The 70,275-nt window shown below is 34.9% G+C and overlaps 8 protein-coding genes, 1 non-coding gene and 1 pseudogene across 14 annotated transcripts; 4 read left to right on the top strand and 6 right to left on the bottom strand.

Annotated features, from left to right (window-relative positions):
* Positions 1 to 4,275: 4,275 nt before the first annotated feature.
* On the top strand, positions 4,276 to 7,968 carry LOC121258561 (probable leucine-rich repeat receptor-like protein kinase At1g35710). Its single transcript, XM_041160096.1, has 11 exons — positions 4,276 to 4,588; positions 4,686 to 4,833; positions 4,930 to 5,001; positions 5,496 to 5,567; positions 5,993 to 6,064; positions 6,168 to 6,311; positions 6,404 to 6,484; positions 6,586 to 6,657; positions 6,806 to 6,877; positions 7,556 to 7,627; positions 7,728 to 7,968. The coding sequence occupies exons 1-11, from the start codon at positions 4,498 to 4,500 to the stop codon at positions 7,816 to 7,818; spliced, it is 987 nt and encodes a 328-aa protein (XP_041016030.1). The 5' UTR covers positions 4,276 to 4,497; the 3' UTR covers positions 7,819 to 7,968.
* A 3,388-nt stretch (positions 7,969 to 11,356) lies between these two features.
* On the top strand, positions 11,357 to 11,430 carry TRNAT-AGU. The gene has a single exon. It is a non-coding gene; the product is annotated as a tRNA-Thr (tRNA).
* Positions 11,431 to 12,246: 816 nt separating this feature from the next.
* LOC121257960 (remorin 1.4-like) lies at positions 12,247 to 14,658 on the top strand. Of its 2 annotated transcripts, XM_041159256.1 has the most exons (6): positions 12,247 to 12,641; positions 13,056 to 13,150; positions 13,216 to 13,479; positions 13,570 to 13,927; positions 14,146 to 14,227; positions 14,303 to 14,658. In XM_041159256.1, the coding sequence occupies exons 2-6, from the start codon at positions 13,108 to 13,110 to the stop codon at positions 14,492 to 14,494; spliced, it is 939 nt and encodes a 312-aa protein (XP_041015190.1). In that variant the 5' UTR covers positions 12,247 to 12,641; positions 13,056 to 13,107; the 3' UTR covers positions 14,495 to 14,658. The 2 variants fall into 2 exon arrangements, with proteins under 2 accessions (XP_041015190.1, XP_041015189.1); XM_041159255.1 differs by having other exon boundaries at positions 12,247 to 13,150.
* On the bottom strand, positions 13,499 to 24,367 carry LOC121257959 (protein GDAP2 homolog). Of its 4 annotated transcripts, none has more exons than XM_041159252.1 (16): positions 24,184 to 24,367; positions 23,287 to 23,703; positions 22,423 to 22,500; positions 21,941 to 21,996; positions 20,740 to 20,859; positions 20,554 to 20,624; positions 19,790 to 19,883; positions 19,403 to 19,606; positions 18,301 to 18,552; positions 17,678 to 17,786; positions 17,406 to 17,473; positions 15,953 to 16,022; positions 15,793 to 15,867; positions 15,598 to 15,689; positions 15,079 to 15,203; positions 13,499 to 13,758 (listed from the first exon to the last, which is right to left on the bottom strand). In XM_041159252.1, the coding sequence occupies exons 2-15, from the start codon at positions 23,599 to 23,601 to the stop codon at positions 15,125 to 15,127; spliced, it is 1,683 nt and encodes a 560-aa protein (XP_041015186.1). In that variant the 5' UTR covers positions 23,602 to 23,703; positions 24,184 to 24,367; the 3' UTR covers positions 13,499 to 13,758; positions 15,079 to 15,124. The 4 variants fall into 4 exon arrangements, with proteins under 4 accessions (XP_041015186.1, XP_041015188.1, XP_041015185.1 ...); XM_041159254.1 differs by having other exon boundaries at positions 15,079 to 15,200; positions 24,184 to 24,366; XM_041159251.1 differs by lacking the exon at positions 13,499 to 13,758 and having other exon boundaries at positions 14,886 to 15,203.
* Positions 24,368 to 27,770: 3,403 nt separating this feature from the next.
* LOC121257750 lies at positions 27,771 to 31,842 on the bottom strand. 2 transcript variants are annotated; one of them, XM_041158947.1, is made up of 4 exons: positions 29,516 to 31,842; positions 28,884 to 28,973; positions 28,699 to 28,795; positions 27,771 to 28,260 (listed from the first exon to the last, which is right to left on the bottom strand). In XM_041158947.1, exons 1-4 carry the CDS (start codon positions 29,895 to 29,897, stop codon positions 28,122 to 28,124), a joined length of 708 nt encoding a protein of 235 aa, XP_041014881.1. In that variant the 5' UTR covers positions 29,898 to 31,842; the 3' UTR covers positions 27,771 to 28,121. The 2 variants fall into 2 exon arrangements, with proteins under 2 accessions (XP_041014881.1, XP_041014882.1); XM_041158948.1 differs by lacking the exon at positions 28,884 to 28,973.
* Positions 30,156 to 31,838, bottom strand: LOC121257749 (UDP-glycosyltransferase 708G1-like). The gene is given in 2 exon segments (XM_041158946.1): positions 30,156 to 31,382; positions 31,384 to 31,838. Coding segments are annotated over 2 exon segments (1,416 nt in total). The 3' UTR covers positions 30,156 to 30,421.
* A 2,430-nt stretch (positions 31,843 to 34,272) lies between the features above and the next one.
* On the bottom strand, positions 34,273 to 35,703 carry LOC121258764 (annotated as a pseudogene).
* A 1,313-nt stretch (positions 35,704 to 37,016) lies between these two features.
* LOC121258552 (26S proteasome non-ATPase regulatory subunit 10) lies at positions 37,017 to 42,789 on the bottom strand. The gene is made up of 6 exons (XM_041160088.1): positions 42,481 to 42,789; positions 41,637 to 41,769; positions 41,148 to 41,272; positions 40,875 to 41,021; positions 37,330 to 37,489; positions 37,017 to 37,298 (listed from the first exon to the last, which is right to left on the bottom strand). Exons 1-5 carry the CDS (start codon positions 42,670 to 42,672, stop codon positions 37,355 to 37,357), a joined length of 732 nt encoding a protein of 243 aa, XP_041016022.1. The 5' UTR covers positions 42,673 to 42,789; the 3' UTR covers positions 37,017 to 37,298; positions 37,330 to 37,354.
* Positions 42,790 to 52,251: 9,462 nt separating this feature from the next.
* On the top strand, positions 52,252 to 55,094 carry LOC121257054 (putative pentatricopeptide repeat-containing protein At1g69350, mitochondrial). Its single transcript, XM_041157924.1, has one exon. The coding sequence runs from the start codon at positions 52,437 to 52,439 to the stop codon at positions 54,831 to 54,833; it is 2,397 nt and encodes a 798-aa protein (XP_041013858.1). The 5' UTR covers positions 52,252 to 52,436; the 3' UTR covers positions 54,834 to 55,094.
* A 2,651-nt stretch (positions 55,095 to 57,745) lies between these two features.
* Positions 57,746 to 63,935, bottom strand: LOC121257556. Its single transcript, XM_041158599.1, has 4 exons — positions 63,508 to 63,935; positions 61,375 to 61,610; positions 60,353 to 61,172; positions 57,746 to 60,196 (listed from the first exon to the last, which is right to left on the bottom strand). The coding sequence occupies exons 2-4, from the start codon at positions 61,606 to 61,608 to the stop codon at positions 58,023 to 58,025; spliced, it is 3,228 nt and encodes a 1,075-aa protein (XP_041014533.1). The 5' UTR covers positions 61,609 to 61,610; positions 63,508 to 63,935; the 3' UTR covers positions 57,746 to 58,022.
* Between the last annotated feature and the right edge of the window lie 6,340 nt (positions 63,936 to 70,275).

Below are 70,275 nucleotides of genomic sequence, written 5' to 3'. Positions count from 1 at the left end.
GAATATCTTCCCATTTCGTTGCATCTGATCTTTGTTATCTTTCATGATGTCTTCACCTTAAATATTTTCATCTTTTTCCTGAGCACAAGTGATGAAAGAAGGTACGTACTTGAATATGGCTGCCATTATTACTGCTGCGGATCAAGTCGTGGGTAGAAATGAGTACTCATTGTATACCCCAAGAACTAAATATATCTTGGTTTCGCTTCTTTTTGTTTTTTTCTGTTTTTTCCTACAAGAAATTCCCTGTTCGATCTAGCACAGGCGACCGACCGATGTTGCTATTTCCATGGCTGTTTTTGGATAACTACTCTTGATCGAGGTGGGAAAAATTAAGAGGCAAAAACAAGCATGGAAATGGTCTACATGACTACAAACTTCTTTTGTTGTGAATTTAATTTTAGGCTGCAGCTGGGGGGGATCAGCGGTTGAATTTCAAGAGAAACCCATGAGGTTCATTAAATTGGAGCTATATATATATATATATATATATAGCTGTCAAGGAGATGGCCTGGCCGAATTCAACGGGTTTCACGTTCACCCCTTTCCTCTGAGGGGCAAAATGGACTTCTGGAAGTACGATACCTGTCCCCAATAATTATAATTATAAATATAAATATATATATATATATATATATATATTGTTGTACCATGCAGTATAACATGTTGACTCTATGAATTGTTTCACGTGTGATTTGGAGGCATTTTCCTGATCATGTATGTGTATGTATGTATATATAATGTGTTGTTGATGGATTGGTAATTGAATATATAAAATACTCGGTGTGGAGCTTTCAGGCACGGCTCAAATACGTAGATCGGTATCACTGCATCTTTTAAACTTATGTTCGGCCAAATAAGAAGGGTAATCAAAATTTAGATAATCTGTGCCAAATAAACTCAACATTAGATTGGGTATATCTAAAATAATTTAGATTTGAGCTACGGTGCTTGGTCAAAGATAGAAGATTACTGTTGGTTCATTAAAAATTAAAATACTAGTTTCTCACTCTAAGCAAAAATATTATTTAGTTTGTAATTAAGAAATTTAGATAAAATTTTACATGAATTTAATCAAATATTTTTTATTATTAGCATTAAATGATTTTTGAAAATATGATTTTTTAATATTAATTTAATTAGAATATAATTATTATTAACATTTAATTGGAACTACAAAATGTGATAAAAATAAATTTTAAAAAATTATTAAATTAATAATATTTTTTTATTATATAGAAAGTGAATAGATAATCCAATGTGAGGATTGAATTTAAATGGAATAGATATATGTAAAAAAGTGTGATATTGGTTAAATTTTAAAAGTGAATTTGGTTCACTACAAGAAAACTATTTATTTGTGGCTAGTTAATTCTAGCGAAATGACTATTTACAATCAAAATGAGTCTGTTTTGGTCATAAATGATCTTTTCACCGCAATTAAATGACAACAAAAATTTATTTTTCTTGTAGTGGTTAAACCAACGAGGATGCTTTAAAACCAATAAGTTTTGGCCTCGAGAAACCTATGTACGTAATAATGTCTTCTCTGAAATGTAGTGACGCGCGCCCCACACACACATATAATTAAGTTTATGAAGGCTAGTTTCCACCAGCACATTTATTTCTTGGGGATGTTAATTATTAGGCAATTCTTGTCACCAATCGATCGATCTTCTTCTTCATGACTTGGTTTAATTAGGCTCAATCTTTAGCCTCAGTTAAAATGAAGACACGGCCGGGATGGAGATTCCCGCCACTACTTTTCTATAACGTTCTTTCAAAGAAAAAGAGAATAAAAAATAGATGAAATAAAAATAAAATAAAAAGATAAATATTATTAACACAATGGGGGTGGATCGCCGACCAACTCTGCGGAGGATAAGGTGGCCACCAACTATAAGGTGGTTTTGCCCACCCCCACACGAGCGAGGTGGCTATAGACAACACCAGGGGCTTTTCAAGCAACCACGTTAAAGGCAGTTCTCTACCCTTTAAACAAAAAAAAAAAAAACAACCACGTTAACCATTCTTATGGGCGCTGCCATTTTGCCCTCCACTTTGCTCATGGTAAGTAGGTTGCAGCAAAAATTCAAAAATCCGTTTCTAACTCTATTATGATAAAATGAAATTGGAGTTGAATTTTTTCTTTTTTAATTTTTTAGTCAGAGTCGGATTTGTCGTTGGATCGGCTCCGACTTCATGATCCTTATATATGTTCCAACTCCAATATTATACATATATTATAAAAATATATATTTATCTATATATTCATCATATATATTAGTATAGTTATATTGTTATATAACTATAACTTATATAGTTAAATTTAATAATATACTAGTATAAGCTAATTATTAAAAAATAATATACTTATACTATAATATAAATCGACTAATGATAATTTAGTATATGTAAACATCATAATATTACTACCATACATAATCAAGTATAGAAATAAGCTAGATAATAGTATTTAAAGAAGTTTAGTATAATAAGTTAATAACACATATATTAATTTACTAAATTATAATAATATGTAATTAGACACTAGAAAGTCTAGTATATAATTAAGTTAGAAATAAGTTAGACATTAGTATAATAACATGTAATACTAATGTATAATAACATGTAAATAGAAACTAAAAATAATATATAAAATTATAGTATGATAACATGTAATTAAACATTATACTATAAGTCTAGTATAAAAATAAGAAATAAATTAGCAGTGAATGATTTCATTTTAGTTTTTAATTTCTTGGAAAAATTGAAATTGGAAAACCCACAAAAAAATCTTTTTAAAATGAACTAAATATGAAGCTAAAAATGGTCCAAAATCGAAAGTCCAAATTCAACTCCGATTAAGTGGCATTTAGGAAAAGAGCGATGCTACTCTGCCGTCGAGAGTAGCCCGCTCAGAGTGACCGCTAGGCCAAAATATCTTTTTCATTTTTTTATTCATATATTTTTATCATTTTAAAATATTTTTAAAAAATATAAAAAAATATCAATATATTAATAGCCACTTCATTAATTATTAAGTAAAAAAAAATAAAATACATTAGGTGTCAAAATGAGAGGATAAGTTGAGTGGATAAAGTAGTATTTTTCTTAAAAAAATCCGACTCCGATTAAGTTAGTGCTCATCCCTAACTCATAGTGTAAAAGTGTGTATTTTTTAAAAATATTAAAGGAAAAACACACATTTAGTGGGAAAAACATACATTTTCCTTGAGTATTTAAACCTAGAAACATGCTAGAACGCACGACCATTTTAAAACACGAAATGGCACACCTTATCAAATGTCCAATTTACCACACCTTATGAAATGTCAAATTTACGCTCCTTTAAGACACAATCTCATGTATTTTCAGACAATCTTGGGTGTTTTTTCAGACCATCCTCACCAAGAGCATTAGTCGCATTTCTCACCCACGAGTATCAGACTCTTCTAGGCAATGGCTGTTGCACCCACATTTGTTCTGTTTTTGCATCCACAAAAACACTGTAAATTTTGGCCATGACTGCTACTTTGCATTTCTTTTCAGATTTTTTAAGCTACAGAATGCCTAAAGTATATACATACAAATGAAGATAAAATGTATAATAAGATGAGATGAAATAAAATGGTTTTAAATGAAAATTTAAAATTGAATAAAATATTGTTAGAATAATATTTTTTAATATTATTATTATTTTGAGATTTGAAAAAATTAAATTATTTATTATATTTTGTATGAAAATTTAAGAGAATTATAATAATGAGATAAAATAAGATAAAATATTTTTATTATTCACCTTACACACCTTAGTAAAGGAGAAGTTTTTATTTTTATTTGTTTTTGTAACCTGGACGGAGGATTAAAGAACTGTACAGGAAAGGGAGAAATGCCAGCAATTGTAAAGAACTTCCATTTTACTTTTTCTTGTTTTATTTTACTTTTTATTTTGTTTTTTCTTTATTTATCGGTCTCGGCACTATTCGTGCGATTCGTGCAGTGGACTGCAGCAGCACACTTACAACACGCTCGTTTGTTTTTTGGATGAAATGCGGTGAGATTAAAATTAAAAAATTAAATAAAATATTATTAAAATATATTTTTTAATATTATTTTTATTTTAAAATTTAAAAAAATTAAATTATTTATTTTATTTTATATTAAAAATTAAAAAATTATAATAATTAAATAAAATGAGATATTTTATGAAAACGAACGATGGCTCGAAGAAAAGAAAATATTCGAAAAACTATTTTCCGTTATTTCGTTCGATTTCTAGGTAACCAAACATGTCGGAAGAGGCTCTCTTCGATGCCGAGTTGGAAAGGTGGGAGTAAATTAATTAGCTGGTATATGATGGTGGTCACTCTCAACTCGCGAGTAATCAAGTAACGAAAACAGAGAGATCTCTTAGATTAATGTTCAGACCTGTAATGCTCACAACCTCGGTCCTCATTTTTTGAGAGAGAGGTAGAATTCTCGGCGTCCCTTTTAATGGCGCGTTTACCTTTGCTTGCACTCCCTACGATTCTCATTTCCGCTTCGCTACTGAACCTCGCTCTCTCCAAAACCCTCAAACGGGATGGTAACTCTCTGATTCCTCTTTATCTTGTTTCTTTTTTTTTCTTTCCTTCTTTTTTGGTTGTCGATCTTACCGAACCGAGTTTCACAATTGGGTTCAGTGAAAGCACTGAATGAAATCAAGGCGTCTCTGGGGTGGAGGGTGGTGTACGCGTGGGTGGGAGACGATCCTTGTGGAGACTGCGATCTGCCGCCCTGGTCTGGGGTCACCTGCTCCACTCAAGGCGATTACAGAGTGGTCACTGAATTGTATGCTTCTCCTTTCTCGTTCTCATTGGATCGGGATTCAACGAATTTAGGAAAATGAGGTTTATATCAGAGTACTGCTTGGTTTATATTTTGCAGGGAGGTTTACGCGGTGTCGATTGTGGGGCCTTTTCCTACTGCTGTGACCAATCTGTTGGATCTCACTAGGCTGTAAGCTTCTTCTATGACTAATCTTATTGGAAATATATAAAATGTCATTTCGATAACTTGGCTCCTTCAATTCAAAAGGGATTTATGTCCATTCCTTCATTCTATTTTGATTTATTTGGCTGTCAATCATACGTTCATGGATGGAATCCTCATGATTTTTTCCTTCTCAAATCTTCTTATGTTCGTGGGCAGTTTGATGCTAAACCTCTAGGATGGAAATCAATATGCTTGTAGTGGGAATATCAATTTGGCATAAATAATGTTATCGGACATGAACTTCTCCGAAGTCATTGTTTCTAACATACACAACTGCGAGTAGTAACTGGAAGTTATTATTCAGTATAGTCTACAGTCGTCTTCCTTTTATTAAAAATTTAAAGATGAGTTCATAACTTGTTTGTTTCTTCAAAGGTTTTTTTTTTTTTTTTTTTTTTTCTTTATATATATATATTTCTTCAAAGGTTTATGATAACATGATTGTATCCACATGACAGGGATCTCCACAATAACAAGTTGACTGGACCAATTCCTCCTCAGATCGGACGGTTGAAGCGGCTTAAAATACTGTACCATCCTTTGCTATTACTTCGATCGTAATTAGTATGTTTAATAATGTTATTGATATTTTTAACTTATGCATATATTATTTGGATCTTTGTATTCCCTCTTTAATTTCATAGTTAGACTTGCAATTTTATTCAATGTTCCTTGGGAGCTTGATAGAGTGGCCATCTATCACTAAAGACATACAAATTCATTCTAAGCAAGTTAAAGTTGTTAGTTTGTGCCTTTGTGAAGAACATGCCCCCCACACCACCCCCCCCCCCCCCCCCCCCCCCCCCCCCCCCCCCCCCCCCCCCCCCCCCCCCCCGCGCCCCGGCCCCTTTTTCCCTGCTCGATTATAAGCTTTAGCATATGTAGTTCGAATGTTGAAAGCTTTACTTCATTGTTTTGATCTTTTAGTTCTAATTTGAATTTTTATTTTTCTTAGTAATCTGAGGTGGAATAAACTACAAGATGCCATACCTCCTGAAATTGGTGAATTGAGGAGTCTAACTCATCTGTGAGTAACTTTAACTTCTGTGACCATAAAATTATGTTTGTGGATACTGTTCATATTATTCATACTATTTAGAATTAAGTGTCGTTTCTTGAAATTCATGCAGATATTTAAGCTTCAATAACTTCAAAGGTGAAATTCCTAGGGAGCTTGCAAACCTTCCAGAGCTTCGCTATCTCTATCTGCAGGAAAATCGTTTGATTGGGCGAATTCCTCCAGAATTGGGAACTCTACAAAATCTTCGGCACCTGTAACAATCTATATTCTCTTCTGCATCTTGATGTAGGGCATGCATTTCCATCACACTTCTAACATGGTCATTGTGATTTTACATGTTCTTAGGGATGTTGGCAACAATCATCTGGTGGGTACTATAAGGGAACTCATACGCGTTGAGGGGTGCTTTCCAGCCCTTCGCAACCTGTAAGCTTGGAGAATTTACAGTCATTTTATTGATATTTTGAGACTGTGGACTGCAGCGTAGTGATAAGTTTCTGTATTCTTTATGTAAATCTGATATGCAGATATCTAAATAATAACTATTTAACGGGAGGAATACCTGCACAGCTTGCAAACTTGTCGAACTTGGAAATCTTGTAAGTATTACTTCTCTGTCTTCTTTCTTTTCTTGCTCCTCTCTTTATCTCTCTGCAATTGTTGACATGAAAATGGCTTATTCTTGTAAACTCTATTATCTTAAGATATCTTTCTGGTCCCTACTGTTGACTGAATTACCATTCACAGGTACCTCTCCTACAATAAAATGTCTGGAGTAATACCATCTGGACTCGCTCATATTACTAAACTGACTTACTTGTGAGTTCTCTTTCAGATTGTTTGTTGCTAATCCCAGTTGCGTTTGACTAGCTAATGTAAACTTTCATAGAGATGGGTGTGAAGGATCTGCTGCCTTTTTTCATTGGAAAAAACACATTAAAAGATAATATGATTAGTAAGTACTTGTAGTCTCTAAATTTGCATTTTTATTTTGCTGATGATGAATCATTTTATCATTCTAGCAAAATTCCCTTATACATAACATCCCTATACTTAGATAAATGCTCTTTAAGTTCTGTAATATTTTGTTGCTTATTATTTTCAGCCGCTTGCTAATGGCACCCCCAAGGCTGTGGTGTTTTTTAGACAAATGAATGGTAATAATTCAATGTAATGGAAATGTCTGCCACAAGTTATGGGCTGTCCATAATTACACAGCCTGCTTATCTTCCTAACTTGGTGTCTGAGTTGCTGCTTTTTATTAGAATAAAAAACCTTCAATATCGTGACATGCATTACATGGCTTGTCTTAGCTACACAACAAACTTGCATCTCTGCGCAGGCATTCCTCTTTTAGTTGAAATCTCATGAAATGCATTCTCTTTTTTCTGTTTTCTAAAGTTGGTGGATATATGCATCATTGCACTATATTGTCATTGTTTGTGGAGGAAATTGTCGTGGTATAGTCTGTGAAAGATTCCTTCTACTCAATTTCAGGTACTTGGATCACAACCAGTTTACAGGGAGAATTCCTGATGCTTTCTATAAACACCCATTCTTGAAAGAAATGTGAGTTTTTTTTTTTTGAATGCTCAAATCTTTGAAAGCCACCAATCCTGAGTTCAAGCTTGGAATCAAGTAAGTTAATGTTAATTTAATGTTTTTATAGGTACATTGAAGGAAATGCATTCCGCCCAGGCGTAAACCCAATAGGTTTTCACAAAGTCCTTGAGGTTTCTGACATTGAGTTCATCGTTTAGTCAAGGCAACAACTTATTCTTTACTAGATTAGATACCATATATGTATTGCCCGAATGAAAGGTTCATTTAATTCTCTGATTGAAATGGGAAATTTAATTTTTGTTCATCCATGATTGTGCTATTAATGAATTTTGGCTAGAAGTTTAGTATTTGATGGGTATTGTGTTTTGACACTGTAAATAGTTCCACACCTTCAACAATTAGGGCCTGTTTGGATACTTAGAATATCTCAGTATATCTGTGAATAGTAGTGAAATGGTTTAAGTTAAGATGTTTTATTGCCTATTAGGTTTTGAGAAATGAAAAAGAAAAAGTTGAATAAAAATATTATAAAGTTAAAATTAGGAATATATGCCCATTTTCAAATTGTTCCACGAGGATATGTAGTTATTTACTTGTCAAAAGGGATATACTTTATGTAGAGAGTGAGTGAAAAATGTTTCATCAGTGTTGGTTATAGCTGTGATATTTAAAATTCCACTGCCGTGGTGCATATGCCTGAAAAGGTTTCGATGCAATGATAAGGCTCTAGTCTTGGGGAACCCAACAAAAGGCGAAAAACCCCAAGAAAAACATTTGACATGGGCACCCTCTTTTGTTTTGTTTTGTTCTGTTCTGACTAAACCGAATTGCTGGCTAAATTTTATTTTAGGAATAAAATATACTCTTCCCGCCTGCTATGCATCCCACGCAAAAAGAAAAACACGAAGAAAAGCTTGAACTCCTTCATTTCGGCCAATCCAGCAGCTGTAGCGACTCCTAGTAAGCCATGTCTTCTACTGTTGCCGCTGAACGCCTCCTAGTAACCCACCCAGTCGTCGCCTTTTTTTTTTTGTTTCTTCACTTTCTCAGTTTTTTTTTTTTCCAGAAAATTGATTTCACATTTGTCTGATTTGGAGTTTATATATATATATATATATATATATTTGATTTGTTCATTCCATTTGATTGCCGTAAATCAATGAAAGATTTGTAATGAGCCCCTTTTCTTGAGTATGAATTACCAAGACCTAGAGAGAGAAGATCCAAGAAGTAGAGAGAGAGAGAGAGAATTACAGGCGAGAATGCAAGGGAAATTCTTCTGAAAACAATTCATCCCCTTTATTTCATTGCTTCTGTTTTTATAGTTGACAATTAATAGAACGGTACCGTATTGTACTTTCTTAACAGGTTACGTTTAACATAACGACATCGTTCAATTACACTTCATTAAGCTAAAATGAAAACTAATCTCACCACGACTTGTCGTATTGCCAACTTCTTAACTAACAAAACTAACTTCCCATTCTTATTTCTGCTGCTGCATGTGATTCTTCCCACGAGCCTTCAACAACTCTAGCTGCTGCTGCGCACAATCTCCTCAACAATGCTCAACCTCTGGACCCTTACGAGATTTAGGAGATTTTTCTGTTTTGGGTGTTTCTCTGTGATTGCCGTAAATCCCGTAGGTGGGTGTTTCTCTATTTTAGGATCCATGGGGAAGGTTTGCCATGGTCGAAGGTGACCCATGGTTTGATATCGGTCTGCGTGGGTCACAGAGAAATCGAGGTAGTGTTGGGTCTCAGTTGGCCAAAGGTGTGTATACGTCTAGTGTTGGGTCTCAGTTGGCCGAAGGTGACCCAAAAACAGGTACTGTGATTAGCAATCGAGGTTTTGGTTCAGTAGAGTGATTACATACTCATACCTATGTTTTTTGGTTTATGGCTTCTGATTCTTTACCTTGGTGATTGGTGATGTTTATCCTTAGTGCATTAGAGGTATGGCTCTGAGGTTCAGTAGAGTTTATGGTCAAAAAGTTTATTTATTACATACTCGTACCTGTAGATGATGGCCCGGGAGAATTCGATTTATTTATTACATACCATACCTGTAGAGTTTAATGCGTTTGAAATCCCTTCAGAAATTGATGAAATCCCTCGCGATCTAAATGTTGAAATGCGTCGATTGTTTTCTCGGCAGTATCATATTTTTAATTAGCTTTCTTGTAAATATCTTCCACCTTCAGAGTTCAAACCGTTCATTTCCTCACATGTCTTGTTAGGAATGCATCCATACACTCACCACGATGCCTACTTCACAAGTCTTCTAAATAACAATAACTTTTTGATAGATGCCACAAATGAGATTAATGAACAACTCTTTCCACCTCGAGTTGAGGTTATTGAGGTTGAACCAAGTGGATGAAAACACAGAGGTAATAATTTTAGTAACGATGAAGATTTGAGGCTTGTGGAGGGATGACTTGAAGTTTCCTTAGATGTGATACAAGGAAAAGATAAAAAATACATGATGTTATGAAAAAGAATATAAATATTTTGAGGAAAATAAGAAATTTGATTCTACACGTAACTACACATCTCTAATTTGGATTTTCATGCAGCATCTTCGAATCTGGATCTACCAATGGGCCATAAAGCAGAAAAAGAGAAACAAAAGAAAAAAAATAACGGACTCGGATTCTCTCATGGTACTAAATAATATGAAGGAAGATAGAAAGAGTAAACCCATACTTATGCAAGAAGCACGTAATCATGATGATAAGATATCGTGTCTTAGGCAAGAGAAAGTGAGTCTTAGGCAAGAGGAAGTGCATATTCAAAAAGAAAAGATGGAACTTGAGTAGGAAAAAGTACAGATTGAAAAAAAAAAAAAAAAAAAAAAAAAAGAGGAAAGAATTATGACAATAAATACAAGTATTATACCTCCAATGCTACAACAATACTATCTTCAACGACAAATGGAAACACTTGCAAGTTGTGCTAAGAAAAACTAGCTATCATATTTTTTATGGAGTAATATTTTATTTGTGGTTTGCTTGCTTTTTTATAATTATGGAGTAACGTTTATTTGATGTTTTGAATCTTGGATTGTATTTGACATTTTAGTTTTAAATCTCGGATTGTATTTAACATTTTAGGAGTCTTTAACTCCAATGACGTTTATGTTTTATGGAGTAACATTTATTTGATCTTTTGAATCTCGGATTGTATTTAACATTTTAGGAGTCTTTAACTCCAACAACGTTTATGTTTTATGGAGTAATATTTATCTGATGCAACTTTAATACAACCATAAACTTTAATAATTTTTACTACGACCATAAACTTTACTACAAGAAATAATATATCAGTTCAAAAAATATAACCGTTGTAAAAAAAAAAAAAAAAAAAAAAAAAAAAAAAAAAAAATCGTTTGAAAATTTTATCTGTTGTAGTTTTTTAATAACAAATAAATATTCAAATTAGAACTAGAATTAAAATAAATAAAAAGTTCAAAATCAATATTTTATTAGAATAGTGATAGATTTGTTAAGTCTGTTATTAGATATTTTTGAAAAGTAGCTAACTAAATTTGTAAGAGTAAATTTTCTAGTCAAATTTTGGCCAAAGCTTGTTGAGCTCATTACTAGTACTCTAAGGCCTTTACACCATACTATTGACGTGCATAATTTGAGTTGTATTCTGCATCATTGTAAAATAGTGCATGTTGTAATTATCTAAAGCTAAGATGTTTTTTAAATGCCCTCATCCCCAAGCAGCTTTCGTAGCTCAGTTGGTTAGAGCACCCGTTTAGTAAGCGGGAGGTCTTGAGTTCGACTCTCAACGAAAGCAAATGACCTCAGATGTGTATATACACATATTTTTTGAAGTAAAGTCCTGTAGTCAAAACTCAAAAGGCATGAACTTTATCCCGAATTAGAAGAGAGCTAAGACTACTTTTGGCCGGTTCATTGCATTCGTCAGGGATTGGCATGCCCAATCTTTTAATGTTCTGTTTTTATGTTGAGGGTTCTTTCAACCATATTTCTATAATTAATTAGGTGTGGATTTTGAATGCCATCTTTAGTGGTTCAAGTGTCTGGCTAGATAATTGAAATTTGGAACCACGAAATGCATATGAATACTTCACTACCTAAACGCAACCTAAAATTATTTTAAAAAGATACGAGATCGACTCATATGAAGCTGGTAAATAAAGATTTTATGTTATCAAACCAAGGGTTTGATCAATATATTTGAGAGTTCGGTCTGCATAATTTCATCCAACTTTAAATATTATTCATGCGGGTCTTAACAATCGCATAATGTCCTTAAATGGAATGAATCAAACATCCAAGAATGCATATTGGATGTGCAGAATCTTATATAGTATTTGGCTTAAGAGGAGATGAAGTTTTGTAAACATCGTTTGTGCACAATAATATATTATGGAAAATGCTACTTGAACCGATAAAAGTTACCGATAAAAGTTGCCGATTGAATTTTTTTTATTTTTTTATTTACAGATTAAGAAAGTGACTATTAGTAAATTGATTTTTTTTTATTTTTTAAAAATGTTTAAAGATATAAAAAAAAATGATTGAAATAAAAGGGGAAAAAAGTGCATTTACACTTGTTAGTCAAATTTCATCGGTTCATCATCGGTCTCAGTAGCATTACCCATATATTATTTGGCATCTGATGCAAGTTCCTTTGTACCACTCTTTTCTTTTGAAGAGTGATAGATGGTTTCCAGTATATTGAAAGAAAACAAAAAGGCTAAGCATCCAGGGAAATCAAGAATACTTTTCTTCTCTCCAAAGTTCAGTAAGATTCAAAACCAGGCCGACGATGCAAAGCATACCTAGGCTGGCTTGCTTGCTCGCTCCCCCATCTCTAATCACAGCCTTGGAGCAAACTTTTATGTCCATTTGTTTCCTCTAATGCTTTCTCCTTCAAATAAACATCAGACCATGAATAGCAGATCATTGCTGAAGCAGAACTTTCGGAACAGGCTTCGTCTCAACGACTCAAACTATCGACGCTTTGATCAAGGAAACAGGGTAATCCGCTTCTTAACCATGAAAATGCTTGCAGTTATATAAATTTCCAGGAAGGTTGTTGTGGGTGCATGTCTTTATCCATACATCAGCACACAAATTCCAGATAATTATCCTTATGCGTTTTAGCACCATTGATAATTATGATGATTTGGGATATGTTGAGCTGCCACTAGAAATTTTACAAACTAAATTCCAGAAATTAATGTGTTAGCTACCGATAGAATTTATAATCTTAAGTAAACTAGTTTCTATCCCAAGTGGCTGCAACTGGGTTATAGACGAATATCACAAATTATGGTAGTTAAGTCAATTGAATGGTCATCAAAGACAATGGTTGCAACTTGCATGCATGAGAGATGAAAGCTACAGAATTATATGCATCATTAGCTGCATTTGTGACTTTACTTCTGCTAGGTTGAGATATTCTAGTGTTAAAAAGGGAGAGACTGAAGAGGCTGGCAGCATCATGGATCAAGGAGCACCACCTCGGAAAACTCGAAGTTTCAAAGGTAAGCTAGTTGTATGGATGGAGCAGCAATCAATCACAAACCCTAGTTAATGTTTTGTCTTACAGAGGAAACGAAATCTCAGAAGCGGTTCCAAAGACAGTTCTCTAGGCAAATGAGTCAGGATTATCATCCAAGCAATATAATAGAGCGTACAGCTGCAGTGGCAGCGGTTGCATTGGCCATCAAAAGACTTGAAGAAAGAGGCATCCCAGATCAGAAAGAGGTGAGGGAACACCCTGAAACCTTTTCGATCACAATCGAAAGCAAAGAGGAGGAGGATAAACCAAGCTTGGCCCCTGAATTTGGTAGGGTATCCAAGCGATTCTCAGGTAAAAGACACGGTGCATGAGTACTGAAAGTTATATGAATTCCTGATTATAATTATTTTCAACAAAAGTTCTTGAGATGATCTGTATTAGGTGAAACTTCAATCAAAGAACCAGAAGGCCAAGATAGCGAGATTCAAATAACTGCTGCAACGACTGAAAAGATTCCCAAAAAGCACATTCGGCCTGTCCCTTCAATTAAAAAGACTCCAACTCTTGCCGAGCACTTGAACAGCACTGTCATCATACAACCTGAAACTGCAGTACCAGAACCTGAACTGCCTGCCACCATTAAACCAGGAATGCCACCAAATGAAATCCAAAGAAAAAGTTCAACAATACCTGTAATCCCACCAACTGACCCCCAAGAACAGAGTACAACGGGATCTTTAATGGACGAAACAAAAGCAGACGATTGGGAGAAAGCTGAGTTTGATAAGATAAAAAACTGGTATGTGTTGATTTCGAGAGTGGTCTCTTGAACTAGGAAAAATTAAACTGGACGGAATACTAAACTAGTCATCCTGAGTTTTCAAGGTTTCAAATGATAGACATTAAAATTCAAGCCAGAAAACAAGTATAAAACACGAGCTAACATTTTCAAGTCACTGCCCAAATTTCAAGCAGCTAAAAATATGAGCTCTTAATCACTAACAGAGAGATTTTCAGGTATGAGAAGCTAGAATCCATAATAGCTTCCTGGGAGGAAAAGAGGAAGGCAAAAGCCAAAAGACGGCTAGAAAGGACAGAGGTTTTGCTTCTTTCTCTTTTCCAAAGCTAATTCAGAATAATGAAATAGGGACTGATAATCTCTTTTTGGATGCAGAGTGAAGTGGCAAGAAGAAGGGAAAGAACTGTAAAAGAATACAGAAACAACATCAAATACATTGATCAGTCTGCAGAAGCAGCAAAAGTGAAGGCAGAGGAAAGACGAAGGAATGAGGAGTTAAGAGCAATAGAGAAGGCAAACAGAATTAGAACTACTGGGAAAGATCCTAATACTGGTGTATGCTGCTGAAAATATAGAACCCCAATTCATCTGTTTTTTACAGAAAAAAAGAAATCTTAAAAGTTCTGCAAGCTGTAAACATTCTCTTAGGCCAATGGAAACTTCTTTATATGATGTGCCGTTCAATAACAAAGAGAATTTGCTATAAGAGTTAAAAGTAAGAGATTCAATAATTACATTGATTTGAATTGATTTATCTATTGTTTGTGGACAACATCACATCATTCATGAATGTTGAGGGCATATTTGGTCTATGTTTTTAATTAAAAATAAAAAAACTAGACCAAAATATATGTGAAGTTTGAACAGTGTGTGTATGATCTGCCTTGATAATTATACAAGGTATGTAAATGCAAGAAAACAAAACTTCATTACCGTCCATCAAAGCCCATAGCCCAGATTTAAACAGACGCAAATAAGCCTTTATTTTATTATATTGAAAACTCACCAAGATAATACAAAAAGAAAGAACGTTATTTCCATCTTCAGGAACAACCAGATCATTGCACCAGAAATAAAATCGAAACGATCAGGTATACATCTATATTTCTTGCACATCTAAAATAGAGAAAAACAAATGAAAAAATCACAACCTGTGGACCTGCTTTTAATCGCTTGATGGAACTGCATTCAGGATTTCTATGGTCGTTGATGTACATATTTTGTTCTCGGGTCCACAATGAGACCCTTCCCTCCATTCACTTCTAAATCATGCCTGCTAAATGTAATTAAAACATCCAAATCAAATTTTGAAGTTGTTGGAGTTGCATATTGCTATTATCAATTAGACCAGAAATAGCATGCAAGTTGCATCAAAGTGGTACAGGAAATGACTCAGTCCAGCAATTTATATTTAGCCACTCGGTTGGAGTTGGACACCCTAATAAATAAATGCGCAGGCTATCCCTTTTTGATAATCATATACATACATATATACGTACACATACATATGTATATATATCATAACTGGTGTATCCTATATATCATAAGAGGTGTGTGTGTCTGCCAAGAGCCAAATTGTCATGCAGCGCTCATTATAAAAAATTGCAATACTTAACCTGACTAATAAAAAACAACTAAAAATTGGGGAAAAATGAAAAGCAACACTCAACTGAAACACAAAGTCGGGGATGGTCAACTGCTCTCGAGGAACGTATCTGAACAGCTGCAAAAGTCGATCAACATATACCACTTTCTTCCACACCTAAAAATTGGTTCATACAAAAAAACACATTAATGTATTGAAGGAAGAAAAAATAAAAGCAAAAGAAACATAGGTCTAAACTGGAAATAAGTTTCAGACATACCAAATTGTCTACAAGCAATTGCAGGGCAAATATTGAAGCTTTAAGCCCAAATGTCGGGTGAAGAACATATATTGCCTACGTATGGCAGATAAGAGATCAGAACCACCAATATTGAAAATATATTGTTCTTAGTTAGACCCAAAAACTCAGCTGTGCATACTTGCAGATTGCGCTGGTGTTTCTGACCAAGTATCTGTTGTAATCTTCTCATCCATCCCAAGTCCGGTTGCCTGCCTATTGAAAGGAAGATTAAGCCATAACTGGATTACTTTTAGAAGGAACTTCACATATAAAGCATAAAAGCTACCCAGATACCCTCCTCCAGTTCCATTAAAAATGAGAGCCATATGGAAGAGCTCAGCCAAACACCCGTTTCCATTAAAATTACTAGCCTAGAGTGTTGGGGTGTATGCAGAGACTGGTTTTGGAGCAGAAAAATGTGTTTGCTGAAAATTGGCTCGACAATGTGCTCAAACGAAGTTCGCTCGACATGTGCTCGACACTAGGCTCGAGCGAAGCTCAAGTCTGAGAGTTCGCTCGAGTCCCGCTCGACAATGAGCTTGAGCGAGACACAAACCCTAGTGTTTGCTCAACACCTGCTCGAGCCAATGTTGATTTGGCCGTTCACTCGACACGCCGCTCGAGCGAAGTACGCAGATTTTTCCAGATAGGAATTCCAACGCCGTTTGCCATAAATATATCATATTAGACTTTTTTGTATGGCCTTAAGCATATTTTGAGAGAGAACAATTGTCTAGTGAGTGCAAATTGTGTGAAAGAGCAAAAAGCCCTAGAGAGTGTGAGTTGAGATTGAGTGATTGTAATCTCCTCTGATTAATAAGACTTATGCAGCTCTATGGACGTAGGCAATTTGCCGAACCACATATATTGTGCGTCGTGTGCTTGATTGTGATTGCTTTTACTTTATTTGCCATCGTTGGTGTGTGTGTTTTGCACAACATTTCACAACATAGAGCTCTCAAGAGATGTTTTGGTATGCTCATTTGAGCTTCCAAAAGAGAAGTTACTTTTTGTCAATATTTTTTAAATCTGAGTGATTCTAATGTCCAATTGTTCCTCCATGAACAGAAAAGGATATTATCAATAGGTCTCAGCAAATATCTACCATCTTAGATAACAAGCAAGCAATGGAAGATGGGTTATATGCCAAACACTCCACTGAATGTACAAGCTGCTGACAATTGACCAAGCTCATGCTAGCATTTAGATGTTCCAAGTAATCATATAAATGCCCAAAACCATGGGTATCCCTCTTCTTCCCCTATATGTACAATTAATAAATATCCAAAGCAAGTGATTCTCCCACAACTTATACTACCTCATGAGGCATAAACCACATAAGACAGGGCAGTTTACAGATCAACAATTTCAATAGTATAAAGGTCACCCTTGAAATGCACAAAATCCATTGGATGTAAACATCAGTGATTGCAGGCAAGACAGTGGGAAGCTACAAAGTGCCAGATAATAAAGTTGGTCTAGTTTCTTAGGATTATACAAGAGACAGAGACCAAATCCCACCTTCACTGGTAGCCACCAATGGAATTCAGACAACAACAATATAATTTATGCCTTTTTCATCTAATACTTACGGCTGTAAAGATGCAGCAGAGTGGAAGTATACAATAGTATAAGGCTTCTGAATCAAGGGCTCGAACTCCTGACATTTAATAATAAAGATGATGATCTTAGTCACAACAGCCAAGATGCATAAAGACAAAAAAACAAGAAATTTAACATGGCTCGTGCATTTTACAACATCAAGGAGCAAAATATCCATAACTGATGAATCTGAAAACCAACTACAATCGAGCATTTCGGCAGACACTAATTCATGTCAAAGTAACAGCAGTAACCTAATTACCTTTACTACATAGAGCACAAATCGCTCCAAATCAAGACATCGCGGCAGAAAATGTGCCCCCACAACAACCATTACAGGATGACCCTCCCTGTCTACCCCACCACGGTAACTGAAATAGAAATAAAGATCTGGTGTTAAATGTAAACCAAGAAAAAAGAAACCCTTAGCAGAAAGTCGTTGCATTAGAAATGAAAAACTTTATCATTTATACATCTCACAGTTGGGCTAATTACACAAGTAGAGAAGGGTTTCCCAAAAGGCTTAAAAGATAATAACTAAAATGGCAAAGATAAAATAGGCAAGGGAAAATCTACGCACAAGGGGTACACTATATTTACAGCTGTCACAATGGCTAAGAATTCACTGATCATTGAGAAAAGAAAACATAAAACAGGCAGGAGAGAATCTAGACCCAAAGAGTTCACCAAATTTGGCAGTTGTCAAGGTGATGAGGATTGCCATCAATTATATCAATATAGTCATATTATTTATATAGATAATTTCATATGATGGGAAAAAATGTAATTCAGAACAACAAACAAGGCACTTTATCGATTAATTTGTAAAAACACAAATCTGTGCAGTACATGTAAAACAGAAAAATGACAAGTATGGATGTTTACACAATTTTCATCTCTGCTATTTCGGAAAGACTAAGAGAATTTGCTTTTGCAAGGTATCTAGAATGAAGTGAGTATTCCTCCGCGGCAGATAATGGAGGTCCACCAAGGTCACCAAATCCAAGCATTTTAGCACAATTCCAACCCTTCTGTGTTTGAGCGGCTTTTCCCCATTCTTCCTTGCGTCTCTGATCTGGATCTTTTATTAAAGACATGAACGCAGGATCCAGAAATGAATCCAAGTATGATGAATTCCTAAAAAAATAACAATTACCCAATAAAAAGAGAGGAAATGTATGCATCAATAGCTGTGAACATTGGCATAAACGAGAGGGAACACAGTTACATATGAAGAACCAATTTATAAGAAGGTGTTCAGATAACATCCTTGTATGCTATGCTTTCTCTAAATTAATTTGATTTATGCTTTAATATGTAAAGCATTTCTCATATTTGACAATAGTGGCAATAGAAGTAAAATCACCCAGGAAAATGGAAAAAAAAAAAAAAAGAGCAGTAAGCTTGTCAAAGTAGGTCTGTATATAACCACCCACTGAAGCTGGAGGCCGGAACAATCTTATCTCACATTCCTGATATATACTAACATCCATGATGAAAGAAGCATATAATAATGCCAACAACCTGGCATGAGTGGCATCAAATAAGGATTGCATGATATTTAGTGATAACAGACAACCTTGACAAAGTTCCCTTTACAAATTTAAGGTGACCCAACTGTGGTGTGTAACTCAACGAAAGGGGAAAAACACACATTGCAATCTGCACAACCAAGGACATAAATTTACGCATAATACCATAATGAATTAATTTTTTAAGGATCTTAACCTCTAGCTACTAGATAACTATTTTGTATAACTCCTTTGAAGGATATTTCTCCAAGATTTAATTATAAATCAAAAAATTAGTTTAGCAGACTAGAAAGAGAGATGCAACAGTAACAGATGCACAAAATCCTCAGATTGATTGTACTCATTCAGAAACACTTACATATAATTCCCACAAATCAAACAAGCCATCAGTTAAAAGATGAATACACCATTAACAATGGTGATTGATTTTCTGAGATGTATTAAAGTTTACTGACCTTCTTACCAAGCCAGCGTCACTAACAGGAAGATCAATTGGAGCCTGGGGAGGCTTGGGAGTTGTCTTCTTGGGCAAAGGCTTTATTCTAATTTTACGTTCATCTATAATAGTCCCACCATTCTCATCCCCAACATCTGCAGGAAGCTTTGAGATGGCCACCTCCTCCTCATGTTTATCTCTCGGAAAGTAGAGTGGCAGCAACCTGCATCGAAAAAAATGTAAAAAGGGATAATACCAAAAGCCAACAGAGTTCCAAAAACAAGTTTTCAAAACAGAAATAATAGAAAATAGCATAAAATAACTGAGAAGTCATCATTTGATTTAACAAAGCAACAAACTTTGCATCTACAAAAGGTAACATGTATATTTGGCAGCATAGATATACCTCTTATATATTTCAGTATCAGTTGATGTGATAGTACAAAAAAGAATAGCTGTTATTTTATCTTTCTGCTTCTCAAGAAACCGCCGCACAGTTCCTGGAAGGTAAACCAAAGGTGAGTTAGACATGAAGGAACAAACTAGAAACATTCAACCTTCCAAAAACAATCATTGACACAATAATTCACATTCACAAAACGTTAAGATGTATCTACATGAAAAATTATTCGGTTTCGTACCCATACAAATAAAAGAGTTAAATGTATTCATGATGGCACTCACATCAGATGCATGCATTTTGACAATTATACTCTTTGTCATTCTACATATTATTAAATCATTTAAAGCTACCAATCCATTGGGTTAAGTGGGGCCAATACTTATCAAAAAGAAGAACGAAAATAGATAGACTGGGTTCAAGTTACAAAACTGGAGCAATCACAACCGAAAAAAGGGATTAATTTGAGGACTTCACAAGTTAGTACACACCACAGATTTGCCTATTTCCTTCCCCCACCCCCCACCCCTTCCTGGCAAGAACAGCACTGTAGGTATTCCATTGTTTGCATTGATGGATGTCATTTTTTATGTACTGGCGACATTTATGATGGTTAATTTATACATAAACCCAATATATGATTCTTGGATAACAATATGGGCTAGTTCAATATACATGTGTTACCTGGATATAGACTAAGTACTTTGGTGATCAGTGGAAAACATCATAATAATCAATTTCAAAACTATAACAAGAGGAAAATATCTCACTTATAGCCACATGAGCAGCTGGCTCGCGAGGATAGTTTTTAGCCTCTGTATATATACAGCCCATAGCAACACTGCATGTATATATTTCAAGCAAAGTAAGTTCCCCTGTGTATGAAACTAAAGGAAAGGTATACGAGATGAGAAAATTATAAGAAAGAAATGGCACAAAATTTGCTACCAAACAACCTTTTAAGCCCATTCTCAATGAGAAGTTCAAGGCAAGAACGATAGCAATGACTAAGAGCATTCTCTGCAGCAGTATGGTATTTCACAGCATACTTGGGACCAACAGTATGGACAATTCTCCTGACAAGATACACAAAGAAATATTCATTTGTTTTTCTACATTTGAGAATGCAGTTTGGCTTTGGATGTGTGACTAAAAGTGATGCGCGTAATACTGGCAAAATAAACTTATATTACAATTAAATAACAATGAGTTGTGGATATTGAGCAAAATAAGCAAAATAAACATTATATGGTAAATTACCAAAACATATGATAGCCACCTCATGAAGCCTGAACACAAAATTGACTGATGTAATATCCAAATCTAAGAAATCCTCATAAGAATATATCTCTACTTAGGAAGAAATAGATTTAACCAAAGATAGCTTATATAATCATTGAATAAGTTTGGTAAATGATAAGAAATCACAAGTGATATCAACAGAATCTCATGCTTCAGCCACTACTAACTAAAAATCACAGTAAAGTTGATCTAAAAAAAAAAAACAAAAAATGGGGGGATTTGTGATACCCCATTCTAATAAGTGATAAGGGTAAGTGGTATATAAGATCTCACATTGCTGAGAAAGGAGAAGTTCTTGCTCCTTATAATGTTCCAATGGGGCTCCAATTGTATCATTAATTAATCCTTTTAGAGTATAGGTCATGTTGTTTGGGCCTTCTATTGGAGCGTTACAAATGGTATCAAAGTCTATCCCAACAAAAAATGTGGGACTTGAGCCATTCCACTTGCGACCGACTAGCCCGACAAGCACATCTAAAATATAATGGGGGGAGATTTTGATACCTCATTCTGATAAGTGATAAGAGTATGTGGTGTATGAGATCTCACATTGCTTGGGAATAATAAGTTTTTGCTCTCTACAATGTTCCAATGGGGCTCTAATTGTATCATTAACTAGTTCTTTTGGAGTATAGGCCATGTGGCTTGGGTCTTCTAATGGGGCGTTACAGGATTGCTGTAAATATTAAACTTCAGGTTAGAAATCACAAGCTATCATATGTATATGATCTCCAAGGAAGTAGGCACATAGTTGAAGAGAAAAGTGGTACAAAATGGGCTTCCAATATTGTATATATTCTGCTTTCTTTATTTCCAAATAAAATATAGACATAAGAAATGCACCAATCTCCCCACCTAGCAGGAAGGTCATACGCGTTTGTAACTTTTGCCATCCCTGTCCGGCATCCACCCTGTTAAGAGTCAAAGATATATCAGTTCAGTCCAAGTGAGATCCAATGCAGATCCAGCTTCCTATTTCCTCGTGGGGTCATTGTGACATCTCTTTGCTTTCAGACAACCCCACCCACCCAAACTCTGCACCCTAACAGGTATTAACTAATACCTTGGGCTTTTCTTATCTCCAGCAAAGGGCCTTACCAATCAGAAAACTTTATTTAGAAAGAAATAACTAGCTCCAAACCAAGTTATGCATGGCAATCTACATTCTCGACAATGATATGGTGTATCCAGACTATTTATTTTTTAACCTTACATTGTAAACAAACTATGGAGGATCAGGCAAAGAATGCCTCAAGACCGCATCTGATTGACATTTAATATATACCAATGAAATATTTTTAGAGAAAATAAAGGGCTAAACAAAACAATTTTCTTACCAGTGTAGCGCATTCTTCTGCAAGACCAGGTCCAGCCGCAGCATGCAGACCAGGGCTGCTGTGTGCTTCATCCAAGTTCTGTTAACCATCCAATTTTGAAATATATCAGCTATTATTACATTGTCTGAGTGTTAAATCTTATTGGCTATCCAATGCATGCATGCTTAATGTTGCAGTTCAACTGAGAATAATCAACAGCCCCAGCTGCACTGAGATGAAAACTCAAAACAACTTTCACAAAATTTGGGAAGAATATACTGAGGAACCCATGCTGCCTTGGGGGAGCTTCTCATGTATCTATTAGCACTCCTTGTGGCACGTGGAGGGACTTAAGCAAATTTCCTGTTTTCCTTTTCTTTTTCTTTTTTTTTTGATAAGTAGAAAATTTCTTAATTGCTCATTATTTAAGGAATTTTTAACAGAATGTTAGTAGCTCTAGAACATCATTAGGCATCAAAGTTCATCATTCATTCAGAATTCATATAATTTTTACCAGCATTTCTGGTACGTCCATGCATTAATTAAACAGAAAAAGAAAAGAAGAAATTTTTTCCAGACCTCGAACATCTTTGCCTCAAATGTAATAGCAACAGAAACAAACTACACTTTCCAACCGGAAGTAATTTAAAAGAAGAAAGTTGACAATTCAGAGTGAATGTAAAAGATCCCAAAAGTTTTGAAGGTATTATGTATCATTCCAACAAAATTTTTGTTGGACTCGTGGTTTTATCTGATGATCATATGTCATATTTGGTGTGAAACTGAACTTCAAGATTTTCCCATTGCAAAATCTATATCATTCTTTTGAAATTCTCGCTGTAATTATTTTACGCAAGATCAGAAGATAAAGTATCAAAGGCTCACCTCATTTGTTGAGTTTACAACAGCATCTACCTCAAGATTCCATGGGTTCCCCCTCCAAAGATATATCTTTGAGTTAATCTCGTGATCAACCAGAAATCTCGATATTATTCCATTGCTACCACTCTCCGCCCCAGAAGCAGTCAAAGGATGAGGAATGTGCGAATTAGAAAATGAAGGACCTCCATTCTCAAACTCCAAAAAAGACCTATGCTCCGCATCACTCCAACGTGGAACTTGATCCAATCTAACAACAGAGTCCCCTCTATCTGTTGCCACTCCACCCCAGGCTGTGGCCGTAGTCACAGAACGGTTCATTTTTACAACTCCCAATCACAGCCACCTCTGTTATTGTCGTACTTCTCAAACCCAGAGTCACAAACACACCATACGCCAGTCCCTTCAAACTCAAAACTTCAACTGCCACATGAAGGAATTCTTATATGTAAGCGCAATTGTAATCCTTCTCAATGCTCTGTGCTCATAGTATATAAAAAACAGTAAACTATAAACACAATCTTCATTGTCAAACCAATTATAATTTCAAATGATCCCTAATTAAGAAGTACTAGAAAAAAGGGCAAGCTCAAATTTTGATAAATGAAACTCGCAAAAGATGGCACAAGCAAAAGAAACAAGGATAACTCAAGTTTTGTATCAGCTCCGCTTGGAAGCTTAGAAAATAAGAAAAAAAAAAAAACGAATCTAAAACTCTCATTATAAAGTACCCAGCTTTTCATTTAAAAATAAAATTATCTTCCCAGAAAAATGAAAGCACGGTATAACGAAGTCGATTTAATTAATCAAGATTAGCTGAAATTCAAATCTCCGCTTTGTTTTGTATTTCGATGGTTTACATAGCAACCAGTCGCATATGTAAGTTGAGTTTCGAAACCTAACCTGAAATTCTCCTCAGAAATGATAAATTAAACAAAGAAAATTTTGAAGAAACCCAAGAATTCGGCTAGGGGAGAGAGAGAGAGAGAGAGAGAGAGAGAGAGAGAACCAGTGATTGTGAAAAAGTAGAACTATATTTGGTGGGTTGACGAGCGTGGAGAGGCGAAGAAGCTCATTTTGACAGGAAATTAACGGGAAAAACTAAATTACCCGTAAGAAAGACCATCCCAAACAAAATTAACATATTTTTTTGTTTATTTTTATTTTGCATAACTTTCAAATTATCGAAGTTATTATTCCAAATCCAACTATCAGTCATTTTTTAATACCATTTAAATATATTAATATTAATACTATCCATGAAATTAATAAAAATTTTATATACAGTTATTTTTATGTATTTTTTAAACACCTTACTAATATTATGACTGAGTCAATTTTTTTTATATAAAATAATTATTTTAACCAATTATATCAGTAGAGTGCTTAAAAATGACCGGATGTAACATAATTTTGAAATTAATGTCGGCACGTACTATAAAAATAATGGAAAATTTTTCTTTTAATTCATTTGTAAAAAAATATAAATATTTATTAAACATGTGACGAGCACACAAAAATATTTGAAAGAAAAGTCTTTCGAAAAACAAACGATATAATGTATATTTATTTCTCCAATTTGAGTAGAAAATTCTAAGAGAACTCAATCTATTTTCTTATTTTTCTTAATCAAATCACCTGCCTTTTCTTCAGTTTTGTGATTATTTTACTCTTTCTTAATTTTTCCACAAAAAGTTTATGTTCGATATAAATACAAATTTAAATTGAATTTATGAAATATTAGAATTTAAGTTCGCAGCTTGATTTGGATCTCCAATCTGACTAGGGAAATGATCAGTAATGCTATATACAGTCGTTGAATGTGCAAACGTCGCACAGTCGCTTTGAAAAAGAGTGGGGTCCACTGTTAAAAAATTAATTTCTTTTCATGTAGGTCTCATATTTATTTACTTTTTTCAAAGCGACTGCACGGCACTTGCACACTCACGACTGCAAGTATCATTTTTCAGAAATGATAGCCTTTTCTTGATAACCATTTGTGGAAAAATTCAAAACTAAAATCAATTATAACCGTTCACTGAATTCACATATTAGGCCTCGTTTTTTTTTTTTTATTTTTTTGAATAAACCTCTGTATTTCATTAATATGTCTAGTAAAACAATTCATCCCACAATAAATCCTGGAAAGTCCTCTAACCATACTTTCTTTCCTTCTATAAACAAAGCTTTTTTTGTTAAGGTATGAGCTACCATGTTTTTCTCTCTATGAGTAAAATGTATTGACCAGTGTGTATTGTTCTTAAAATGAAACCTAACATCATCTACTAATGACATAAGAAGTCAGCAACTATTCTTCACTAGAAACTGACAAGATGACCTCCTTTGCATCTCCTTCGAATTCTACTTTCTGAAGCTGAAGATCACTTCACAGCTCCAATATTGTCCTCAATGCTTGCCATTCTGCAATGGCTGCCCCTTCTGCGTATCCTTTTTTATCACACACAGCAGCTAAAGTCTTCTCATTCTCATCTCTAATTATAATCCCTACTCTCATTTTCTTTCATTTTTGATCCAATGAAGCATCCCAATTAATTTTGACATATCCACAATATGGTTTTTTCCAACTCAAAGTATCTGCATATCTGACCTGCTTGGTTTTTTCCAATGTATTATCCAAAGTCTGCATTGCTTGGTAGTCCTTTACAATAGTCTTAGCAAATAGCATAAGTCTATTGGGACATTCCATTTTATTTTCAAAGACCACACCATTCCTTCGAAACCAAACATTCCTAAGGGTTGCCACCATCTCCTCCAACTGGCCCTTGTTTAGAGACTTCCTGCATTTATCCCATAATAGCATAAAATCATTTTCAAATCTACCCCACTTTTAAACACAGCTTTTATCACTACCCCATATGTCATTTGTAGCATGACACTCCCATAACGCATGCATCACAGTTTCTTCTTTAGTTTCACACATAGGACATTTTTTATCCTTCACCACTCCTCTTTTAAACAAGTTTACTTTAGTAGCCAGTAAATTATTTCCTACTTTCCATAAAAACATTCTAATTACAGCAAGTACTTCTAGCTCCCACATGTTCCTCCTGCTTTCATCTTCTTTTATACCTCTTGAACACTCTCCTTTCATCCTCTCCCTTCTGTCCATAAGCAAATAGTAAGCACTTCTCACCGAGAAGGTGCCCTTTTTTGAAGGTCCCCAATACATCCTATATTTTGCTCTACCTCTTCTCAGTAGGATAGTAAGAATGTTTTCTACCTCTTCAGTATTAAAAATGGATCTAACCACTCCTTCATCACATTCACCCTTGTGTTTATCAATTAAGGCTTCTACTTTTGAGTCTTCCGGCAACACAACTACATGTGATTGAACCATGAAAGAGGAAGAAGGGCTGGGAAGCCACTTTTGTCCCCATATCTTGATGTCCCTCCCATCTCCTACCCTCCATCTGATTCCTTCTTTCAAAAGATCCCTGGTAGAGCAGGTGTTTTTCCATATTAGAGATGGTTGTGAGAACAATTTTACTTCCAAGAAGCTGGATTTTCTATATTAGGCCTCGTTTGGTTATACAGATAAGATGAGTTATTTTGAAATTTGAAAAAGTTGAATTGTTTGTTATATTTTATGTGTGAATTTGAAAAGGTTATAATGATTATATAAGATGAGAAGAGATAATCTCATCTACCAAACCAAATTAGGCATAAGAGTTTTACATTTTGCCCCTTAAATTATCAAAATTAAGGTACTGCACCCTCAAACTATCAATATCACACTATATAACTATTCTTTTTGAAGTTTTTCTTTTTAATTCCTGGACTATTCTTTTCTTTTCTTTTTCAAATCATTTATTAATAAGCTTATTAAAAAAGAAAACATTGTTAATACGCATATCTGTACTACGACCTTGTTCCATAGAGGATATAAATGGAGCCTGAAAGATCGAGAAGTAAACTTCAGACCCCTTTCAGTCTCGTTTTACATGCAGATGACAATGCTTCTCTGCAGGCACAACTTGCTTGTGCAGTTGGTCTCTTGGCACTGCGCGCGCGCAGCCACCCTTATATTTATTTTGCAGCTCCAAGTGCATGTCAACATTAAGCTATATTACTTGATGAAGTTCAAGCAGATACGATGCAAACAGTTTCCTAAGACCATAAACGGCTTCTAGTTTCACTAGTTACCAAGAAACTTGCACGTCACAAGCTGAATTTGGTATTATTTCAGAGGGAAGCACTAAAATAGTCCATGACTTGCAGCATGAACTACTTCTGATGCATACAGCATACCCCCATCCAGTATCCAACTATGTTATAAAAACTAGGCTCGCTCACTCATCTTCTGCATAACAATCAAAATAAGAACTTGTGTGATTTTTTTTATATATATAAATACCAAATATTTGTATGTCGTCACAATTACTTGTATCTTCACTTCAAGAGTCATATCTCAAACTGTTAATAGCCAATATTTCAGAATCAGCAAGTTTTTCTGCATGGAGATTCCTTGATGCTCTAATATGGTTCTACTTATTTTCTTACATTGGTAATCAGATCACCTAAACAATTACGAGCGTCGAGCTCTGTCCTCCAAAAAGAATTTAACACCCAAAGGAGGCATTGAACTGAAATTTGCCTCATTAAGAGACAATGTTCAGTCGTCGCATATGTTATTGTTTCTGTCACTCAACCAGCCTAAGAAGCAACTAAAGTATACCAACTGATTACATTCAAAACAATAATCGAAAGAAGAATGGACGCGTATTCTATCCTGTTGTAAGAAACCACCCCAAAATGTGATTTTACAAGGTAGATTTACCCATGCTGCCAGTCCAAGAAAACATTACCTACAGCTGTTTCATTCATTTCACTCCAGCCTTCTCCTTCAGTTCTGAAATGAACTTCTCTTTGTCCTCAGGAGACATCGCCTCAGCTGAACAATCTCCCACACCCCATTCTGCCCCACGTATGCAGTATTTGTCCTGGGTTTCTTTACGGTTCCTGAAAATTTCCATAATGGGATAGCATTAGAACGTCTCAAATTTAATAGACAAGGAGATTCTAACTTGTATGTGTCCATCAGTAAACCCTACTTCAGGCATATGTAATCAACAGCTTTTATGTATCAGAGAAATGCATCTATTTAGGACTTGTCAATGAGTTTAGTCATGCTTTCCCAATTTTCCTGTTTCCTTTCTGACTTTTGAACCATAGGAAGCTAGATCAAATCCAATAAAAACATAAACAACTCAGAACTGAACTTGAGCTTTGGCTCATTTCACTTGATAACTTTACCACCCGAGTGGCATCAATGCAATTCTAGAACATATTATAAGCAGCAGAACCACCGGATGCGCAAAAGTCAGTTACTAATAGTCCAATATAAGCTGTTTGACATTTGATCTATTGCAATAATTTGACGCATGACAAACAGATTACTTTTCTTTGTTTATCTTCGACCTCTCAAGGAATTCCTTGAGCAGGGGAGATGATTTGAATCTTGCATCAGCTTCCGCATATTTCTTCTGGTTTTCTTCTGTAAAAGAAGGGTGGTAAGATGCCGTTTGACACATCAAGCATGAATTGAACGTTAATAATATGAGAAACGTTTATCAATGTCAAACCATTAAAGCGGTTGAGAAAATCAATTTCAGGTAACTTCGGACCAGGAACTGATTCTATTCCAGTGGACCCGGACAGAAATCCGGCTTTAGCTGCAAAACACAAAAGAAAAAATATTCAACTCACTGTGGATTTGCATTTCTTCACTCGCATTTCGGAAAAAGTTATTCAAAATCTTTTTGATAGGTAGAAAGAAATAGTCAAAATCCTAGCACTAAGAACACAAAAAAGACGAATCAAAGATATAAAACAACATAGCATGAATAATTTTCTAATACGATATAGGACTGCCTTGAGAAGATATTCAATTTCCTAAGCCCAACTAGCAAATCACCAGTAGTACTTGACTTGCATATAGCTCAAATGGTGCATTCTGTCTGGTGATCATGCCACACCACACGAGTAGGCAAGTTTGGAGGGGTTCATGTGGAATCTTATTTATCTACTTGTTGAATAAAGGAAATAGCCGCAACTATTTTCTCGATTCATAGTAGACTAACAAATTGTTCATTGAGACATTGCTATTAATATATGCCACGAAGCTTATGTTTTTATTGCGTAATATCTAACGTTATTCTACAGAAGTATTAGAAACAGATGTGAAATAGAGCTAATTCTTAGTGATTATGATTACCTGGACTTGACCAGAGAAGAACAGCAGAAGCAGCAAGAGGAAGAGACTTTTGAAGAACTCGGCAGAAAGGTAAAGAAGAAGAGGGAGAAGAAGAAGAAGAAGAACCAGAAATTGTGGGTTTTACAGCGCACCCAATTTGGGTTTTCCTTTGACGGCAAGTGGGTGTCTCACAGATGTTGAAGTTGGTGGATGAAAATTGAGAGTGGGAGAGAGGAGACAATGAAGAGGAAACCATAGCTCTCTTCTCGCTCGCTCTCTCTCCCTCTCTCTGGCTGAGTAAATGGATAATGAGGAGGGAAAAACATACGGTGGATACCAAGCGATGAGATTCAGTAAGTATGCTCACGTGGCGTCCACTTATTGGTTGAAAATTTTTCACCATAACCTGTCGGCCTGAAGCTGCAAGACGGGGAGTTGGAAACTGGCGTATAGCATATGACCGCAGAGTGTTTTGTTTCAAAGAGAAGTAGACAAAGTGCTGCCTTCTTGAATCACTGGACCCCGAAACATTCGCAAAAACAGACCACTGCCATTCTTATTTTCAGTCACTATGGTGCAAGCTTTGGCTGGACATCATATGCTTGCCTCTATTGATGAAAGTAACGAATCTTTCTGAAGGTAGTACCATATAACAAGACTCGAAAACAATTTGAATTCGATATTCAAAAGATATAGATTAACCGGAATTATGATACCATGAGTTTAAGACACCGCATCCGTACTCAATTCAAATGGACCAACATTTCCTAGGAACAATTCTTTCTTAAAGGGGAGATAAATGCAATGACTTGAAAGCATAATCGACTGGGATTCTCTACAACTCCGAAAGGCAGATGCGGAATAATCCCAGCACTTGTTTACACTTCAACAGGTTACAATTAATCAGAAGCTCCATGGCCATGGCCCTTAAATGCTCTCATTGCTCGCCTTCCACTCTTCAATAAGTTGCTTAAATGTTATTCCAACGCTTCCACCATCTCCAAAAGCTTTCCTTGCCTCTTCTCTGATGCGCGCAGCCTGCCCTCTCAACAATTCACTCCCCATCATCTCTCTAATTCTCTCTCCAATTTCATCCCCCTTTACCACAACCTCTTCAGCCCAACCCCAACTCGTCACCCACATGCCAAGCCCACTCACCTCCACCAGCTCTGCATTAATCTTCTGATCCCCAATTTGGGGCCAGGCTAAAATTGGCACGCCATGCCAAGCAGCCTCTATCACTGAGTTCCACCCGCAATGGCTCACAAATCCTCCCACAGAACTGTGACCAAGTATTTGTGCTTGGTCCACCCATTTCTTCACCACCAATCCCTTTGCCTTCATTCTCTCCATTAGCTCCAGCCCCACGACCTCGTCCAAGCCCTCTTCTTCCTCCTTGTCAACTTTCTTGTCCTTTACCACCCACAAGAACCTACACCAACTTTTAATTAGCCCATCTCCTACCTCTCTTATTTGATCCCTGGACATTGCTGTCCGACTCCCATAGCTAACATAGACCACCGACCCTGCTGGCTGCTCATCGAGCCACTTCAACTGATCGCCACAATCTTCTCTCTCAAACTCGCACGGCGGGAAAGGTCCGACCGGAAATACAGAGGGCAAGCCCTTGAGTACTTTTCCACCATTAAGCGTCTCTAGTGACTCTGCTTCAAGTCCTTCAAAGGTATTGACCAAAAACCCATTTAATTTATTAACTTCACGACCGTCTTCCCTGAATATTTTACCAAAGAGATTGTCTGGGATAAGAAGCAAAGGAGGGAATGACGATCTTGGTATTGGCGTAAAACCTGGAATTTTAACATCACCAAACTTGGCAGGATCATCACCAGCTTTGGATGCAAAGGTTGGGAAGTATGAGAAGAAAAGCAAACATTCTGGCCGATGACGTGAAGAGGAGGTAGTTAGGGAGATGCAAGGTTTCAGCCACCGGAATGACAGAAGAAATCAAACTGACATCAGAGATGAGGGCATGGAGAGGAGGTGAAAGCGTTGCGGGGAGAGGGGAGAGAAGGTGAGCTGAACGACGTATTGTTTCAAACTGGAGATAGAAAGGGTCGGTGGAGTTGGCGGTGGAAGGATCCAAAGGGAGGAGATGGAATGGCAGCTGAGTGACTTGAGGGAAAGCAGAGAGGAATCGGGAGACATGACGAGACTCGGCAAGTGAAACGGTGGGATGCGTGGTGATGAGGGTGACACGGTAGTGTTGGCGGACGAGCAGCGTGGCGAGGCGAAGGAAGGGTGTGAGATGGCCCATTCCAGCACTGGGGAGGAGAGCTATATGAGGTTGATCAGACTGCATCGCCATGGCAACGCGAACAGTCATAGCTTGCTGAATTGCTAATACTGTAGGTAAAGAGTCGAACTTTTTCCTGTTAAGTTCGAGATTGGTGCAACATTCTTCCCAAACCTACACTCGCATGCGTTATAAAAGCCAACCCTAAACCAGTCGTTAGGCATACCTAACCTTCACATGCCTGCGCATAGCGGCTATAGCCCCCAAGAAAATGCGAGAAAAGCTCTACGTTGGAGTTTGTCAATGGTCCATGAAAGCTGTACAGTGGAATCCCACGCTTTCGAGTCTCGTTTGAATATATAAATATTTTATTTCATCTAATCCTATCATTATAATTTTTATAAATTTTTATATAAAATATAATAAATAATTTAATTTTTTTAAATTTTAAAATAATAATAATATTAAAAATAATATTTTATTCAATTCATTTCATGTCAATGTACAAACTAACCCTTAATTTTTTGTATAATTTGATGTTACAATTCCTTAAACAATGCATTTTTTTTCAGATATAGTAATAAAATAATATTAAAATAATAATAAATAGTTTGTAAATGATAATAAATTATTTATAAATATTAGTAAATATTCTAAAAATGTTGTGTTTTCAAACAGAGTCGCTCTTGCCTAAGAACCATACTTTTTTTATCAAGCATGTTATATAATTTAAAAAACTATACACAACGTATAAATCTTATGAGTTTTGTTATGTACAAGTAAGTTTACGTATTAATCTGCGTATTAATATTATTACCTTCATATTCTAAATTCAAATTAACACTATTTTCAATAAAATCTACTTTATGACTAATCATATTAAATGTGTGCACATATTAATATGCAGAATCGTATACAATTAAATTTTTTCAAATCTTACTGTGGCCTTAGCTGCAGGAACCAGTATTGGTCTAAAATCATGAGAAGCTCGACCAAGCACTATATATCCTCCCTTCCCTTACCTTACATCCACATCTGCATCTTTCATATATGCCTTATTAAAAGTGGAGCAACCTGCAAAATCAAGCATAGGTTCACAAATATATTTATTTGTACGATATCACGTGATAATCGACAATAACATCACCAGACCAACAGATTTATGCAATTGATAACTCTAAACTATTCACACGTAACGTAAAGAGAATCCAGCAAGACTTGACAACCCCATCAGAAGATTAGTTATGGGAAAACAAAGTTGCTAAAAAGAAACTGATGAAGGAAGGAGTTGGAGCTCTGGAAACTAATTTTAGAAAAAAAATGGATATTTGTAACAGATTATTTATGATAATAATAATTATTTATAATGAAAATAAATTTATTTTAACAAAAAATAATTGATTATAAATAAGCAATTTTTATGCAAGTCTTGTTAATCAACAGCGCTTCTGTTTAAGCTTAATCTTGGACAGAAAATAAAAAATAAAAAATAAAAAAAAAAAAAAAATCATCATGAATTGATGGATCTGATTCTCAGTATACCAAAAGGCAACAAGTGGAGTATAATTTTTAGGAACTCTTTGAGCATTTAAAAAAAAAATAGAATATTTGGTTAATTACTCTTTCTACTTGACTCAAGTTGAGATTTGACAGCTATGTTTTTTTATTTTTAAATAACAACTAGCTCTTGTTTATTTTTAAAAATGAGATTAGGTGAAATTTTTTGAAATATATATATATATATATGAATAGTATTAAGATATATTAAGTATAAATAAGATAAAATAAAATAAAATAAAATTGTGTTTGTTTATAAAGATAAGATGGATTAGTTTAACTTTTTTTTTTAATGTATTTATAATGGTGGGATGCATAACTAATTATATTATTTTTTATAATAAAATATTATTAAAATATTAAAAACCGTGCACGAAGCATTTTCCCTGTTTCTGTATTCTAACCGTACAAAGCAGTGAACACCAAGAGTCAGATCAGTTTTTTCTCTAACTGCACAAAACAATAACCGGTCAGACTAATTTATTATAAACAATAATAAATTAATAAGAGATGAGGTAAAATGAAATAAAAAATTAATATTTATTTTCAGAGATAGTTTTACTGTATAAAACTTAGAATAATTTAGAAAAATTTTTAGAAATTTTAGTTTCATTCCTGAAAGCAAACGAGGCCAATGCTATGATAAATTTTGAAATAATCTAATCTATTATAAATAAATGGTATGAATTTCGTGCAAAATATAGATAATTTGATTATTCTATTTATCCATCGAACACTTTTCAAAAATATATTTAAGTCTCGTTTGGATTGAAAGATAATTTGAGATGATTTGTAAATAGTAATGAGATTTGTAAGTTGAAATTTATAAATAGTAGTGAGATGCGTTGAGAACCCATCTCTCAATCCAAACTGGCTTTAATGATAAAAAAATGTAATATCTTATACACTACTAAATAAATACTATCCAATTCAAATAATTATACACAATGGAATGGTGTCTCTACAACCCCACAAAGCTCACAAGCAATCTGACTATTGAAGCTCAATAGTCGTGGCTCTCAAGTGCTCTTATTGCTCTTATTCCACTCTTTCATAAGTCGCTCAATCTGTTATCTCAATGCTTCCACCGTCTCCAAAAGCTTTCCTTGCCTCTTCTCTGATCTCTGCAACTTTTCCTCTCAACAATTCACTCCCCGTCATCTCTTTAATTCTCCCTCCAATCTCATCCCCCTTCACCACAACCTCTTCACCCTAACCCCAACTCGTCACCCACATCCCGACTCCACTCGCCTCCACCACCTCTGCATTGATCTTTTGATCCCCACCTTGGGGCCAGGCTAAAATTGGCACCCCGTACCGAGCAGCCTCTGTCACTGAATTCCACCCACAATGGCTAACAAATCCTCCCACAGAATTGTGACCAAGTATCTGTGGTTGGTCCACCCATTTCTTCACCACCAATCGCTTTGCCTCCATTCTCTCCATTAGGTCGTGCCCCATAACCTCGTCCAAGCCCTCTTCTTCCTCCTTGTCATCTTTCTTGTCCTTTATCACCCACAAGAACCTACACCCACTTTTAATTAACCCCTCACCTACCTCTCTTATTTGATCCCTAGACATGGTTGTCCGACTCCTAAAGCTAACATAAACTACCGACCTCGCTGGCTGCTCATCAAGCCACTTCAATTGATCACCACACTCTCCTCTCTCAAATTTGCATGGTGGAAAAGGTCCAACTGCAAACACAGATGGCATTCCCTCAAGTAATTTTCTGCCAGTAAGCACCTCTAGTGATTGTGCTTCGAGTCCTAAAAAGATAGTCGTAAAGTTTTGTAACTTTACGACTATCTTCCATGAAAATTTTAACAAAGAGGCCTGTCTGGGATAAACGACAAAGGAGGGACTGACGATCTGGGTATTGGCGTAAGGCCTGGAATTTCAACATCACAAAGTATAGCATGTGCGTCACCAGATTTGGATGCAAAGGTTGGGAAGTATGAATAGAAAGATAACATTCTGGTTGATGATGTGAAGAGGATGTAGTTAGGTAAATGTAAGGTTTCTATCACTTAAATGACAGAGGAAATCAAAATGACATCATAGACGAGGGTATGGAGAGGCGGTGAAAGGGTGGCAACTGGCAAGAAGAGGAGAGAGAATCTGAGTGGAGCGACGACATATTGTTTCATATATACTGGAGAAAGAAGGGGTCAGTGGAGTTGGCGGTGGAAGGATCCAAATGGAGGAGATGGAATTACAGCTGTGTGACTTGAGGGAAAGCAGAGAGGAAGCAGGAGACAAGACAAGACTCTGCAAGTGAAACGGTGGGATGTGTTATGATGAGGGTGACACGGTAGTGGTCGCAGAAGAGCAGAGAGGCGAGCTGAAGGAAAGATGTGAGATGGCCCATTCCAGCACTGGGGAGAGGAGGGCAATGTGAGGTTGATCAGGCTGCATGTGCATCGGCATGGCATCAAGAATCGGCATTTTTCCTAGTGTTGGTAAAGGTGAACCTCTCTCGCTTAGAGGATCCTTCTGAGTCCCAACTTTGTGGTGTATAGGAGCTTGGTTTACATTCAGGCAACACAGGCATGCAGGCTTCATAAAATGTCCTTGATGGGTCTGCATGCTAACCCTCACAAACCAGAGTAAGTTGCACCTACCAATTTAAATGAAAATATTGCCTCTACCATGTCTAACCATGAAACTATCCCCTACAAGAAAGTAGAGAAAATTATACCCCATTTACGGTGTAAAATATTTCCTCTTTATCCACTATAATCTCGATTTCTTAACCCCACTTTTCCGGTTTCCCCCCTCCCCTTTTCGTAGTAAAATATCTCATATCCTTCACGATCACCAGATCACCACAACTTCACCCCTTACATCATTCATATATTATTGCTCAATTTCCTATAAATGCTCTTTTCCAACAAGTTCTTCATAGCTCTTCACATAACTACACAGCTCATTTTGTGACAAGCCGTAACTATAGAATCACCATTTAACCAATAGTGATTTTCTTAGAGCATTCACAATGGCTTATGTAAAATACATTTTTTTGTAAAATATAAAGAAAGTTGATCAAAAGACTCTTCTAATGGATTTTGTATTTTGATCTTTATTTTACATTTTACTACAGTAAGCCTCTAGATGTAGAGAATACTGTTCACAACTCTAAAACATTTTTAATTATTTTCTCTCTCTTTTAGACGTTTTTTCTGCCCTACTTTTGTTTACCAGTATTTCATTTCAGCCCCTTCTCCTTATTACACATTTTCTCACCCTGGTTTCATATTGGGAATGATCCACCCTTTCATCCCTGCTCACTTATCTCTACGACATATGCTTATCAAAAATACATATATGAAATATGACATAATTATATAACATTGTATATGAATAGATATTACAGATTCATTGGTAGTTAGAAGAAATATTTAAAATGAATAAAAAAAATTAAAAAAAGAATATTTAAATGATATAGAGAAAAAAAAATAAACAGATGTATGATCTATTGTAAAAATCAATATGTAAAATAAAAAAAGTAACTTTTAGTAATGTATTTTGAATGATGAGATAAAGAAACCATTGAGAATGCTCTAAAGCAAGATTTGCTTAATTCCTTTTTTTAAGCTCCATGGCAGAAATTCCATAAGTTTGCTTAAACTCTACACCCTAACCGCGATTTGATCGTTAAATCAAGCAGCAATAAGCTCTATTATGTATAGTTAGCAGCATAGTCAATGATTCATTAATGATATTTTATAAGCAAGGTTTGCTTAAATCCGTTGTTTTAAGCTCCATGGCAGAAATCCCACAAGTTTGCTTAAATTCTACACCCTGACCTCGGTTTGATCGATGAATCAAGCAGCAGTAAGCTCTACTAAATATAGCTAACTGCATGCTCAATGATTTATGTAAGCTGTACATTGGATTCCCCACTTTTTGTTATGATTCAAGTTAAAAGTATCCGAACGGTACAATCTCTCAACTAAGCACACTTCAGCTTCTTACCTAGCAATCCCCCCCGCGACCCCCCCCCCCCCCCCCCCCCCCCCCCCCCAAACTGCAAATTACTTCAAAATTCAGCCCTCTAGCATGGCCTTGGCAGCATCGATCAGTATTGGTCTAAAATCATCTGAAGCTCGACCAAGAACAGTGTATCCTTCCTTGTCTTCGACATCTACATCTGCTCCATGCCTTATTAAAAGGAGAGCTACCTGTAAAACAAAAACGGGTAAAAAATTATTTTATGAAAAATTATTAAGTTCTGCTTTGATCTGCTAGATAAGAACCAACTTTGTATGATGAGCTATATTTTCAGTATTTCACTCTAAAGTCATCTCTAATATAGAAAAAAATTTGGAAAACAGCAAAACATTATGAAGTACTTGAAAAGGCAATCATCTAGAAAGGCTTCATTGCAAATCAACAATTTGTTACATCACTTCCAGTTTCCATCCCAAAGGAAAAGAACATAATTAGATAACTATGAATGGTTTGCCATTGTCTCCTTGAGGGTGCTGCCACCACACCATAAATCATGCTAGAATCTACTATTCATAGTAGCGGTCACCCACCTTGTTAGGAACCCAGCTAGGGAAGAGATCGTGTGAAGTAAAGTAAACTTAGCTTGAAGTGGGAACGACATCACTGGGCATTATGGAGCACTGCATTGGGAATTGACTGAAGGGAAGCTGTTGTGAAGAGCTGCAATACGCAGCGTTTTGAGTAATAAATAGAGTCTGTAGTTGGGTCTGTGTAATGCACACCGTTTTGGGATTAAAAACACCAAAACGGTGCACTTTATATTACTGTCATTTTCTATTGCCTGTGAGGTTAGTTTATCAACGTTAGAAGTTAGTTATAGTATCAGGAGAGCTTTCGTATATGAGGGAAAGAGAGCTGCAAATCTTCTTATCTTTGAAAAGCTATTGTTGAACTTTCTATTCTGGAGGTTAGGGACCCTCGAAGATCCCGTAGCTTTGTCCATTTAAGCAAGTCATATCTACTCTGATAAACTTTGTGAGGTTGTTTGTACGAGCACACGAAGAAAACTGCGTTGACTTCGTTAATGGATAATTGATGTGTTGAAGTATTACAACACCTTGTGGGCAAGGCGCTTTAAGAGGGGGGGTTTGTTAGGAACCCAGCTAGGGAAGAGATCGTGTGAAGTAAAGTAAACTTAGCTTGAAGTGGGAACGACATCACTGGGCATTATGGAGCACTGCATTGGGAATTGACTGAAGGGAAGCTGTTGTGAAGAGCTGCAATACGCAGCGTTTTGAGTAATAAATAGAGTCTGTAGTTGGGTCTGTGTAATGCACACCGTTTTTGGGATTAAAAACACCAAAACGGTGCACTTTATATTACTGTCATTTTCTATTGCCTGTGAGGTTAGTTTATCAACATTAGAAGTTAGTTATAGTATCAGGAGAGCTTTCGTATATGAGGGAAAGAGAGCTGCAAATCTTCTTATCTTTGAAAAGCTATTGTTGAACTTTCTATTCTGGAGGTTAGGGACCCTCGAAGATCCCGTAGCTTTGTCCATTTAAGCAAGTCATATCTACTCTGATAAACTTTGTGAGGTTGTTTGTACGAGCACACGAAGAAAACTGCGTTGACTTCGTTAATGGATAATTGATGTGTTGAAGTATTACAACACCTTGTGGGCAAGGCGCTTTAAGAGGGGGGGTTTGTTAGGAACCCAGCTAGGGAAGAGATCGTGTGAAGTAAAGTAAACTTAGCTTGAAGTGGGAACGACATCACTGGGCATTATGGAGCACTGCATTGGGAATTGACTGAAGGGAAGCTGTTGTGAAGAGCTGCAATACGCAGCGTTTTGAGTAATAAATAGAGTCTGTATTTGGGTCTGTGTAATGCACACCGTTTTGGGATTAAAAACACCAAAACGGTGCACTTTATATTACTGTCATTTTCTATTGCCTGTGAGGTTAGTTTATCAACATTAGAAGTTAGTTATAGTATCAGGAGAGCTTTCGTATATGAGGGAAAGAGAGCTGCAAATCTTCTTATCTTTGAAAAGCTATTGTTGAACTTTCTATTCTGGAGGTTAGGGACCCTCGAAGATCATGTAGCTTTGTCCATTTAAGCAAGTCATATCTACTCTGATAAACTTTGTGAGGTTGTTTGTATGAGCACACGAAGAAAACTGCGTTGACTTCGTTAATGGATAATTGATGTGTTGAAGTATTACAACACCTTGTGGGCAAGGCACTTTAAGAGGGGGGGTTTGTTAGGAACCCAGCTAGGGAAGAGATCGTGTGAAGTAAAGTAAACTTAGCTTGAAGTGGGAACGACATCACTGGGCATTATGGAGCACTGCATTGGGAATTGACTGAAGGGAAGCTGTTGTGAAGAGCTGCAATACGCAGCGTTTTGAGTAATAAATAGAGTCTGTAGTTGGGTCTGTGTAATGCACACCGTTTTGGGATTAAAAACACCAAAACGGTGCACTTTATATTAATGTCATTTTCTATTGCCAGTGAGGTTAGTTTATCAACGTTAGAAGTTAGTTATAGTGTCAGGAGTGCTTTCGTATATGAGGGAAAGAGAGCTGCAAATCTTCTTATCTTTGAAAAGCTATTGTTGAACTTTCTATTCTGGAGGTTAGGGACCCTCGAAGATCCCGTAGCAATACAAAGTCAGTCTATTCCATTTTCAATACTCTGTTGACATCACACAAACACCATTATAGCAATACCATTCCATTTTCATCATTTACATATATCTAGGATCATAACACACCTCAAGTCTAGTATGACTAGAAAGCCCCCCATCTTCTCCTAACATTTTTCCATACATCACCCACCCAAAGCACACCCAAATTTAGAATCCAACAGGTCTTTCCCCAATGCCTCCCTCTCATTTTGATACCGCCAAAGCCATATCCTTAGAAGGGGATGGTTGAACAAAAGCAAGTTTCAAACTCCCAAACCACCCTCCGAAACTGAAGAAAACTCCTTGGCCCAATTCACTAGGTGGAATTTGAATTCTTCATCTAACCCGCTCCATGAAAGGTCTTGCCATAGCTTCTCTATTCGATTGGCCACACTAATGAAAGGGAAAACAGAGACAGAAAGGATTCAAACCCTCACTAAACAAAAGCCTACATAGCAGTTCCAATGCTACACCTTGAACCACTTGGCTATCTTTTAGAGAGGCCTATGCCCCGTAGAAACTGTCCACCTGCAACTATCCCTTGGCTCATACATCCTGACATAAGAAAATTAGAGATAGTATTCTTGATGAAGGTGATCCCACCACCTTCGGACAAATACATCCTCTTCCAACCACCCAATCGACCCTCAATCTTCTCAATCACACCATTCCAAATAGACTTCACAACAAAAATTTAGCATTCAAACATGCCCTTACTAAAATTAGAAAAACGCTGAAGCCGTAGACACAGTGCATGACAGGTAGGCCCAATAATAATTGTCCCAACACAGAAGGTAAGGGAAGGAAGATATTGGTCTAGACGCAATAGGCATGAAATTAACAAGAAAATAAGCTTTACTGAAAACAAGAATATCCAGTGGATATAACAAAGATGTCTTATATAAAAAATTTGGCCAAGCTTACCTCTTTATAATGGCAAATAACTGCATTCATAAGAGAAGTTTGACCAGCTTTATCAACAGCATCAACCTCTGCTCCTTCCTCGATTAAAAGTTCACACAATTCTGAGTTCCCGGTGCTAGCTGCTCGATGCAATGGGGTGGCTCCAACCTGGGGGCAGTGTAAGCATCCAAAATTAATCATATCATTTGCACATAATGTGAATAACAAGATGGTAATATATTGAAAATACAGATCATTCAAATTAAGTTAATTCTCTTGAGTGAAGTTACAAGCCTTGTCCTTCAGATTAATCTTAGCCCCTTGTGAGATCAGGATTTCAGCAATCTTTAGCCATCCCTTGCTGGAAGCATAATGAAGGGCAGTGCGGCCACCACTGTTTTTCAAATTAACATCAGCTCCTGTTAAGAACAAAAATCAGATCATTTATTTTGCAACTTCTTAATGCAAACAGGAGGCTTAAAAAACAATATAAAAGACAAGGAAACAGCAAATTGAAATGATTTGAAATTGGAAAAAATTATGCACATCTCCTAGTCAATTCACATGAATCCTAATTCTAATCTAATTCATGTAGCTTACTTGGGATTCCACACATATGGATCAGGTTAAATGAACTCTATTTTGATTTATTTTAGGCAATATGTGGGTTTCCAAATGGTATCTATAAGTGACTTTCTTGGATTGTTGTAAACAAATACGTGATTCCATGTTTGACATGAGCAATGATAACAAAAAAAACTTCAAGCAGAAAATATGAAATACCTCTACTTAGTAAAATTTCCACTATTTCTGAATGCCCAATGCTAGCCGCAGAATGAAGTGGCACCCACCCTTCTTCATCTGCACTGTTTATCACACTTGCAGATTCATCAATTGACGATAGTATCTTTACCACCTGATTCCATTAAGTTACAAACCTGTTAAAATGGAAGATTCAAACAAAATCCCAAGAATAAAGCACCAGATTTAAGAGGTCTCAATATTTTCACAGAGGTTAATAAAGCTTAAAAACTCCTAACGCTTCCCGAGTCAATATGAAAATTGAAGTAGCACAACAATGTAATGCCAAGCAATAAGTATCAGAATATAGCTCCCCATTGCTGTAACAGATTCACTGGACTTCGCGCAAAGATTGAAATGCCAGTCAACTTTAATGCTCCTCATTGCTGGAAAACAAATAGATAAAGAGATCCAAACACGGAGTCCTATTTGACATTTGCTCATATTACGACTATTTAATCCGTTTGAATCAGCTCCTCCTTACATGAAAATAATGAGCAAACGAAGCACTAAAATAGACGAACTTTTCTTCTTATATTTTTCTTTCTATTTATTTTTTTCTAATCCGCCATCCTTCACAGGCAGAAGCACTTTGGAAAGGTACACCAGTTTTCCAAGCATATTCAAAATTTGGGATTCAGATTTTATATCATCCTTACTGTCTTGATAATATTATACTATAATATACGTGCCCTGACCAGTTTTTGATTATATCATACTGTAACGCCACCCACACAAACCATCCAAAAAAATATTATCTTGAGTTTTCCCACAATTCCATAGCAACCAAACAGACAAAACTCGAAAGCTTTCAGAGAAAAAAGACCTCGGCTCGAGCAGAAGAGACGGCGACGTGGATGAGGGACCGGCCGTCCTCGTTCCTCAGAGAAAGAGCTTTGGAGAGTTGTTCCCGAGAAAGAGATTCAAACGTCGAGGCGTCGCCAGATTCCGCGGCTTTGAAGAGATCATCGTCTTTGAACTGAACCTCTGGTTTCGGAGGATCGATCTCCATGTCCATGGCGCTGGATGTACGGATGGATCAGGGTTTTAGGGATCGATCTTTTCGGTGCGTCGGAAATGGGCTTTACTTCGAGATGAGCAATGATACTCTTTTTATATGTTCATTTTCTTCAAAAAAAATAAAACAAAAAAAGTCATTTTCAGATTGTTGGCAAAAAATATAAAATATAGAAAAAGAAATAATAATTGCAAAGTAATAGAAAAAGAAATCATTTCTTCTTCAAAGTAATTTTAAAAAATATAGAAATAATAATTGCAAGTTTGTGCACTCTTATTAAAAAATAAGTAAATATAATATTTATATAAAAAATAATTTTTTAATAATAAATCTCATTTTTTTTTTAAATAAATGCACGACATTTATACAATCCATAACTAGATCTTAAATTACTCTTATTTAATTCAGAATTTATTTTCAAAATTTATCTGCTAATAAATTTTGAAGATATTTTGTATGGTTTCAAGTATGAACCATGAAAATACCAATGTTTTCATCTTTCTTAGGCTTCATTTGGATCATCAGCTCATCTCAACTCATTTCAACTTATCATTACAATTTTTTTAAATTCCAACACAAAATATAATAAACAATTCAGCTTTTTCAAATCTCAAAATAATAATAATATTAAAAAATAATATTTTAACAAAATTTTATCATCTCAATTCAACTCAACTTAAATCACTTCAACATCCAAACGCAGTCTTACTCTAAATATAAAAAAAAAAATGAAAAATACTATAAAGCCTACTGTTTGACCGACTTTTTTTTTCTATATTTATATTTTTTAAAATTGCTAATTAATGAAAATATAAAAATAAATCCACCAGATGGTGAATAAATGGGAAACTACGTAACATTGTTTTCCATAGAAAATTATAGTTGATAGATAGATATCGATTGAGCCCTAGTTTAAGTAGTAAGTTATTTGATTTCACATTAAATTATTGTCAAAGTTATTTATTTATTTTCTAACGACAGTGATAAAAGATAGCAGTAAATATTATTTCTCTTTTTTAATAAAATTGCATTGAAAAATATTATAAAAATGTGTAATATTTTACTATTGCTTATGTGTCATTAGAACAGACAATTATATTCATATCTATATTGTAGGCTTCGATAACAAGCAGAGTGTTTTCATAAATAAATAGAAAAACAGGGCCAATGAAAACAAACTTTCGTTTCAAAAAAACAAAATGTAAAAACAAACTTATTCACGCAATTACTAATTAATATTAATATAACCATAAAAAATAAATTGAAATGATGAGATGTAACCGTTTATTATTTACAATTAAGATAGCACTAAAAAAAAAAGTCACAAAATCACGAAAAAATGAATTAATTTTACACTTGCATTCTTTTCAATAAATACATTAATTATTCATATTTTAATCATATTATCTCATTTGGACACACTTTCTTTACAAAGTGTCAAGCGGTGCATGCAATTATCGAATGGCAACAGAATAATAATTAACCGAATGGCAAGCGGTGCAAATGCAAAGAGGCAACTGAATAAACCGGCAATCAGTTTTCTATATTTCAAAGAGAAACCAAAGACGCGTTTTTCTTTCACTTTTTCTTTAGAAAATTGCTTTTCTTTCTTAGACTTTCTTCTTTGCTCTATCTCTCTCTCAAATAAAGTGAGGTCAGGCCACTGTAATTTCTACATTCAATTGTTTCTCAGGTGTGGAGGTGATGAAGTTCAAAGGAAAATTAAACAGGTGAGTCTAACTGCCTTTTGTGTGTTTATGATATATATAGTCTATCTATGCATTACACATATTTGTTCATAATCCTAAGAGATGAAGAAACTAATATTATAAATGAATCATAAAACTTAAAAATATAAAACATAAAGATTCATAAAACTTAAGAGTTACAATTAAAACTTAAAGTCCCAATGATTGCAGATACATAATGTGCAAACTCGAATAAATTTTTCTTTTTTAGGTTCATTTGTTCTTCCTTTAGATTGCTTTCCACACAATCACAAGTCTCACAGAAAATATATCATAAGAGTATCTACAAGAATAGATGATGTTTTAGTTGTTTGGAAATTATGGTTCAAGGAAATGTTAGTTTGGGTGAGGAAATGGTTCATTTGTATTTAAATGATGTTTGTAGAAAATTATAAATTTATGATAAATTTTAAGAATTTTCCAAAATGTTAATGTTTCCCAAACAAGATTTAAGACTTGCATGGATTTTATAACTAATTATTTGGGCTAGGTATAAGCGTACGTATGTGCGGCTATTCTTTTATGAGAAACAAGTATAGATGATGTATGGCTATTAAGAGTATCTGAGAAATTCTTTAAAAAAAAAAAAAAAACGTATCTAGGAAACAAGTATAGATAATGTTTTGGTTGTTTAAAAAAAAAGTCTTAAATGCATGACATGCCTCATTATTACCAAAAGGACCCTTTTGAGATAGTGATAATATGTTACTAATAATATTCCGAAACGGACAAAACATAACCTCTTAAGAAATAACAGAACATATTACATGCCAAGTAAGAAATTAAAATATATAAATTTCAGATGTGAGAAACAAATAGGCCTATTTCCATTATGAAGCTTCAATAACCCAAACGTACACCAAACTGAACTAAATCCAGCAACATTGAAGTCATAAGAATACCTAAAAAGATTAAAACTGATTTAGTTATCTTAAAATACTTCTCATTTGTCAAAACACTAAAACAAGCAGCTCCACCTCACTCATAAGCTCAACCAATTTCAACCTACCATGAGAAACCTTCAGACCGATTGACGTAAAATATACAATTTTAATAAGAAAAAAATAAATAAATATAACCTCAAATTCTGAAAAGGTCCCAAGTTTCAGAGAACTCATACTCGCCTTAACTAATCATTTTATATAGGCTTGCAATTACAATCAAAGAGAATTGTAAAAGAAATGTAAAAGAACAAATACCTGAAGCAGTCGCCATGGTTTGACCCTCTTAGATCCTAAACCCACGAGATCTAGGATTTCAGTATTTGGAATCGAAAATTGTTACGCGATAGGGGGTATGGCCTGAAGGGATCAGTGGCAATAAGGGGGCACGAAGGACAAGAGGTAAATGCTCGGGAAGATGATGAAGTGATTTGGAAGTTGGGGATCGAATAGAACCCTAGGCAATGAAGGTATGGGCTTAAGTGGGCCGGAAGGGAATAAAGAAGAAGTGAGCTGCTGCAAGTGGAAGAGACATGGGCTGAACGTGGGTTGAAGAGTAAATGTGATCATGGGCCACGTTTGATTAGGACGCAAGTCTTATTAATAAATAGATCTAAGTACATAGGGTTAATACATTATATACATTTTTTTATTTGATAAATAAACAATTTTATTGATCAAAGAATTTGAAGGCCAATTACAAAAACAGTCAATGCAGTAGTTGCATTTAATTAGAAAGAGCAAAAGTTTTGTACAAGTCTTGAAAGCTAAAGTTAGAAAAACATATGTAAGCTGAAAACGGTTTTTAAGGAATAGTCTCTTAAACATTATTTGATGGTTTAGAGGTATCCAAAATACTTTAGTCTTTTTGCAATCAAGAACGAATCTAGGATTCTTATATGTGGGGACCAAAACAATATATTTGGTAAACTACAAGCATAATCAACTTCAATTGGTCCTTGATATATTAATTAATAGATCTAAGTATACATGGTGTCTACATAATAATATATCATCTTAACACAAGTAGCTCTAAGTAGTCAAAAAAAAAAAAAATCCTGTAAGAAAGAAAGAATACCAAGTAATATATTAAATGATAACGAAGTAATTATACGTAATCGGCAATTTTCTTATCTGATATATATGTTAAAATGTTATTAATAATAATGGCTAATGATTTTATTTATTGTTAGGAGATGAGCTCATATTTTTATATTCAGATTATTTGTAATTTGATTAATTTGCTTATATTAAGTTAAACAAATGATCTTTATTTGATGCATTTATGTTCATTTCTAATCTTTAGTTAATTTGTTCTTTATCTCAGATCATTTGTTTCATGGTGATTGTTCTGATGCATTTATTCGTGATTTAATTAATTTGCTTATATTAAATTAAACGATTGATCTTTATCTGATGCATTAATGTTCATTTTTAATTTTATCTGATGCATTTATGTTCACTTCTGATCTTTAGTTATTTTGTTCTTTATCTCAAATCATTTGTTTCATGGTAATCATTCTCATGCATTTATTCGTGATTTAATTAATTTGCTTATGTTAAGTTAAACTATTGATCTTTATCTAATGCATTTATGTTCATTTTTTACTTTGTGACCATTTCTATTATTCAGAAAAATTAAAAATGGAAAATGCTAGACTAGCAAGTAGTAGAAGACGAACAATTATTAATGATAAAAGGAGTAGAGCAATTCCAGGAAGCCAACTATGCTACGGATTTTTTAGCAAGAGACGGAGAAATGGGGAAAAATGAAATATATGATAGTATTCAACGATTCCCCTAGTGTTTAAAAGGTATTGTCTTGATGGATTATTTGGGACTTCCTATGTTTCATTTTCAATTGGTTGTTGGTTTTGGCTGTTTTTAGATTTATTTTATAGGCCGGTTTAGTTTCCTTTGGCTTGTTCTTATAGGCTTATTTTGATTGGAGTTTTATTTGATTTTTTTGATTGGTTGATTGGTTTGTATTTAAGAGGTTTTTAGTTCTTTATTGTAAACTCTCAGATACGTTGGTTGTAGCCAAGGTATTCCTCCGCCATAAAGCGAGGATGTTTTTAATAAATTTGGGATGGAGCCACTAAATTGGGGCTATCGACTCTTCAATAAAAAAAAAAAAAGGAGTAGAGCAAGAATGTATCATGATAATGAACAAAGTAGTGACAGCATAAATGATAGCATAATTGTGCAATGTAGAAGACGAATGATAATGGATGATATAGGAAGTGGAGCAATTATGTGTGTTAATGGTGAACGAAGCAAAGATAGTACAACTACCGAACCACCAAGTAAATGACTCAATTACATAATTGATGTATCATAACACATTTTTTTATAATAAGATTAATAGTAATGATGTTTTTTGGTTTTCTTTTCTACATTCTAGGAAAATACACAGACCTTTGAAATTTTGGTCATCTATCTTATTAATGTGATTATTGTGAAGTAATATTATGGTATGAAAAGAGAACTCAAAATCAAGGATGCCCACTCAACCGAGATTTTCTATTTGTTGTATGGAGGATCAAGTTATGTTACATTTACTTCAGAAACCACATTCTCTCTTAGAAGAATTGTTAAGTCCTACGGGTAGGTAACATTGTAAAAGATTTAAGACACAAATACGAAGTTATAATGTCGTTCTTGCTATGACTTCAATAGGTGGAAACGTAGACAAGAATATCAATGATGGAGGCGGTCCATACATCTTTCGAATTAATGGTCAAAATAATCATAAAATTGGAACCCTACATCCAATAGATGGTTATAATTCTTAATTTGCACAGTTATACTTCTATGACACTGAAAATGAGGTACAAAATCAAATAAGTATACTGAATCACAACAACTCCAATAAAATTATTGAGTCATCAATTCTTACTGTATTGGTCCAGATGCTTAATGAAATGAATGAATTGATAAAAAAAATTTGTATGGTAAGAGACCGTTTCTCAAAAGATGATATTCATCAAATGAGACTACGTCTTATTAGTTCAAGAACAATAGATGGAAGAGAACATAATTTACCCAACGATTCTGAGATTGCTGCAATTATTATTGGTGATATTGGTATTGAGGATGCTCATTGGAATATTGTTGTCAAATATAAAGAATGTGGATTGAAAATGATTAATGAGTTACATCCATCATATATGGCACTACAAGAAAGTGAACGAGAAGGACACATAAAATCACTTATGATGCGGTGAAGCAGTGTATGGTTCATGGTCCATGTGGATTTATAAATCCAAAAGTAAGTTGTATGATTAATAACAAATGTAATAAAAGTTTTCCGAAGAAATTTTGTAGGGAGATGTCAATTGGTGAATATGGATTTGCAGTATATAGGAGAAAATACAATCCTGATATGTATATTAAAAAGAATGGTCTTAAGTTGGACAATAGATTTATTGTTACTTACAACGTGGACCTATTGGTGAAATATCAAGCACATATAAATATTGAATGGTGCAATCGTTCAAGATCTATAAAGTATTTGTTCAAGTACATCAATAAAGGACCTGACCGTGCGACTGTAATTCTGGAAGAAAATCTTCATATAGATGGTTCTGCAAGGTCACAACATGTTACTAATATTGATGCGATTAAATGGTATTTAAATTGCAAATATCTATCTGCAACAGAAGCATGTTGGAGAATATTTCGGTTTGATAGGCTAAGTTTCCATCTTGAAAATGAGTAGTCAATCATGTTTGAAGATTCAGATAATTTAGATAATGTACTTGATCGACCAAATATTTTACAAACAAAGTTTGCTGAATAGATAAAGGCAAATGATATGTATGAGGAAGCAAGAAATTTAACATATTCGAATTTACCATCTAAATGGATTTGGAATAATAGAGATAAAGAATGGAATTTGAGAAAGCAAGGACGATGTGTAGGATGAATATATTACTCACATCCTGGGAGTGATGAGCGATTTTATTTACGCATGCTTCTTAATATAGTCAAAGGATCTCGATCTTTTGAAGAAATAAGAACAGTAACTAACGTAATGTGCCCATCTTACAAGTCGGCAAGTTATGCCCTTGGTTTACTTGATGAATATAAAGAGTGGCATGAAGCTCTAAATCATGCTTCGCAATGAGCATCTGGGAAGCAACTACGTGAATTGTTTGTCAATCACAATATTAATTTTTTGTGAGGTTACAGATCCTTATAAATTATGGATTGTTAATTGGAAGTTGTTATCTGAAGACATTCTTACCACCAAAGAAGAATTTTTAATTGTGAAAGCTTACATCTTATTGAGATATAGAAAAAAAAAATTATGCACTTTGTGAAATTGAGCAGTTGTTGGCAAGAAGTGGAAGATCGTTAAGAGAGTTTGAAAATATGTCGTATCTAGATGTATTACTACTTGTGGAAAGCAATAACAGATTGGTACAAGAGGAGTTGGACTATAATAGTGTTGTGTTAAAGAACGAACATAATAAGTTATTTGTTAATCTTAATGTTGAACAGAAGTGAATATATGACTCTATCATTAAATCTGTGGATGGTGGAAATGGTGGTTTCTTTTTTGTATATGGACATGGTGGTACAGGAAAAACTTATTTTTGGAAAATATTGATATTTAAATTACGTTCAGAAGGGAAAATAGTACTTGCAATCGTTTCATCCTGAATTGCGACCCTATTATTGCCTAATGGTCGAACTGCTCATTTAAGATTTTATTTCAAATACCAATTAATGTGTCAAATAATTCAACTTGCTCATTTAAACAAGACTCTCAATTTGGAGAATTAATGGTAAGAACAAGTCTCATAATTTGGGATGAGGCTCCTAAAATTCACCATAATTGTTTTGAAGCTGTGGATCGTTCGTTGAGAGATATTTTACGATTTACTAATGTAAATAGTGTAGAAAAACCATTTGGGACAAGCCAGTTGTTCTCGACGGTGATTTCCGTCAAATATTACTAGTTGTATCCAAAGGTCAAAGAGAGCAAATAGTTGAGGCAACTATTAATAGATCTTCATTGTGGAGGAATTGTGTAATTTTTATAATGACTAAAAATATGAGACTCGACCATAGTATGGGAGATATTGTTACAAGAGATTTTGCAAATTGTATCTTAAGAATGGGTGACGGTGACTTGAGCTGTGTTGAAAGTGAATGAATGATTGAGATACCACTTGATTTAATTGTTCAGCCTAATAATCATCCTATTACCGATATCGTAAATGCTACCTATCCAGATTTGAGAGATAAATGTAATAATTCAATATACTTGAGAGAAATACCAATTATAACACCTACAAATGATGTTGTGTAGTATATCAATGACTACATGATAGATCAGCTCATCGATTTGGATGAACAAATATTTTTCAATGTTGACTCAATATGTAAAGCCGAAGACAGTATTACAAAACAACAAACGATGTTTCCAGTAGAATTTTTAAATTCTTTGAAATTTCTCAATATTTCAAATCATAAATTGAGATTGAAAGTAGGGGTATCAATAACGCTATTTCAGAATTTAAATCAGAGTAATAGTCTTTGCAATGGCACTCGACGTATAGTTACTCAGTTATCAAAATGGATTGTTGAGGCACAAATCATGACCGGAACGCACGTTGGAGAAAAAAGTATTTATTCCTCGCATCATTTTGCCCACTTTCGAATTTAAATTGTCTTTTATATTGAAGAGAAGACAATTTCCAATCTCTGTATGCTTTGCAATAATAATCAACAAAAGTCAAGGTCAAATATTAGAACATATCAGACTTTTTCTTGAAAAATCAGTTTTTAGTCATGGTCAACTATACGTTGTAAAAAGAAAAGAATAATTAAAAGTTCTTATCACAAAAAAAGCCTACGATGCTCGTTTATGTACAAAATATATTGTATATAATGAAATCTTCAACAATCTGCTGAAAGGTATTTAATTCTCATCTATTTTTCAGTTCTATTTGTTTCTTATGTTACTTTTATATATATGTGTGATGCAACAGATATAGAAAATCAATTACTATTAGAAGAGTAAGTACAATGTATATCTTCATTTGCACAGACACACACGTGAACATCTATATTTTAATTAAATGTGTAGTTTATTTAATAAGTGTTTCGGTATTTAGGTATCGGATAAATTGAAGCTGGTTGATGATTCAAGATCAATGTCGTCGGTGCTATTTGACAAATAGGTTGAGAAAATCTTACATAAAATTGCAAAAGAACTTATAGAAAAACAAGATCAGGAAAAAAATAGTAAATATAATATTTTTAAACTTAATATTGGTATAGAAAGTATAATAAATATATTAAATATTAGATATACCATTATTATTATATATATATATATATTTGTATTTGTGTTGGACCAGAATGATGACCATAAAATATTAATTGAACAATCGTGTCTCATATTAATTATATCTATTTTATATTTTTTTTAAATTGAACAACCATATATTTATTACATCTTTAATATTGTAAATTGACCATAAAATATTTATTGGTAAAGTGTACTCTTTTATATATGCATGCTCCATTTTATATATATTTGATATACATTTTATTAATAGTTGTGGTAGTGATTATGTATATTAATGAACTATTTAGAGTTATAAAATTCAGCATAAATAACGGTCTACGTATTGTGCTGGTTATAGGCTCGTTAATTATAATAATCAAGTTTATTAAAAATATTAGATTGTAAATGTTCTATGGTAAATTTAATATAAATTAGAATTAGTTAGAAGAGGGTCTATTTGTAAAATACAACAAATTTATGCAAATTCATATAAATAATATTAATTATATAACATATTCTAATAAATATTGTCCGTATTTTATAAATATCTGATAATATTCCCCAAATTTCAAACGAGTGAGCTTCCGCCTCAAAGGTTGTAGAAGACAGAGCACTAACACTTCATTGGAACCTCGCATTATATTGGGTTGTATTGACGTTCCATGCTCTCTTCATACTGAGTCAAAAACAGGACAGCTCTTTCTCTTGCTTAGACCATGGGTTCACCTGGACTTTAGATTTAACCTTGTAGATGTTCAAAGAACAAGAAGAATGACGCTATATATGCCTCTGTTCAGGTCCTGCACCACTTTAAGAACACTAACCCAACTCCACGCCCATCTCTTTGTCACTCGCCTCCATGAAGACCCGCTTGCTTCCACCAAACTCATTGAGTCTTATGCCCAAATGGGTTACCTCCAATCCTCTAGACTTGTCTTTGAAACCTTCCCTAACCCGGATTCGTTCATGTGGGGTGTACTAATTAAGTGTCATGTTTGGAACCATTTCTTCCAGGAATCGATTTCGCTGTATCATAAAATGCTGTACCATCAAGTCCAGGTCAATAGGTTTATTTATCCTTCCATTCTGAGAGCTTGCTCTGGTTTTGGTGACCTGGGCATTGGTGGGAAGGTCCATGGGAGGATAATTAAATTTGGGTTTGATACTGATGCTATTGCCGAAACTGCATTGCTTAGTATGTATGGCGAAATGGGCTGCTTAGATGATGCACGAAAGATATTTGATGGAATGCACATTAAAGATGTGGTTTTGTGGAGTTCAATTATATCTTGTTATGTTGAGAATGGAGAGGCAAGTGAAGGCGTGGATTTGTTCCATGGTATGGTCTCTCAAGGTGTTGAACCAGATTCAGTGACAATGCTTAGCGTAGCTGAGGCTTGTGGTGACTTGGGTCTTTTGCGACTAGCGAGGTCAGTTCATGGTCAAGTTGTGACAAGGGCAATTAGAAGCGATGGGTTTTTGGATACTTATCTGATTATAATGTATTCTAAATGTGGAGACTTGCATAGTGCAGAGATGATCTTTCAAAATGTCACTCACCGGAACACTGTTTGTTGGACTGCAATGATTACATGCTACAACCAAGTCAATTGCTTCCGAGAAGCAATGGATGTTTTTGTTGAGATGCAAGGGTTTAAAGTGGAACCCAATGCAGTGACCATTATGTGTATCATATGTTCTTGTGCCAGGTTAGGCTTGCTTAGAGAGGGGAAGTCAGTTCATTGCTTTGTAATAAAAAAAGCTTTGGCTGCGGATATTGAATTTTTAGGGCCAGCTTTAATAGAATTGTATGCTGAATGTGGAAAACTAAATTATTGCGAGGAGGTTCTTCATGCCCTTGGGCAAAAAAATATTGTATCGTGGAATATGCTCATCTCGCTTTTTGCTCATAAAGGGTTGTTGAGGAAGGCATTAGAGCTATTTGTGCAGATACAGATGCAGGGACTGATGCCAGATTCATATAGCCTGTCAAGTTCTCTTTCAGCTTGTGGAAATATGGGTTCAATACAGCTTGGATATCAGATTCATAGTCATGTTATAAAAAGAGGCATTCTGGATGAGTTTGTCCAGAATTCGCTTATTGACATGTACTGCAAATGTGGTGATGTTTGCTCCGGATATATGATATTTGAAAAGATTAAACAACTAAGTGTTGTAACTTGGAATTCTATGATTTGTGGATTTTCTCAGAATGGTAATTCAGTGGAGGCAATTCGCCTGTTTGATCAAATGTATTTAAATGGTATTGAGATGAATGAGGTGACCTTCTTAAGTGTAATTCAAGCTTGCTCCCATTTGGGTCATCTAGAAAAGGGGAAATGGGTTCACCACAAGCTCATTACCTGTGGTCTGAAGATGGATTATTATGTAGATACAGCTCTAACTGACATGTATGCCAAGTCTGGAGACCTTCAAGCAGCCCAAGGAATTTTTGATAGCATGTCAGAGCGGAGCGTGGTTTCGTGGAGTGCCATGATTGATGGTTATGGAATACATGGTCAGATTGATGCTGCCATCTCACTCTTCAATCGGATGGTAGATTCAGGAATAAAACCAAACAAAGTTACGTTCATGAACATTCTATCAGCTTGCAGTCATGTAGGCTCTGTTGAAAAGGGGAGGTTCTATTTCAGCTTGATGAGGAATTTTGGCATTGAGCCCAACACAGAACATTTTTCTGTTGTAGTCGACCTTCTGAGCCGATCTGGTGATCTAAATGAAGCCTATGAAATTATCAAATCGATGCCACTTCCTGTAGATGCTAGCATCTGGGGTGCTCTACTTAACGGGTGTCGAATCCACCAGAGGATGGACATGATCAAAAGCATCAAAAGAGACCTTAGAGATATTAGTACAGATGATACTGGATACTATACTTTATTATCAAATATATATGCAGAAGGAGGAGACTGGAATGAAGTTAGGAAGGTGAGATCAATGATGGAAGGTATAGGCCTAACCAAGGTTCCTGGATGGAGTTCAATTGAACTTGAGAAAACAATCTACAGATTTGGAGCTGGAGATTCCTCTCATTTGCAAACATATGAAATTTACAGGGTTTTGAAGAACTTCCCCACTTTGGATTCTGAACCAAGATATAATGTAGAAAATGACAGTTCAATAGCTAATTTTTCTCAAGGGAGATGATCTAATTTGGAATAATTCAATATCAGTCCAGGAACAACACTGGATTTCAAAGAAACCTCATGTTTGTAGAGAGTAATCCTCTCGTCATGATCAATTTTGTTTTTTTTTTTGTTTTTGGCTGAATCATCAAGATCATTTAAATGGTAGATAGGGATATTATATTGTGAAACTTGATTTTGGCTTCATGATGTCATGAAAGAGATCAGGGTGTTCCTTGTACAGACATTGTATTCTTTGAGTAAATAGCAATATCACAAGTGTTTTACACTTGTAGTCTTTATCGAAGATGATTTATGGGAAAATACACATGAAAGCCTACTCAAATTACGGTTCAATTTGCAAGTGTCTATCTAAACTATCAATTTTGACAATCACCTCCTCAAACTATCAAAAAAATGCAGTATCTCTAAAAGTTTTCATAAAGGATAGAATATCCATATCAATATTATGTGTTTCACCGAAAACCATTGAACATATAATATATAATATTTTATTCAATTTGTATTAACGCTGGTTTGTGACATAAAATTATGATTTAAGTTGCTATGAGTTGAAATGTATGGGTTGAAGTGAGAGTGAAGCAATGGTTAATTAAAAGAAATATAAAGTATTTAACATACTGAGAGGTGTTAGGTCTATACACAAATCTTACACAAGAAATTTAACATACTCGCGTAACTTAATATAATTCGTCACATCTACTTTATTACAAAAAGTGTTTTAAGGATATGATATATCAAATTAAATCACATCAATGTGTAGACTTTTTTTGTATATAAATCAAACATTACTTTTTACATTAAGCATATTTTCTTAGGGTATTTGTGCATAATGAAATTGAAAGAAAAATTGTAACCTCCAAGGTGTCTTTAGAGATAGGGTTTTAGGACAAGGTCAGTTTTGGTTTTTGATATTGTTATTGCCAACAATGTCAAGGAGTTTTAAGTTGTAATCATGACATTCTTTGGTCACAAGTGATGATTCATTTAATAAATTATGAGAAATGATACAAATACAAAAAGATCTTATAAAAATAAATTCTTAAGCTGATGTGACTTGATGAGGTACGTTAAATCTATTTTATTATAAAAATATTTTTATGATAAGAGTAATCTTAGATACAATCATAAATTGTATAAGCACTGCGCACTACTTTTAAAAAAAAGTGAGGTTTGCTATTAAAAAATTAATTTTTATATATAAATATCATATTTACTCTTTTTTTTAAAAAAAAAAAGTGTGCAATGCTTATATACTCTATGATTGTAAATATAATTTTTTTTTATAGTAAAATAGATATAATATATTACATTAAGATACGTTAATTTATAAATTTATTTTTATGAGATCTCTATAAAACTGTAATATTTTTCATAAATTATAGATACCATCCTTTTTCGTTAAAAAAAATGAAAAGAAAATCATAAGGTTAAAAGTGGAAATACGAGAGAGGGGGGAGGGGAGAGGAGTGGCAAAGAAGCAAAAGGCAGTGGGTGTTTGCTTTATAGCATGACGATGGAAAAAGAAAGGAAAGAAAAAGAAAGGCAGTGGGGGGGACTAATTGCGAGATGTGATTGGGTGGCGGAGTATCTGTTAAAAAGGACAACCTTTGACTAAAATACCATCAACCAAAAAAAAAAATAGTACAAAATCAACTCACACACCGACACGCCGACGCACGCATTTGTGCAGTGCGAAAGCCTCTCAGCCTACAAAACGAAAACATCTTAAATTCTAACCCTTGTCCCCCAGTGGCATGCCTTTGCCCCCACCGCCACCCTCCACGCGCCATATCCAACAAGGCGCCAGCCCTCTCCTCCATCCCTCAAATGACAGACAATTGGTTCCCTATAAAGGACAGACAATGAATTAAAAGCCGCTTTGTCACAAGAAAACACCATTCCAAACAATCCACCTTGCAAACCTACGGCTAGTGGGGGTTCCTGTATTCATTGATAGATAGATAGATAGATAGATAAAACTCCTGCAGGCAAACCAATGAAAGCAGAGACTCAGCCATCTGAAAATTTTATGCGATTTTTCTTTATTCCTTTTCAAGGGGGAGAGATGCACACGAAAGCGGTGAAGAAAATTCACTTCTGAGGGTAAAAGAGAATATAAAAAAAAAAAAAAAAAAAAAAAAGAAGGGGGCCAGCAATCTTTTCCATGTACCGCTATGCTGGCAGAAAAGAATTCTTCAATACGAAGCGAATCTATTCTTCTTCAAATAATGCCATTTTGTGACAATCTTGGGTTCCTGTAAAATACTCTTCTTCAGGGTGCAATTATTGCAAGCCTGTGAATTTGGTTGGCCATCAATTCTGGTTCTTGCATCAGGGAACCATAGTGATTTAGGCATAGTTTGAGTATTTATTTCACTATTATTTATTATTTTATTATTATTTTTTATCTATTTTTTATTACTATTTAATATTCTATCATTACTTTTTCACTAATATTTACAAAATATATGAAAATGCTTCACCATCTAAACGCAACTTTAAAAAGTCTTATTTAGAGGACACCCTCTTTCCATTAGTTGGTGAGAGAGAGATTCAAAGATCATAACTTTGATCAAAGATTTTTCCTATTTATGTGTGATTCCTTCACCCATCTCGATCGTGGTTTCTGTTAGTGTTCATTTATATGGCTAAGTATCATCGGACACTTTCCCATAATAATAACCCATATACAGAACAGAAAATATGTAAGTTCAGCAGGTCTACTGAATGATTGAGAGAGATCAGTTAAGCAAACAACTGCATATTTCATTTGCTTTAGTGTTCCCAGTAGATAGCACTTCAGCATATTTCAACCTGACGTTATTAGCCTTCATATTCATTCATTCAACCAGACGAAGCAGATGTAGGGGTACTCAATACAATGAGGAAACACCACTTGGACCCAAGTGGCTGTGAACATATGAGTGAAGGAATGCTGTTATATATGCCGGGAGAAATCATACAACATTATTTCTGATAATACAAAGTAGGTGAACATTCAAAGGTAGATAATCAAGCAAGCCCAAATTTTGGGTCAAGAAATGTACAAAGGCAGTCCCCATGGCTCAGAACCATCTTACCCACCCTCCTCCACAACACTCCCTCTCCCGGCGGGGCTGCCAAAGAAACAACTCCTTACCTCCCTCTATAAAATTCTAAATGAATAAATCGCAGCTTCTTTCCACCACTAGGTTAAAGGGATCAATGCATGATTACCTGCGGGGCATCTCTGCCGGCGGGGTCGTCTAGTCGTCTTCCCCCACCCTGCTAGGCTTCTATCCTCCAGTCCCACTTCAGTGTTATTAAGCTGTTGTATCAGTGGAGTGCAAGCTGGGCTTGTTGGCATGGTAGGCGAGGAACTCGCTGCTGACCGTCGCCTCCCCCTCCCACATCCATTCCTGGTGGAGCTCCTCCTCGTTAACCCTGAATGCCACGAATGACCTGTTGCTCTCATTAGCCCGCCAAACGTTTGAAGATCTTCTGTTACCTCATGCCTTGAAAGAGAAGCAAGGCCTGGAAGGATGTCTCTTTGGAAGTCCCTCCTCTGCCTCCCCCTCCTTGCCTGGCCCTTTCGGGGCCGATTTGGTAATACAGTAGTTCCAGTTTCCTCCAGCTTTAAGCTTTCTGGAACCAGAGGTTTAGGCATATAATCTTCTTCCTTGGTCTCCATTAGTTTTAATGTCATCAACTCAAAGTAATCACTCCCTTCTTCTTCATTGTCATCACCATCTTTGACTCTCAAAAGAGCATCAGACTTGCCCTCAATGTCTTGTCCATATGAGGAAACTATCTCCGCAAACCAATTAAGGTGGTCTGTCACAGAGGCTGCTGATGGATTGCAAGTAACATTATTAAACTGATTGAGCAAACCTGATGTTGAGATGGAAATGATTGCCTCTGCTGCTACCATCATAAGTTCATCCTGTAGGTGCTCAATATTGTGTTGTTCTAGTTGTAAAGGAGCATCATGCTGCTTTTCGGCAGCATCTCCGTGAGTGTCATCCTCCTTAGTCTCAGCAACTACAGGGGCTTCTAAATCTATCCCTGCTGTAATCTTCACGTTAGTGCTTGGAATAGAAGGTAACAAGGATGCTTCATCATCACTTATACAGGAATTCAGATCAATGTTATGTCTGAAAATAGAAACATTTGCATCTGTTTTCTTATCTTTGACAAAAACTTCTGCTGTCTGACCAAAGTCAGGAACTGCAGGTTCACAAGGCAAGTTCATATCAAGGTCTCTGTTTTTCCTGTTATTCTCCACAACTTCACCTTTTAATGGGAGAGGAAGGGACATAGAGGGGGAGGTGAAAGAACAAGACTCATTTTCAGAAATATGAGACTTCTCAAATATTGGAAACCCAAGAATTTTTCTATTAGTTGGGTAGTCATCTATTTCAATCCTCTTGATCTCAACATCATTAGAACAAGAAACCACTTTTATGTTCTTTTCCATCTCCTTTTTGTTGGACACCTGACTTGGTGAAGATTGCAGGAAACTCAGCTCCTCTGTGTTTAAAACTCTCCCGGCATTGGAGGTCTCATTCTTAGAAGAAGGCTTAGGTCTGAGCCATGGCAAGACTGAAAGATGGTCTTCATGCTTCTGTCCTCCATCTATGATCTCAAAACCTTGCCTGGGAGCTACTTTGTTGGATGAATGGTTTGGAAGAACCACATTCAAGCTCTCATCTTTCACAGATCTCATGTCCATGTAATCTGAACCCTTAGAGTACTTCACAAAACTATTATTGCTGAATTGATCTGGAGCTCTGTTATGATCATTAACACAGTTCAGATAATCATAGCTGATTGAAGGGAGGTGAACCGATAGTTCCTTGGACCCAGATGATGACCCCTGGTAAAATCCATTTATGTTAGGCGCTTCATTTCCAGAACCCGGGTTACAGCTAGAATTGCTCTTAAGATGCCATGCATCTCCAAAAAATCCATTGCTCTGCACTGATGACTGACAACTCTTACTCAATGAAGCAGCAGATGAGTTCAAACATGGTTGTTTTTTACCTGATATTGACTTCTGACTTAAGGAGCTACTTTGTTTTTCCCAAGATGAAACTGAGTGAGACCAAGACTTGGCCAAATCAGAGGAAGGAACAATAGGATATGGGCTGGGCATATGGGAAGTCACCATTGACCCCAGATGCTTATTGCTGGAGATTTCATGACTTCTATCTGGGGTTTCTGAAGCGCACACTGTTCTTTCATTCCACAATCCGATCTTGCTTTGATCAGTTAGATGGTAAGCAGAAGGTTCATGAACTTTAAGCAAAACTTGCATTGGCTGGGAAGATACCTCTGGTTGGAGAACTTGAGAACCAGATTTCAAGTCACTTTTACCGTGCCCTGCAAACAAAATGGTAGCCATATGAAAAAAAGCAATAATAACGCAAAGGAATAATCCCACCAGAGACATTCCTCAATAAAAACACATGGGAAATTTCAGAATTTAAACGGAACCAACTTAAGGATTTTTTGTGTAACTAGATGAAGAAATTATACCTGCTTCAAGCACATGGTCAAACCACCCTTTTCCATTTCCTCTGCTCTCTAAGTGCCAACTGTTTCGAGTCCCATTATCACTTCCATGGTGGGAGTTGAGTGAAATTCCCTTTGGCAAACTTTGAAACTGCAAGTTAGGTTTAGCAGACAGATCCAGGCCTCGAGTCTCATGGTAAGAGACAACCTGGCCCAGAAGATCTACATGTCCAGAAGCATTTGTTTCTTCAACCTGAATAGGCTCATTTAAGTCAGCCAAACCATTTCTGCTCTCTAAATACATATCAGGTTTCAAAGCATCTCCTTGAAAGCCACTCTTCCCACCATCGCCAAGAAACAGCTTTACGCCATTATCAGTGGCTACCATATGATTTATGTTAGAATGATAACTCGACATACCAGAAGCTTTTTCTTCACTGAACTGTTCCCCTTCTTCAGTATCAATGTATTCATCAGCTGGAAGTTGAAGATCAATCAATTTTCTCCTGACCTTCGTGGGTCTGGAGTCCAGCACCTCTAAATCCTTCGAACTACCCCCATTTTGGGATGGAAAAGGACCAACTTGTGTGCCATTTCTTTTCATAGAACTCAAAGGAGAATGAATGTCCTCAACACCTGAAACAGATGGTCTAGCAGAAACAGATTTCTCTGGAGGGAAGCTGGGGATATACCATTTCTGAGCATCTCCCGATGTAATTTGAGAAGCTAAGGGGCTCGATGAAAATAATGTCTCAACAGGCATAATGTTTTTATGTAGTTCTTTCCTCTTGAATTCATCCATCAAATCCTTCTGTATTCTGTATAGGCGGTGAAGTTCATAGACCTGGATGATGACAGAAAATTCAGAATAAATCTAATTACCTGAGTTTCTATGATTCAAATAGAGAAGATAAGTAATAAACAAGGCTCAAATTTACTATGATTGAACCATATCATATCAAGGTCCTCTCCATATAAAATCAATCTGGTAAGAACCCAATTAATGAACCCCTTGGTATTTGAACGGGCCAAGAAAATTTGAATACCTGAGTTCTGAATGTTTCCTCATGCTTGAGTATTGTCTGCTTCACTACATCCTTGTCATAACCTGGATACAGATCTGTAGCAGCCCTGGGCAGGAAAGCATTATAATACTGCCCATTTACCATGGTTTTATCACCATAATATAGGGGCCAGCTACAGCTGTTAGAATTCTCGTTAAGATCCCTCATTGGGTAAAATCCTGGCAAATAACTTTTACAATGCACTTTTGTTCCCATTCCTGAAAATCAATGAAGAAACGTTTTCAAATATAACATGCCTACCATTAACAAAAAGTAACAATAAATAGTTAGCTTCATGTAAAGATTCACAATAAGCAGAACTGCTTCTCCTAGTTTTGACAAGGATGGGATGGTCATATACATACATACTTGAGTCTTGTCCCCACCCCAATCCCCAAACAAAAATGATAATCCAAAGCATATGCCACCATGAGCACACTTCATACTTTAGAGTGATTGGTATGAGTGCTTGTGCTAGATCGCTGTTGTCACAAGAGAGCAAATACTATAAAATTTATATGGTCACAATACTCTGGAGAAAGAAATAATGGAGAAATGGTGGCGATGTCTATCAACTTAATTCTTTAGACCAGGGGCAATTCATTACCAGCAAAGCAACCCAAGATTGTTTTCTATGGGAAGGATTTAGACAAGCCATTGGAAAGGGAAGGATACACAAGTTCAAGGATGAGTTTGATTAAACACCAAGATCCCATCTTGTGTGAGGACTAACGTTGCATTTTATATGCATATATGTCACTTCACATTGTCTGCTTACATTTCCAACATCTTTTATAAGTTTTTCTCCCGTAAATGTTCTCATTTATTCTTGCTTCTTTCTTCCATTTCTATTGCTAATTTAACTTCCTAAATCTTCTTCCCCTTTCAACTGCTTAATTATGTTATTAGACCTTTTCCCCTCCATCCAGTATGTCCCATGACCTTACAGACTCCTAGGGGAAGCAGTTCACTCTATGGTATCTGAAAGCCTCTCCACTCAATAAATTCCAGAATCACTCTCCTCCTCAAACTCTTATATGACGCCTAAGGATCAACAGCCTTGTTAAGAAGCTATTCAACAAATGCTAAAGTATTTCTGGCTTAAGAGTCTCAGGTTATAAATACCCATGGAGCTAGACAGAACACTTGAATTGCTATCTCATATTTTGCTCTCAGAACAAGAAAAACATTGTCTTAAAGTAGCCTCCTCACATTCCACATTGATACTAACCATTAACAGTGATAAATTCAACATAATGCCCCTTCGTTAAGAGTAGGAATCTACATTTCTCAAGGAATAATTCCATAGTTGTCAGTAGAAGAGGGATATGCAATATTTACTTATCAAAAAAAAAAAAAAAAGCAGAGGGATATGCAATATGGTAATCCAATCACAAGTGGTTGGGTTTTCAAGGCTAGACGACCATAGCATAACTCATTAGTACACAACTCTCCTTCATTAAAACTTAATCTAGAATGAATGCAAGAATTCAGAAGTGGTACTAATGTTTCATGTTTCTGATAAAGTAGGAAAAGCACGTGCCGGGAGGGGGAGAGAGAGAGAGAGAGAGAGCACAGGCAACATAAGCGAACAGAACTGGTAATCACCTCAAGTTTCTCACATCACACAGATTCTTAACGTCGACGAAAATTTGGACAAAAACTCAGTATGCTGTGACTTTACGAAGCCTTTAAGATTAAGAAGGAAAGTTCTGAGTTTTCTCTACTTAATACTTAATATAGGGAACGCCATCAGTAATAAAGTTAATAAAACAGATCAACTACAACCAAGAATTAATATAAATAACCTAATATTAACAGCACAAATACCATCGAAATACGATAATCATCGATCAAAACCTAATACCCATTCCACTAATACAAAGGAAAACAATAAGGACTACATATCAAAAGAAAAATCAATGGAGTTTATAAGTTGCAATGGAACAACAACAACAAAAAAGTAAATAAATGCACAGCCAAGCCATAGAAAGGCCAACAAATATATATATATATATATATATATATTTAATGAAGTAAAGCCCAATTAACCCAATCATCAAGCGAAATAAGACCATAAATCAGGTTACTTCGAAAGTAAAAAATAAATCTTACCTCAGACCCACATCCTCCTATCACCTCCCTCCACAAGAATCCTGCATCAATTGATTCATTCAACGGAAACTACCCATCATGGAAAATTCGGAGTCCCGGACTCTCACCACTGATACCAAAGCAGCTAAAGAAAATAATACCAATAATTCAACAAACAACAAAGTGGGTGTTTTTGCAACACCATTGAAGGAGCTTAGATCGTGACCAGATTGAAGAAAAGGAGGAGATTTCGATCTGCTGGGCCACTCTCTTTCTCTCTCAAAGAATATTTAGAGAGAGAAAGCTTTTACTTTTATTTTTATTTTTTCTTTTAAGAGAGCGAGAAAGAGAGAGATCCCAGATAAGAAATCTTCACAAACAAACGACCTTCTTAGAACAGGGACATGAAATTTGTCAACATCCGGTCTCTTTTATTCTCTGCTTTTTCTTCATCCCCCTCTCTCTCTCTCTCTCTCTCTTTTACTTTTCCATTCGTATATAAATGTAAAAATCTATTATTTCTGGGTTTCTGAGGTAATGTAAATAAATGGGCATTTCTAGATTCTCTCCATCTTCCATGCTTTTAAGTACAGACAATTAAAAATATAATTCTATACACCATTTAACAAATAGGAATATCCAACACACACGATATCTGATACACTATAATAATGACTGTGTTTATACAGTCACGCCTGCAATACTGCAAACAGCAATCACAACAAACTCTGTAAAACACCAATCTTTCAAGCCGAATTGTTCATTTTAAATAATTATACAACAAAATTATTTAGCAGCAGTAAAATGTTATCGTTCTTTCAATACTCATTTCCATATTTAGTAGTGTTTAATCACCTAATGCAGCAGACAAATGTGGGTCCCACTCTACTACTGAGGAGAAGGATGAGGTTTCTTTGAGATTTAGGGTGGAATCAACAAATGCCCTTCTGGGTTGGAGATATTTACGGGAATGGGATCAATGATTCTTCTGTTGTTTTCATTGGCAGATACTCTGTGTTCATTCGAACCAGAGAATAAAGTCCATCTGTGCGTAAATAAAAAAACTAAATTAAAAAAACCATCCCCCACAAACTATTAGGGCCTCTAACACGTGGCCATTTTTGGCTTGACATCTTGAATCATTATCAGAAAAGATTATTTCTATTTTGATGTGAGGGTATTTATAATTATTGAATCAATTTTTTGTTAAAATATTCTAGAGATGCAATGTTGAGATTATCAAAGTATTTATGGATTTTTTTTTCAGATATTATTTCTTGTGAAAGAAGTAAAACTTGTTTGAATAAAGAAATACTCTTAACTCATTTTATCTTATTTCATCTTATCATTATAATTTTTTTAAAATTTTCATATAAAATATAATAAATAATTCAACTTTTTCAAATTCTAAAATAATAATAATATTAAAAAATAATATTTTATACAACTCATCTAAAATTATCTCATCTCATCTCAATATCTAATTTAAAAACAATTGTTTTCTAATTGGATTTGCTATATTTAAATATAAGTAAACAACATTTTTTCATAAATTACCAATCAATTGTCATGTCCATGTCAGATATCATTCTTCATTAAAAAAAAAATGTCGGTTTTATATTTTTTTCTATATTATTTTAAATTATAAAACGTATTTGAGTCGAAAAGTATATGAGATTTTAGTCTAATAAAAATTGATAAAGATTTTTATAATTTTTATGATTCTTAATATTAAAAATTAAATCTTTATGATAAATTAAAAGTAATGTTATGATTTGACTTTTCTTTTATTTTCTTTCTCCTTCAAGTTTGAGTAGAACCACTTGGCGACATTCATTTCTATTTAGTGGATCATTATTTAATCTCTACTTACCGAAAGGGAAGAAAAGAAAATATATCATATCGTGTCATTGTCAATGTGGAAGAAAGAAAATGAATTATCTGATTGGAATTAATTAAAAACCACAAAACAAAACAGAAAGTGCCTATTTATAAATTTATTATATGAAGACCATTGACCAATACCATGTCTAAAACTAGATTGTCTTTTTTGTAATATTAAAATAAAACTATTAGTAAAAGTATACAATTCATCATCAAATAATAAAAAATTAACAAGTATTTTTGTCCATTATAGATATCAAGATGAGCAATACTATATACTATATTTTTATTTTTATTTCTTTTTTAAAAGAAATTCTAAGATCGATGGTCAATATCACTTCATCGCGGTGAATCGAGGATTTGGTAGTAAAATTTTTCTTTTTGTAGTTTAAGAATACAATATATCCATTTTAGTAATTTAAATTGCAAAGCGTAAAACATTTGAATTAAGGTCCTCTCCAATTTTCTACCTTAATTGAATGGTCCAACTCAAGTTTTAAAATCTCATACCGGCAATACTAAATATTGTAATCTCATGTTTAATTTGCAATATTTAATATTGTCGATGTGAGATTACAACATTAATCATTATCGCGTGAGATTTGTTATGAGCATTAAATAGATATGACAATTGGATCATTTAATTTGAACAAGGAAAATTTGAATGAATAGATATATTCTCCAATTACTTGCTGAATTAGATGGTTCAATTTAGAGGGAGATAGACATATCATGTGAAACGCTGAAAATTTCTTTTAAATTTTTTGTAATAGTGTGAATCCTGCGTAAAAATTTAAAAGAATATCAATTGGATCGGAATAATCGTCTACATATTATGAGTCTGCTCATAGATATGCACGCACACATATATAGTAGGGGTGGCAATTTATATTCGCGAGCCATGTTTGTATCGTGTCAAATCATAGATAATCGATTATATGAGTCAACTCGAATATAAGTTGCTAAACTAAATGGGTCAAACCTTCAAACCCTAGATCCATTTAAATAATGAGTGACATAACATGACTCATTTTGACCCGTTTAGTAATTAATTAGAAATGAGTTAACACGACACAACCCATCTCATCCCATTTTATGTAAATATGTTGAACTATCCCACATAACCCATTTGACTTGATTAACATAATCTCATATAAAAATTAAAATCTATATTTATTAGTAGCCATCATATCTCCAAAACAAATAAGAAAACCAATAAGGCTCATATTATTAGTGTTTGCAAATCTCGCATATTCTATTTGAAAAGAAGTTGATAAATTTGGTACCAACATGAAAAAATATATTTTTTTAATAATTAGTCCCACTATTATTCAAAAGTAGTTTCAAAATATTCGATTTTAGAAAAACCGAAAAACGTGAGCATATAACGTGAGCCTTATTGAAAGAAAAGGCCCCTTGCTATAGAACAAAGTAAGGGATTGAGCTTTCGAAAATTGTTGCAGCAAGAAAATGGATGCACGTTGCTAATGCGCAACGGTTTTCACATCGTTGCTTGTTTGTTAGTGCATCTGTTTTCTTGCTCGTTAGCATCCTGAAAATGAAAGTTTCGCCTTTTGATATATGTATTCTATTAATGCGCGAAAGCATGCGAAGAAAGTAACAAGCGAGAAAAGCCCTATAAATATTCTTAGTAAAGCCTAAAAGCCCTTTACTAAGAAAATAGAAGGTAAGGCTAGCTTTTGTAGCTTTACGACAATAGGACAACCCTTCATTATTATTAGAAAGATAGGTTGTTTGAGCGCATTTTCCCCCTTTCTATTAGTAATGTTGTCAAAATGTAAGACTTGAGTTTAATTGCAGGGGTGCACATTAGTGCTTGACTAATAAGATATAAAAGGCTTTTCTTGCTTGTTTAGTAATGTCACGCTTTTCATTTTGATAGGAGTAGGTGCTTGCTAGGGCAAGGCACTCTTTATTCTTCATTCGAAACTAATGAATGTCGAATTGGGATTTTTTGCCTTGTTATAAAAAAAGGAGTTGGGTAAAGAAAACTTCCTCCTTGGAGGAGCACATGGCTTAGTCAAGTAGAACCGGGTTACGCTGCTTGATGCTTTGATAAAAATAAATAAATAAATAAGTGGGGCCATGCCAGTATTGTGGAATATGCGTTAAAAATGTCAATTCCTTCCCTACGACACCAAAAAGACTGGACCAAACTTCTAACAACATGCCCACTTCCATAGAACAATATCGTGGCAACGTAGACCTAAGTGGTCATATTGAATCTTTAGGAACCATCACAAGTATAGCTGACCTATATTTGAATGAAAATGTCGTGTCGTCGAGCGGAGCCTAGAAGAAGGTAACTCACACAGACAACCAACTCCTTTCAATAGAAAGGAATAGCCAAACCAACCCAGTTGGCTGATCAATCTCAGAGATCTTATCGGTCGGCAAATCGAAGACAGACAACCACAGTCCCGACCTTACTAGCTTTGGAGGTGTACCAATCAATGAACCCCTAAAACCTACTTTCTTTTCTGACAAAATCAATCAAGCTTAACCGATCACGACATGTTGTTGATATTTATTGAGTTTGAGGGACTTTCGCTAACAGAATCCATCCATAAACCTAGGCCCCGACAACCTTCGTAACCAAAGTGTCACGACAACATCCAAAGGTCACCCTTGGACTCTTAAGCAGGGGGCAAGGAGGAGCACGTAGGAATGGTTCAGGTTTTAGGTTGAATCTGATTTGTCACAACCCTAATTGCTACTGTAAATATTATTCTTCATCGTAGACTTTACACTCCACAATTACACTTTCTATGTAGTGCATATTAAGTAATTATCATTTTAAGTAGTTTATATGTCATACTACTTAAGACATTTAACATTACTGAGTGTGATTAGGATGATAAGATTTATGATGAAAATCAGTAGTATTAATATTAAACCTAGACCGGGGCATCACCAATACTTTGGAATATGCAGCTAATTGTGCTTGGTGACTATGAATCCCACATCTAGACAAAGTAAGAATAAATATACCTTTGCAATGGGCAACACACCATGTTTCAGCTTTAGATGAGGGGTCACCATGTTAAGATAAATAGTGAACATCCAAATAAAGATAAGCTTGCCGTAGTACATATATGATATATATCATGGTCAAAAATGGCTAATTTACTCACAAATGTCAAGCAAGCCTTATGTCATTCTTCTTGATATTTTTCTTCCATTTTTTTCTTTTCTCCTGTTTTGTAAAGACTTTGAAGGTGGTCCCCTAAAATTTTCCATTGTCACTTTCATGGAAAATATGTGAAGCTTTCGAAGTCCCAAGCTGTGGAAGATTTGGCTATGAAGATGTTTAGGGTCCCACATAGGGTTATGGTAACCCGGGTCCCACAAATTTGATCGATCGACCAAAGCGCTTTTATCAGTAGATTTGATTTTTAGTCATGCCGCAATAATGTCATTCCCACTTACATGCATATATACGGTGATGATATGCATTTTGCGTCAATATATTAATTTGAAAAATTCTTCTCATCAGTATTATTTACTACTCCACACTCCACATCATTTGAAAAAATTATAGATGTAAGATGTGAAAGTAAATAGTGGCTGATGCATTGTAAATCCATATTAATTTATAGTTTTTATTCATGTTTTATGATGTAAAGTAGGTGATTGGATAATTATTTATATTAGATTATAATATAAATAATTAAATTAATTTAAACAGCATACATCTTGAATTTGAATTTAAATTCATGTTTTATTTAAAATGATAAGAAATATTTACTTTTTACTTATTTAATAATCATTTGATATTATATTATGAGATGATGAAAGAATAATTTTTAAAAGAATAATAAATAATATTTTTGTTGATAAATAAATAAATAAAAAAAAAGGTTTCCGTTATTATTAAGCTACTCCAATGAGAGAAAAAACAAAAAATAGGACAATTTTAAAGTCTTGAATTTGAAGGGTTTGAAGTTTAGCATAAATTTGAACCAATAAACACAAGTGGTAGTGACCTACAAATTGAGATCTTAAAAGCACCTCATTGAATTATGGAAGCACACTTTAAAGGTGAAAACAACAAGACATATTCATGATATATTTTTTGGATGGAAAGATCAACATCATTGATGAGTTAATTGATATAATTTTCTATCATGGTACCTAGATTTTTAAAGATCATGTATGACCATGTACTTATTTTTGTGAAAAATACACAAGCCCCCCAAAATTTTCCTTAAAAATTATAAAAGAAAAGACAAAAATACCTTTATTAAATTCAAAAGAAATAAATTTTTAAATAATAAATTATTTTTTCGTAAACCTTTTAATATCACTTTTTTCACTTATTTAATCATGTATTGGGTAATATTAAATACAATTATGGGTTGTGTAAGCGTCATGCATTTCTTTTGAAAAAAAGTAGAGCTTACCACTAAGAAAATTAATTATTTCACATCGGTCTCATATTTATTCACTCTTTTCAAAAGTAGTGTTTGACGTTTATGTACTCTATGACTGAAAATATCAATCTTTTTCTATGAAAGTAATTTTGCTAACAATTTCAAATGAGAAATGATAGTTTCAGTTGTGAATGTGCAAGTGCTGTACAATCACTTTGAAAAAAATAAAAAAATACAGAACCCATATTTAAAAAAATGAATTTTTTAATTGTAGACTAAACTTTTTTTTTTAAATAATTGAACGATACTTATGCATTCCACGACTGCATGCAGCATTACTCATTTCAAATAAGTCAGGTTTAGGAGGAGCTTATAATTAATGTTGCAAAGATCATATCGTGTGGAGTTTAGAGGGGTCCCATTTAATTCATAGCTCCTTATCTGTATTATGTAGTCATGTCGATCATTTGGCACACCAAGTCGCAAGTTGGCAGTGTCTAACGTACGAACA

The sequence above is a fragment of the Juglans microcarpa x Juglans regia genome, chromosome 3S (genome assembly GCF_004785595.1).
Source record: "Juglans microcarpa x Juglans regia isolate MS1-56 chromosome 3S, Jm3101_v1.0, whole genome shotgun sequence".
NCBI classification, from domain to species: Eukaryota; Viridiplantae; Streptophyta; class Magnoliopsida; order Fagales; family Juglandaceae; genus Juglans; species Juglans microcarpa x Juglans regia.
This window is presented reverse-complemented; position numbering and strand designations above follow the sequence as displayed.

Bases quoted from the DNA above. Each gene is read 5' to 3' on its own strand.
- LOC121257750 (XM_041158947.1), bottom strand. From the start codon at position 29,897: ATGGTGAAAAATTTTCAACCAATAAGTGGACGCCACGTGAGCATACTT. The intron at 28,974-29,515 runs GTAATCATAATC...TGTGTTTTGCAG, and splicing joins TCTTCTCTGGTCAAGTCCAG to CTAAAGCCGGATTTCTGTCC. The intron at 28,261-28,698 runs GTAATCTGTTTG...GGAAATTTTCAG, and splicing joins TCGAAGATAAACAAAGAAAA to GAACCGTAAAGAAACCCAGG.
- LOC121257054 (XM_041157924.1), top strand. From the start codon at position 52,437: ATGACGCTATATATGCCTCTGTTCAGGTCCTGCACCACTTTAAGAACA.
- LOC121257556 (XM_041158599.1), bottom strand. From the start codon at position 61,608: ATGGGAACAAAAGTGCATTGTAAAAGTTATTTGCCAGGATTTTACCCA. The intron at 61,173-61,374 runs GTATTCAAATTT...GTCATCATCCAG, and splicing joins AGGAAACATTCAGAACTCAG to GTCTATGAACTTCACCGCCT. The intron at 60,197-60,352 runs GTATAATTTCTT...TTTTGTTTGCAG, and splicing joins TGACCATGTGCTTGAAGCAG to GGCACGGTAAAAGTGACTTG.
- LOC121257959 (XM_041159252.1), bottom strand. From the start codon at position 23,601: ATGAACCGTTCTGTGACTACGGCCACAGCCTGGGGTGGAGTGGCAACA. The intron at 19,884-20,553 runs GTGAGATATTTT...TTTACCTTCCAG, and splicing joins AGCTGCTCATGTGGCTATAA to GAACTGTGCGGCGGTTTCTT. The intron at 16,023-17,405 runs GTAAGTATTAGA...TTCAATAGGCAG, and splicing joins TCTGCTGCATCTTTACAGCC to GCAACCGGACTTGGGATGGA.
- LOC121257960 (XM_041159255.1), top strand. From the start codon at position 12,991: ATGAGAGATGAAAGCTACAGAATTATATGCATCATTAGCTGCATTTGT. The intron at 13,151-13,215 runs GTAAGCTAGTTG...TTTGTCTTACAG, and splicing joins GAAAACTCGAAGTTTCAAAG to AGGAAACGAAATCTCAGAAG. The intron at 13,480-13,569 runs GTAAAAGACACG...GATCTGTATTAG, and splicing joins GGTATCCAAGCGATTCTCAG to GTGAAACTTCAATCAAAGAA.
- LOC121258561 (XM_041160096.1), top strand. From the start codon at position 4,498: ATGGCGCGTTTACCTTTGCTTGCACTCCCTACGATTCTCATTTCCGCT. The intron at 5,568-5,992 runs GTACCATCCTTT...TATTTTTCTTAG, and splicing joins TTGAAGCGGCTTAAAATACT to TAATCTGAGGTGGAATAAAC. The intron at 6,065-6,167 runs GTGAGTAACTTT...AAATTCATGCAG, and splicing joins TTGAGGAGTCTAACTCATCT to ATATTTAAGCTTCAATAACT.
- LOC121258552 (XM_041160088.1), bottom strand. From the start codon at position 42,672: ATGGACATGGAGATCGATCCTCCGAAACCAGAGGTTCAGTTCAAAGAC. The intron at 41,770-42,480 runs GTCTTTTTTCTC...TAATGGAATCAG, and splicing joins TCTCTTCTGCTCGAGCCGAG to GTGGTAAAGATACTATCGTC. The intron at 41,273-41,636 runs GTATTTCATATT...TGTTCTTAACAG, and splicing joins GGAAATTTTACTAAGTAGAG to GAGCTGATGTTAATTTGAAA.